This window comes from Diprion similis, chromosome 2 (genome assembly GCF_021155765.1).
Source record: "Diprion similis isolate iyDipSimi1 chromosome 2, iyDipSimi1.1, whole genome shotgun sequence".
Classification (NCBI taxonomy): Eukaryota; Metazoa; Arthropoda; class Insecta; order Hymenoptera; family Diprionidae; genus Diprion; species Diprion similis.
Window position 1 is genome coordinate 22,345,840 of NC_060106.1, and position 52,555 is coordinate 22,398,394.

At 43.1% G+C, this 52,555-nt stretch overlaps 1 protein-coding gene across 1 annotated transcript; it reads right to left on the reverse strand.

Annotated features, from left to right (window-relative positions):
* Positions 1 to 345: 345 nt before the first annotated feature.
* On the reverse strand, positions 346 to 45,422 carry LOC124415022 (protein Wnt-5b-like). Its single transcript, XM_046896261.1, has 8 exons — positions 45,053 to 45,422; positions 40,125 to 40,214; positions 17,318 to 17,583; positions 14,843 to 15,023; positions 11,518 to 11,629; positions 5,809 to 5,911; positions 1,059 to 1,226; positions 346 to 966 (listed from the first exon to the last, which is right to left on the reverse strand). Coding segments are annotated over exons 1-8 (1,110 nt in total). The 5' UTR covers positions 45,055 to 45,422; the 3' UTR covers positions 346 to 778.
* Positions 45,423 to 52,555: the final 7,133 nt, after the last annotated feature.

Consider the following 52,555-nt stretch of genomic DNA (forward strand, 5'->3'; position numbering starts at 1 on the left):
ATATAAATGACAAAAAAAATTCTGAATTTGTTTCAAGGCTTCCAGTAAAGTGAATATGTGAGATATTTAATTGAAGTCAGACGCCACTTCGCGATACTGTTAAGATCTATTTTATAAATAATAAATAATATCTTCGATGTCGATTTAAATAATCTACCTAAGTAACAGAACGTTTCTCAATGTCAAATCTCGCGGTAGGGATAATCAGGTTTTAACTATATTTTTTTCCATTCAATTGCTTCCATTAATTTACTTGTGTTTCCCTCAATTTTTGTTTCACTTATTCCGAATTTATCCGCGAATTTCTTGTGTTGGCTATAAAGTTTTCACTGAAGAAACCACAGAATTTGAATAATCGATCAACTCCACCCGTTCAGTGATATACTTTGATTGAGAAACGTTGTGGTATGTATAGTTAATAATAACTCTACAGAGAAATTGGAAATATCCATTTAATGCTAGATTAATTAAATACTGTGCTGAGATTTCTTAGTCACCGTACGCCATCTTTTTTCCTGTGCACCACGTACGATGTATAATGTACCTCGTACTACTTGGCAAGAATACAATAAATAGTGTAATATCATACTTTTACAAGAAGATACATCTCGCGTATATTTAAACGCAGTGAGTTCAATGAAACAAAAACAAGACAGTAAGTATGCTGCATAACTGATTTAAAACATTTTGCGTCATTGTATAAATTACGTTGCTTAATCTTCTCTGGCGGATGCATCGAGAAAATGACACCCTGCTCGTAATAACGGCACCGAGGCAGCTACTTGCACGTGTGCACGTCGACGCTCTTGACGCATGTCTTACACTCGACAAAACAACACCAGTGAAACTTGCACTCGCACCTTTCCTTCACTATCGTCTTTTGAGTGTTATAACCCCTTCCGCAGCACAGAAGATTACATCCGTCCATACCGGCTGACGTTCGGTTGCACACTCGCCCCTGGGTGCCTGAAAAATTATGGAAAACCACATTCACACCGTGATCGATCGTTCGGATATAAGATGTAAGGCGATTCCCCGCCTCTCCTAATTGAACTCACCTAGGGATCCCATGGTCAGATTTCTGAGACAATAGTTTGGCGAATCTTCGAGGTAAACCAGGTCGTTGGCAGTCGGGAGGGTGAAGCGTGGGTCTCGGATCGAGAGACGTCCTCTTCTGTTTACTCGAACTTCGGTTGCCCCGTCGTACTTGTCGAGCAGGTAATCACCTGGAATCACAGAATGTGTTAAAATGTGAAAAAAATCTAAAAGGTTCCTAAACTATGAATAATAAAATCCTCAAACTCAGATTGCTTTAAGTGTCTTTATTTTCTTAAAAAAAAATCCTAAAAATAGATATGATTTTAGACCATTCAAGCTGTAACCCCTCCTTAAATGAAAAAAAGGACGTTTCGGCGCAATCCACGTCGTGTTTATCTCGTTCTCTAGGTTGTCATCCAAATTTGAATCATGGCTCGACGCAGCTCGATGACCCGTGCATAAACGGCGTTATACGCAACTTCTCCGCTTCTCTCTAATTTCCTGAGCATCCTGCAGCGTCCTTTTACGTCTTTATACATATGTGTATACAGTATACAGGCAATAATTTTACACCGCATCTGACTATAATACACGCACGTATGCAGCCACGCGTGATATATTAGCAACCGCGTATGTATAGCATAGTGGGAACAATTACGCGAGACTCGTCGTCCTACGCCAAAGAAGGATCAAATTACCTACTCCGGCGATCAGCATAAATGGCGTCCGAAGTACGAGCTGCGACGGTGCGGCGCGACAAGGTGACGAATAATTGCAGATTACCAAAACTGCGCGTAACAATTACATTATCATAATTCTACCACGGACAAGAGAGGCACGTTATGCTGTTCCCGCACTTCGTCCCCCACCCCCACCCCCGCCCCTCGGCATGTACGCTCATCCGTATGCCCCTGAGTCCCTTGGTTCTCCCATATGCTTACCGCGACACCTAACAGGTACGACCGCGACGGGACAATGCTCGAGGTGTAATTTGACGGATAGGCTTCGCGTAGCAGACTCACGTATTCCTCGTATAAGGCAGCCCACGGTCGACTTCGTCCATGTCCATTCCTGCAGGAGTCATGGATCCGAACATACTTTAACATTATCTCAGAAACAAAGTGTAAACGCTAGGCATTTCTTCGTAGGAAAATTTACGTAACTACCCAATGACCCATTGTAAAATGCTAACTCGGTGCTCAGACGAGATGTCGAAAATGTCCAACCTCAAGGGATGATAAACTTGAAGATCAGACGGCGATACGGTGCAGAGTAGGAAGGAATCATTAACGGACGATTCAAAGGGGTTCGCGAACCTTAAAGAATCAATGCAATCTCCTGCTGAAGTAGAGCAGTGTCGATAGAATACCCGTAGAGTGCCATACGATTCTCGTGTGGGTGTGGATTTTACGGAGGATATACTTTAACTGGCGGTACGTTCGATGGTCGCGATCAATCGCAATGTCTGGAGAATTTTTGGAATTCGAAACCCCATTGGATGGAACGCGTGTAGCTGCTAATGGAGATTCGTGATCGTCCCGCTCTATCGGTGTCTTTTCCCATCTTTTTCATCCTCTTTCCTCTTCCGACTTTTCCATCTGCACGCAAGTAACACGGCCTGAAGGGAGGAGGATGATGATCGCTGCCATTAAAACGCGTTGGGAATTGTCAGTTATTTTTTTTTTCCGTTTCTTTGTTCTTACTACTTTTTCTCGGTTGATTTTGTCTTGGATAGCATAAGAGGGTTAGATACACGCATGAGCAACAAAGCAGTATCAGATTTTTACCAAACTAGAAACACTGTTTTTTTTTTCTGTCCAGTTGTTTTCGTTAAGATCGTCGTAAACTCCAATGAAAGGATCCCTCAATTTTGAGAAACGTCTCTTTTTCCTATACGAGCCAATTCGACTGATCAATTATGTTGATCCCTCAAAGTTGATGCACGGATACTTCGTGACTTGAAACCATAATTAGTATATTCCGTATTAAAAACCAACTGAAATTTATTAGTCCTTGCACAAGTTTCTTCCGTTTCTCAATTCATCTCCACAGAGCCTCTGTGGCAGAAGTTTGCAGACACGGACTTTGCCTGGTCGTTCGTCGATCAGATACCTTATACATATATATATATAAGCTGTATCAGTGATCTTGTGATCTTGAAACACTGTAGCAGCGATCAGCAGGAAGTGACGGAGGTATAACGCTACAGGGTGCAGGATGACCGCGAGTACAGAGTCAGACCTCACACGCCGTTGAATACAAAAGAATTACCTGCCCAAAGTAGGTATCGGTATTTTCAGTGAAAGGATAGCCGAGATAAAGACTAAACGCTGCTGCCTCGGTGAAGTCTGTGGCGACTTAGTATTCATGGGGTATTAGTTTTTGTTTTTCTCGAAATTTTTTAGATGCAAGGTACACGTATCGAGATTACAAGGAAATCAACGAAATTAGGGTTCCGTTTCGAGATAAGCCTCCAAAGAACGATACCCGAGGTCTTTTATCCTCGTGCTTCATCAGTATCTTCTACAATACGTGTCCATTTTCGAACGTCTTAGGTAACGAAGAACTGTAATCTAGTGATCGTATATACTCACGAATCCATGCAGTGAATTTTTCCGTCTGAATTTCTTCGATAGCAGAAAGTTATGGCAATACTACGATGCCCTGTTATAATTACGGGAATAACTATTAGAATACCTCGATTATTATCAAAACAACGAAGCAAACGTTGATACCAAAAAGTCATTCCATGTCCTAGATTCGAACATGGACCTTCGCGTGAGCCTGAGCAAGATTCCAACATCGAGGAATATCGAGAGAAATATGAGTCGCGGGTCCCCACGACCTTTGACATTGGAACACCTCGCGGCGCGCCCCCGCAACGCAGCGCAGCGCAGCGTCGAAGGTATAACGACGTGTCTTGTAGGAAGAGATGCGAGAGTCGCGGGCTGCATGTCTCGATAATTATTATAAATGTACTTTCGTCGAATGGCGGTTGTCGCAGACCGCCTACCACCACCCGTTCCCCGCCAGCCGGCCCTGCGCCCATATCCACGCATCCACGGACACCCATTGGGACACGCGCGTTTAGCTTCTGCTGTAGGTTCATAATTTTTAGGTCAGGTATATCACGTTTTACCTCCTGACAACTTATACCGTCGAACCGAACTGGCCACTATACATGTGTGCGTTCGTGAATAGAAAACAGGAAATGGACTCCCGATCGGCTGCGTGACAGGTTGTAGGTAATGATACTATAAGAGAAGAATCGGGAAGACGGCATTCGCCTTGAATCTCTTAAACTAATCGTAGGTAGGTAAGCAGGTATAGGATTTCGCCAGTGTCAGGCTCTGCACTGCAGTCCAGCTATACGGTGCATTTTTTATCTAGTCCTGTAGGTACCTGCTGTTCGGTAAGCCTGCAGTGCATAAGCAGTGATGCGCGACTGGAGCAGAAGTCAACGAACCCTTTCTCCTGTACATATTATTATTTCCCGCGGGTGAATTTCTTTACTTACGCGAGATAAATCCGTTGCACAATTGATTTAGCGTCTAATTAACCAAACGAATACATACCAGTCTGTGTACGCGTCGGTACATAAATATACGTACAATACACACACACATGTAACATAGAGACGAGTATTGAAGCGCGGGAATGGGGCACCCGAAATTCCCGAGTACGTGGAGTAGGTATCAGTTGGACGTCCCATAAAACCATAATGCGATAGGTTAAATATACGCCATATATACGGAGGTACGTCGATGTAACACACCTGCGTGCGATACCTGGGGGCTATCTCTGGGTCCGTCCGGGCCCCGTTCCTGGGTTCACGATATTGGTAATTAAAAGGCTTGTTTAGATTAGAACGGACACTTCTTGCCCCGCGACTTGAATTCTTAATCAACCGCGGGCTATGTTTATGAAATGGTGGAGATTTTTCAGTAGGTTCATCTGCTAGGCGGCCCTGATTACCAAATTCTACCTACAAGGGTGCTGATCCCTAAGCTCAGAGCCGGGGGTCGATATTCGGAAACAATCGAGGAAAGATGGAAAAAATCTCCGAATTTCACCTCCCCTCATTCCTCTTCCATGCATACATATACCGCACTGACGTTATTTTACGTACACGGGCCACCCTTTCTCCTCGGGCCTTATCGCCTCCTTCTTTTTATAATGTTACATTAATTCAACACCCGTCGGTCAGTTTCGTGTTGGTCTTCGAACGAAACTGTACTCGCCGCCGATATCTCCAAGAGGAAGAAAAAATATCTTCCGACCTAAACTAACGGTAAAAGCAGACGGTTTTCTGTACAGGAATCACAGCGAAGACCACAACAATTATTTTATAACCATCTGGTGTATGAGCAACGACTTTGAGGGTTTTGTGAAAAAAATATTTAACATTATATATGTTACGGCCAAGCGTTTAGAGACTTCCTACTTTGAAGGAGAGTTTTAAACGAAATTCGTAATTTCGTACCAGTAACTGGTAGATAACGCTAAATTCCCATAAAAAAAAACTTGATGAGTTAGATAGGCATAAGATACGACACATATTTCAAACTGCATGGTTACAATCTCAAAGCGACTTTGCCTCAACCTGAAAAGTTCTAAAAATTGTGAAAATATTCATCACACCCAATCACGAATTGTTGTGAACTTTGATCGCAAAGTATCAGAAACCGAACAACGGTAACGTGTGATTGAAGCACGCTGCTGCTGATTCTTGATTATGTAATATAGTAAAAATTGTCGTTGTATTCTCACCAACTTCCCTGAAGGAGGCGAGCTGCTGCCAACACGTGATGAGGCTGCAGCTTCCAGAGACACCGTGGCACTTGCAGGTTACCTTCGATTTCTTCACAACTGCCTGAAAATTTTAAAGACATTCATCAACTTGAAACTGATGGACATAATGCATAGAAGCAATTCATCCAATTACGATCTAGCGGTAAGACGTATTCATATTTTATGGGTAAAGTATAAATATTAAAGTGACTTTCCATACAATATCCCTACATTATACCGAACGGAAAGAGACAAGGAATTTAATTATAAGTGCAAGAGAAGAAGGAAGACACGTGTATGTAGGTTGCAGAGGAGAGAGGAACAAATTTTTTTCACTGGAACACTTTGTCGCTCCAGAATGACAAGAAGGATGCGATTGTAGACCAACAATTGAGTCCGGAAAAATTGATTCTCGGCCTATATTAGGAAGCCTCGACTGGTCCCATTGAGAAGAGTGTTTATAGTTGTGAATGAGCGGTGGCAAAGGACGATAAATCATTGCTCACGCAAGAGCACGTGGAGTATCCTTGTTTCTTAAGCTATGCGCCGGCGGTCCGTTGCACGGCGTCGTTTGCCTGAACTTTCGGATCATGAACCTATCTCTCTACAAGCCTGCATGTATCCGCTTAAGATTGTTAAAATCTCAAGAAAAAATCATCAATAAAATCTCATCGTAATAAGGAGAAAAAAAAAAAAAAAAACTCCCCACTGCCATACCTTTTTCTTTTCTTTCTCGTTAGTTGTAGCTCTCCGTTTTTCTTATACATGCTTTCCTTGATCGATTACCAACTTTCTTCGCAGATTCATGTTATCGTCAATAACGGACGATCTTCTCCCAAGAGTAAAATGAATAAATTGACGATACTTTATACGAAACATCCGGTCTCGATCAAATTAAGATCCCGCTGTATATCGTGAACCACGATAAATACACAACGCTTGCCTAACGAGAGCAGGACTCGGATGAAGTTGGATGTCGGCGGTCCGAGGAGCGGGTGCGGAAACGTTTCGTAGTCGGCGTGTGTCCCGCATGTCCGTAGGGTGTAGGTATAATACTTACGTCCGGGAGATAATTCCAGCCGGCCGGGCGACGCGACGTCGGTCTCTTAATTGGGACGAAAACGAAACGACGGATCGATCGATGGATCGAAGACTGATCGGTGGATCGATGAGTCGGTCGGTCTGCGAGCGATTAAATCTCCGGCGTGCCGCGGCGGCGGCAGCAGCGAGAGCAGACTCGACATTCGCCCCGTTGAACTCGCAACGTCCCCCCTCCCCCCCTCCTCCACGGTAATTCCATCCTTCCCCGGGGTCCATACGTGCAACGTAGGTAGAGGTGAACGAAGGAGGAGGAGGAGGAGGAGGTACACGCGGCCGGCGCATCGACACGCAAACGTTTGCTTCCCGTGCCGTGCGGTCGGCTCTTAAGATTAATTCGACACCTTTTAAATATTTAGCTAACGTGACAACCTGCGGCCCGATGTATGCATATGGTATAAATTACACGCATACGCCAGCTTAGCGACGCAACGCCCCAATCATTGCGGCAAAATTACACAACCGATAACTTTTCACTATGCGACGAAAGTCCAAACAGCGGGCGGCAGGACTGCGGCTTAATTGCCGTGCGATGCTTGATTGCGAGTCCTGCGGAGCTTGAGCTGAAAGTAAGCCAAACACTTTCGAACTATTACGCAGTCGGTAATTGTCACGGGTTAAGACTGTTTATCCCATCTCTAACGTCTCTGAGAATTTCTGATTCTATCTTCATTAATCATCGCCGGAACAAATTCTCTACATTAAGTACATTCTTCCGCTGTCTGCACTGAATCAGTTCGTAGAAAGAGTTCCTTGATTCTTTAGACTGTCTGCGTAATCGATAACGCAACATGGTGAATTTTATATGTAGGCATATCTTATATATGTTTGAGATGCATCTGTGCTTTCATCCGTCCTTTTTCCCTCTTCCCCTTGAAATGCTACGGCGGGTATGGGACCCATGATACGTGCGCCACGCGTCCGTTGGGCCATTGTCAACGCAACCGGAGATACGTAGGTATATCTGATTATGCAAATTAAACTAAATTTGCATGCAAATTGCGGGCAATATATTTACTATTCGTTACCATGCGCCCGCATCAAATTACCCAAATCACCCGAATCACGGGCAAATCCTCTCCGTCTATCTTGCATCAGATGCACGACGGGTGGGGCGACTAACCATCACACGCAACACCTCGTCTTTATTCTTTGTGAATTAATTATCCACCTATAGTAAAGATTGATTTAAAACTGCAATATCTTCTTCTCGGGCCGACCCAACAACAAGAGTGTCACACACAGTATATACCTCTCGATGTACAAACGACATACCTATCGTAAAATATATTCCAAGATCGCGAATTTTAACACGATTGGAGGAAGCAGCACGCAAGCAACGTCGTATAATTGCATTCGCGAGGGATATATATTCGGCATTATTATACAATCTGGCAGCGTGTATCGTTCGCGGTAATTACTTCTGCAGGTAGGGCCGTATAATGTATTATGTATAATGTTGTGTGTACGAAGAAAGTATTTGTACCTACACGCAGCGTGGCCGTAATCACGTGGACCTCCGTGACTCGGGACAAAGCCCGCAAGATTATTGTCGCATTGTCTGACTTGCAGTAATTCTTTCGAGCCCTTCGTTTTTCGTTTCTTCCATGCGTTTTACTCTCATTTGTACTTCTTCTCTCTCTCTCTCCCTCTCTCATTATATCCCCGCGGACTTGCAGCGAACTAACTCCAAGGAATTAATTATGATTCTCATTGTAGTCGATCGCCGTATGCACCTCTATACATATATTCGTCCCCCTCTTATAACGTACACGAGACGATAACTTATTCAATTATTTTTACTCTCACGGTGGTAAAAATAGAAGAAACTCAGTTTTCCTCTCTGCCAACAGTTGATTTATTTATAAAATGAAAATTCTATCACACAAAACAATCTTGCTTACTGTGAAGAATATCTCAATAAACATTCGTAATATCTGACTTGACCTGTTACCTAGCCAAACCTAACCTAACCCAACCTTTACCTACAAGAATCCAGAGAAAAAAATAACCAAAATCGGTTCGGTAGTTCTGGAGTTACAAGCGAACATACGTCGAACAGACTTTGAGTTTTATACGGTCGAGAAGAAGACACGGCATAATATGGAGGCGAGCTCTAGCCGACGTAGGAAGAACCGATAATAATTTAATAAAACTTATTACTGCATACATTGTATATTCATACGAAATATGCACGTGCATCCGGGCCAGGCTTTCTGGTTATGATAATTGTAATTTACGTTTACGAAATATCGATTGAAACGCGGTGGGACCGAGGCTCCGCCGTTTGACGACACCGGCAATTGCGTGCAGGTACGCTGTACCATCTTCACATGCATATATAGTGGCCGAATAATACGGACAACCGTCGCAACGCCACCCACGCCTCGCCCTTAGAATTCTACAGCTCGTCTCAGCCCAGACAAAAGCGATTGATGACGTCGGTTCGAGAGTTTCAAAGTGAAAAGAAAGGATCGGCTACGCCAGGCTTTGGGCCACGCCATCTTGCACCCGAGGAAAATCCCGAGGCTGAACACCTTAGTCGTGATCTTACACCCGAATTGAGCGAGATCATTTCAATACTAATCCGTGCACTGATTGTGATCGTCGACGAAATGGGGCGGGGTTGAAGTTTTGAATTGAAACCGAATTTGAAACGTTCCGAAAACGCCTGATTCAGACTTATTTTATGGCGAAACTTAAAGTAAAGAAATCAAACTTTGAAGAAACAACAAAGTTTAGAATGGTCGGAAAACCGACGGCTCAAAGTTCCGAAAAATAAAGTTCCGATGGAGTTGAATTCCGAAAATTAAAATATAATCAAACAGCGTAGTTCACTCAACGAGTGGGTGTGATAAATCAGAAAAACCGAAAATCAAAATGACCAGGATTTCGAACTTAAAAATATCGAAAACCCGAAACAAAAAACGATCAAAGTGGTGAGATCTCGCCCAGCTAGAAATTCACGGAACTGCAAATCTTCGATCACTCGGAATTTCGATCTTTTAGATTTCAAATTTTCTCATTTTCGCACTTTCGGAAATTTTACCCCGGACCATTCAGAACTTCGATGTATCTTCAAGGTTTGGTTTATTTACTTTATATCTCGCACCAAAAATTCCGAAATTTGGGTCTTCGAAACTTTTCAAATTCTCAATTTAAACCCCCCTCCGGCGAAATATCGACAGAATTTCGAACGGCTTGTTCGTCGATGACAAATACCGTAATATGGTCAATGCTGGTGACGAATGAAGAAAATATGCAGATTCAGTCGACTCCAATTCCCAAATTGTGTTTGAGTATTTCGTCAGTCACGAAAGCATTTTTGCCGTTGCAGAGCCTCGCCATTGAAATCAAACTCACGACGAGCCTGGCATTCTGTCGGAGAACGCTAATTCGGTCTTTTCCACCGATTTTCGTTTGTGGGACTGATTCCTTATCCCCGTCAAGATCACCGTAGCTGTTCTCATATCTACTGCCTAAAAAAACGGTACGATTATGCAAGGACTCGAGATAGCGCGAGGATCAAGCGTCCCGCGGCAGTAATTAGAGAGAGATACGAATTGAATCGAAGGAGATAAGGCGGCGGACTAGAAATACAAAGAGGGAAAGATAGAAGGAGAAACAAGAGCCGCGCCGCGCCGTGCGCTTTGTGTGAGGCGAATATGCATATATCCGTTTTCTCTTTCTGCACTTCATTCTTTTTTTTTCTATACTGTAGGTATTAATGTATAAGCCATTGCAACGCCACGTAATCTGATCTAGTTGGTAATATTGTGCCGGTGCATAGAATATAGAGGCACCCAACCAATTCCATTGGCGTACAGCCGCCGTGCCCGCCTATTGCGCACTCGCTGTAATAACCGCTTGATTGACGCTTCCAACGTGAAAGGAGGTACTTTTGTGTCTCGCGATTCACGATCTGACTTTTCGTTTCATACGATCTAATCCCTCCACTATTATTATACCTGTTTAAACTTTTTATTATTCGTCGCCGATCTTTAGAGAATTATTTTTCCCACCGACAATGAGTCCGGCTGTATAGCTAATGTAGGATATTGAGAAATACACTTTGATAAGTCAGGACGATGTTACGAAAAATATGGATCAATTTCAAGCCTGGAAAAACTCGGGACTATTTAGTGCTTCTCGGGACTAATAGTTTGCATTTATTGAACTCGTCAGTTAATTTAGACGAGCATCAAAGATTTTAGAGAACGTCGTAGATTAAATTTGATGGTCCTTTTATTAACGGGGCAATCAAGAAGATAGGTAGAGTCTTGCTTCGGTCACTTATTCGACGAATAGATGAGAGCATAAGTTGTAGAGACGTTTAGGTTCGCCCTGAATTCCCGCAACGATTAAAAATTTCAGTTTTCGATCACTTAAAATTAATTCAATCTACTTCTATGAGTGAAGAAACGGTCCGAATAATGGAATAAATAGATTCTCTCTCGGTATTTCAGTGTAAAAAGAAGTTGACCTAGTATGTTTAAGCTGTGCGACAGTTGGTTTATAGACATCTCATTGATCGGAATGATAGTGAAATTGAAGTTTACGATCGAAGCACAGCCTTGCAGCTGAACTCACCCTGCGGCCAGCCTCGTTGTTGTGAAGGTTCATAAGACTTCTGCCCTGTTCTCGGCTGCCCCTTTTGTAGCTTCGTTCGCGTTCCCGAACGTCGACAAAGCCTTGAGTGAACCTGAAATGTGAACGAAAAAACCATTAAATTCCACCCTGGCTATATAATTATCTCAATAATTTATTCCGAGGGATGTAAATCAGGCTAAAAGTTTTTCGCCTGGATAGTTTTTAATTGCCAGATATTTCCGAACCAGAATCAGCTGCAAAGAAACCCACCTTGTATCGCTGCCAAGCAACACTTGCAGGGGTAAGAAAGTGAAAAATGGTCGAACGGCACGCCGGGCGGCTGAAGGGGTGCGGAGGCCGAGGGGTGGAGCAGCGATTACGCGACACTGGTTTAATAAATCTCGACGGGATCTGTCAGTGATAGATAAGTGTAATATTCGCTGTATGTCTGTTGGCGCGAGTTGTCGTCCGGAACGAGGGAGAAGAGATGAATCGTTGCGATGACCCGCGTGCATGCCTCCTTTCGTCTCCGTAATATAGCGTCAGGTTTATTTGACAAGCGGTTTGAATTTTCCTTACGGATCTTCAGCCCTACGAGGACACAACTAACAACGCCAAATTTCCGACAGCGAGAGCAAATCGTAGCCAATCCGCAAACTAGCAATTTGGATTCTTTGCGAAAAATTGATCCGCAGTTACGAGCTCTGAAAGTTAAAGTAGAAACGACTGTTTTCGTTAGTTTAGCACCATTATAGGTACGTACGCATCAAGTATGCAACTTGTCCCGATCTCTTCGGTACTGAAAATCGAAAATTATCCCCGGAACTTGATGATGGATGGCCTGTTGTAACGTGTTCTCTGATTAAGTAGATCATTTTAACGGATGACAACGAGCTCCGTGACTATTATCACATGACGCAGTGGTCGGACGTTGCTTATCGCTACGATTAATACTCATCGTCTGAACTTTAAACTTTGAAAGGCAACGATTCTCTGCTGCACGGCAGGCGTGATGAACCTATAAAACCGAGTGGAAACTCAGACTGAGAAGCGATACGCTTATGGAGGATGAAGATGTCAACGACGGATAGAATTTCACGGGGTCAAACGAGACGTACTCGCTTCCAGCTGACATCAACGATTGGCTTATTTATTTACTTTTTATTGTGGCATGCAGGCATTAATTTGACCGCAAGCTATGGTGCCTCAGTGAGGTATAAATCTAATCAATTATCGTAGACTGCGCAACTGGTCTATTCCGTGTACGAGTGTTACCATGCATTACGAGCCACTAGTCATTGCAGCTGCAAACTGATTAGTAATCGGCACTATAGTTTCGTCGATCCATCTCGATCCTTTCAGCTTTCCTCGAATTTGGTACCAGTCTTATAAATTGGCCAGATCGTGATCAAGCCTGCGTAATTACCTGATCGCAGGACCAAAAAAAAAACATCCATTTCTTGAACTTGCGCAAGGAAAATAGATAACCAGGAATAAAAGAATTGCATAGAAAATTGCAAATGGATAAAAAAAAGAAAAATACATAGATACCTAAATCAGTGACTGCGGCACGTGTTTGTGGCATCACATTCGTCACGCCGGCGGTAATGGAGCCGTTATTTTAATTAGAAGAATTACAATTTATTACAGTTTTAATGATTTAATGGTGTTTGAGGTCGGGACGGTGAGCGTTCATGCATTTTTGAAAACTAATAGCACTGCAATCGTGTACAGGCGTGCGGTGCGCCTCCATTACATAATGTCTCAGTACGTACGTATAAGGTGCTTATACAGAATCGAGGCCTGAAACAAATCGCGTGAACAAAAGCGGTGCTGAACTGGGGGGCGATGGGGCTGCGGCATCGGGAATAATGCGCGTACCTAGCTATATTCCTATTCCTATTCCTATTCCTATTCCTATTCCTATTCCTATTCCTATTATAAGTGATGCGTGCGGTGGAGGCCGGGCCGCGTCCGGCACCAGGGGCGGATTTAACCCGTGACGAATTTTGGCCTTTTTGACTCTACGTCGCGTAGCCCCTGCTCAACCGTGCGAGTCTAACGAGACTGACTTCTATTGCGACTTTAATCCCCCTACATGCGACAAGTCAGGGTCTTGGGGAATGGGAATTCCTACACCCGGCTTGCAGCCCGATCCTCGCATAGTTCGTGGCACTGCAGACTGGCTTCACTAACCATTATTTGCTTTTTCAACTCCACGTTTGTATAGGCCATTCGTTACTTGGGAAGAATTTTAGTCAATATATGTTAGGTGACGTGAACCGAGAATGAAGTTTGTGAAAGATTGATTTAGGAATAGACTTTTTTGCCATGAAAGTGAAGTTGAAGAAAAAATGCCGAGAAGACGGTATCATGAGATTTAGAATGTGCGCAGGAAATATTGGTAATTATATTTTCAAAGAACAACGTTTCTCTTCTTCATCTTTTCGTTTATAGTGCACGGTAAGGAAATGTTGAGTCTGCACAGGTTTTAGAGTGTAGAGTTGAAATATAAATTTCATCGCTCGGGTACCTTCGGATATTAGAGCCGTGGGTGTTACCAAAATGGCACTTAAGGCTCTCCAAAGGGCAATCATAAAAGTGCCCAGGTGGGAATTGATAATAAATTTCAGTCGTGATGGTGGTGCGTCGCCGAGGGAGGGACGAAGACCCGAAAAGAAGGCAATTCGAGGAACGGTATATGAATACACAGCAATATGACCGTACACGTTTATACTTCTTATATAATACTCGCGATGAGACAGAATGAGAAAAAGAAAGAGCCAGCGCTGCACGGAACTCTTGAATGAATGGAACTTCAACGAATCGATAATTAGTGAAGACTTGAAACACAAGCGGAAGTATTGTAATTCATTAGGAAGATGTAAGTAATAATTTTCACATATGACTAGTTGTTTGAATACGATTTTGTATTTTCAATTTTTCTATTTTTGAATAATTAAATTTTCGGTCTTCCAAGTATTTTAATTTGGATGCTTTTATTGAGACTCTTTTTCACTCGAGCTAAACTGAATCCTGACAACCACCCGATTTCTCCTTTGCACCTCAAACTCTGAAAGACAATATTGCTAAAACGCTATTCTTTGTGAGTCCCACAGAAATTCTCCCATATTAAAAAGATTCAACAAAATGTCATTACGGAAGCCGATCGTAGACTGCTTATGTCAATGCTTCACAAAACGTGGTAGGGACTAGACAGGCACTACTTGTGCAATTTGCCGGTGCGCGTACATCGATCACACGTGTACTGTGATGCATATTATAATGGTGTCGGTGTGAGTGAAGTAGCTAGAAAGATACTCACTTGTAGCCGTACTCGAGATTGTCGCCACAGCCGCCCCAGATCCACTCTCGATTAAGATCCCTCGGGCGTCCGCTCCTCGAGCATCCGCAGGACGACAGCTGGCCATCCCTGCAGGCACGGCTGACGGAGTATACGACACCAGCGGCGGCCATAGCGTGGACGAAGGCCGTTTCTCTGCTGGCTGAAACAAGGAGGAAGGAAGAAGACGATCACTTTCGACATCGTACCTTCCCCTGCGTCCCATGACCATCTCATCCCATCTCTCTTCCATTTCCCTCTCGAGGATCTCAGTGCTCTTCCGTATCATAATGCAGATTTGAAACGAGAGCTTTCTTTTGCCTGCGACTTCGGAACGATCCAATTAATCGCAGCTTACCCCGGGACAAAGAGGACCTCTGAGGACTAGGCTCTCTGCTCGGCTATTAATAACGGTTCAATTGTCACCGGCAGTCGAGACGCCCTGCAGCCAACTACCCCATGTCCTGCAGCGCCACCCCTGCCGCATGAATATATGCAATAATATATTCTACGCACTCCTCTGCACCCTGTACTCGGCATTCGCTTGGCCTGAAAATGCAGCAGAGATTAGGGGCTTCAGACGCGTGATCTATGCGCCAGATTTTCCGTTTCTATTCCATTTCTCCCTTGTGGAAAATCCCTTCAAGAATAAGCCGTAGCTGGCGATACGCGTGAATGTACATGCGAGCATAGTGCGAACGATATCACAACGCGAGTATCTTCCTCGTCTTTCTGTTCGAAAATAACTGTGTACAGTCAATATGAAATTGCGAAATTTCAAAGCCAATGGACTCTGCGGCTGCGATGCACCTTACAAGTGAATCGGAAGGGAAAAATGTTGCCAAATCCGTTTCTGTAAGTGATCGCTCGTACAAACAAAGGTGGCAAGCTATAATGTTTTATCGACACGTATGATAAACTTTAAGGACATTGGACATATGTGTAACTCCAACTTTCAACACTCTGCAAAGTAACCGATTCCGCTCGAAAGGTGAATTAGGTTTTGATCTCCTCCAGCCGACATGAGAGAATGGCGGTCTTCTGCTCTATTCCTCCTCCACCTTCACCGCCACCTTCTCTTTCTCCGCTTCCTCTTCTTCGTCGTCTCCTGTGCCGCGTTGCAGGCGGAGCGTAGAGAGGAAGAGGACGAGGAAGAGGAAGAACAGGACTGGCTGGCGAGGACGTCGTACACGACTACACGAGACAAGACAATGCCGGGAATAGCGGTAAGTATCGCGACGCGCGCGCGTTCCTCAGTCTCTTTGATCTCGCCGCGTAGCAGAAAGCGGTTGAGCACCGAGGCTGGTTCTACAAAAGGGACCCTCGTGCAGTCCCCGGTCAGTCAGTCAGCAATCCAGCTCCAGCTCCAGCTCCAGCTCCAACTCCAACTCCAGCCTCCGCTCAGCAATCAGGATTAGAAAGTATCGAGGACGATCTACGCGCGCACGCTTCTGCGGCCCGTGGACCGCGAGGGCTTTGATCGGACGCAACAACGAAGCGGGATTCCATCCATCCCCGTCCAGCTGGAGCTGTCGAAGGAGATTATTTGGCGACTCTCTCAGAGCCAAAGGCGCAGCCTGGCCAAGCAACCGGTCAACCTTCTTCTGCAAATCCGTGACGGTACTTTGGTCTTTTTTTTGTCCCGGACTCACCCGCGAGCCCCGCGTGGTGATCCACATCGGTTGTATAAGTTGTTGAGAGTTGAGACCACCAGTTGCTTCGGAGAGAGTTAGGTACAGGATCGCGAAGATGATCCGCGTGGATAAAAACCAAAATCTTTTATCTTGGGATCGTTCGTTTCACAGTTTGTACGAAAGAGAACATTGCTTCTCGAGTGCTGACGCGTGACTTTTAACAAGTTTTCTTCAAGACGCCGAGTCGAAAAAGTATTGACTATCGGTTAAACCGTATCTTTGTGTATACTCACCGAGCCTTCAGAATGAGCAAGTCGTGAACCTAGCTCTGGTTATTAGAATGGCCCAATTTGCTATAGCTTCGTCAAGAAATCTCACTCACTGAAAGGGCCTTAAAAAATAAGTAGGAGAAAATTTCACGTGGCAGCAGTGCAATTAATCAGGTTCTACTACTGCCTGCGCTTCACGGCAGCCTGTTGCTTTCAAGATTTGAAAAATTATCCTATTACATAGCGGAGGTAGCTGTATAGCGAATTGATAGCACTTTTTAATTTCATTTCCTTGTCATGTTCTCCAAGAATAAGAGAAACTTCCTTGGAACGATGTATTACTGCTCGCAGCGAAGTTTGCGGACCTGTTGCAAGGTGAGCCTTTCTCCTTTGGTCAGATGGCTCAGCAATTACCTACCTACGGTGCTTGAGCTGTCCAATTTAACCGGGATAATTATTTTTAATCTGCACTCAAATATTTATCCCCTCCGCGAACGAAGAGCGATAAATCAAACTCCGAGGAAATAATAACGAGAGCTTTAATACGAACTCACCGATTCCGAGTACCGGACCGAAGACCGTCCCATCCTCGACTGTCGAGCAGTTCCATCTTCTGTCACGGAATTGGTGCTGACACTCGGAGATTCCGGCCCTCGCGCCTCGTGCCACGCCGGCCATGTGATCCTGGTAGAGCTGGCAAAGCCTCCCCTGGCCTGGGGAGAGACCGTTCAAGTTCGCACAAAGCGGCGAAGCTCCCACTTCGTACACCTCCGTCGTTCTCATGGCCTCTAACTGGCGAATCCCCTGCAAGCCTACGTTTCTGAAACATATATCAAAAAAATCCGATTCGATCAATCGATTTTCACCTCAAAAGCAAACGCCATTTATTCCCTATTTACCTCAAAGTTAACCCTTTTATGTTCATTTGGAAGCAGAAATTGTCAAAGCAAGACCAAAAGCATTACTAGGCGTTGGAATTTGGAGCACGAAGTATACGAGGCTCGTAATAGACTTTTTTGTCCACGTGCAGCTTTCTAACGGTTTATGCTCGAATTTCGTTCGGGTCAATTGCGGCTATTGACAAATTGGGTTAACGTAAAAAGTCGAGAGCGGAGACGAGTCCGGGTGCTTTTACTCTGAGCTGCAATTCATTTTAGTTTAAAATCCTATCAGTGATCTAGGCATATCTATGGTTCCGAATGGTCTTAGGCTGGTAATTATTTCGACACTAGCCGACCTTTTCACGAGGGAAGACACCAAGTGTAAGTGAAATAAGACCATAGCAGAGGCCTTTTTGGTATGACCAGAATCCAATTCCCCGTATATTTTTCTTGCTGTTTAACTCCGCCGTCCTCTTAAAAATTATGCAATTTCATTAGAAAGAAATTACGTTGGAATTCCGAATCGAATTCCAGATTTCGAGGTGGCGAACCTTTCCATACCGATCTACCGATCGGTTCATTTTAATTTTTAACGCACGCGGTCAGGCGAGCGCAGGACGATTAATGAAACCGGCGAAGCGAGCTAAGCGCGCGCGATGTTCGGTTACGAAAGTTAATAGAAAATGGTTCGCGTCGGCGCGACAAAGGCTTTGTTAACGCCTCTTTAGGGGAACGATTAGGCAACCAAGCCGAGCTAAGCTACACTTTAAAACTTCTTATTTTACTGCTCTCCTGACGCGGGGCCACCCATTAGCGCTCTCGCGCACGGCTTTCCGTATTTCCAACTTCCGCCATGCATCTACCGAATACTCGCCTATATCACAAATTCCAAAATCGAATTGCCGATCCCATTATTGTATCGGCATGTCATAGCAACGTTGAAACTCAGATTCAAGCAACGAAATGGAACGTGTAAGCGTTTGCGAATTCAGTAAATTATTCTTCTACTTGTCGTGTGTATGCTCCGAACATATTACAACTTATCCTATTGTGCAATAGTTGCCTTCATCCAGCTGATGAGAAATTAACCGAAAAACCAAAACATGGTAGACTCTGTGGTTGACGACACTTGGGTATGCTATCATGCTTAGAATAGTGGAAAAAAAATAAATAAATAAAATAAGGCGTCAAAAATCTATTCGTCTTTGCGTAGTTGTGGGGAAAATGAAACAACTAGAAAAATGTGTTACGAAATAATTGTGGAATTAAAAGATCGCAAAAGGTTGTCACACAACGTATAGTTATATCTATCACAAGGCGGACATAGTGGACACGGGTGGATGAGTCACTCTAAGCATGAATTTGGAGTAACTCGTATTGGCATTCCAACAGTCTGATCCCTGAGGGTAAGTAAATCAAGAAGCGGGTGTGTTTAAAGGCGGGAATTTCAACACTTCGCTGCCCAAATCGCGGTGAGCGGGCTCAGAAGGCGATGTCCGATTTTACGGGGGCCCAGGGTCCACTGCGTAATTACACACTTTAGATACCGATCTTTGTCGATCTCCGTCGGCGTCGAAGCCCCGATATTTTACCCCAAATTGGGTGCACCGGAATTAGGAGAGCACTCGTAAATCCTTGGTGGATACTGTATACCTGCACAGCATCCTGGCGATGAGTGTGAATCCTCAGCCCGCGTCTTAACCTACCTCTACGTGCCTTAAGAAGAAGCCAACGAAGCCAACGAAGAAGAAGAAGAAGAAGAAGATGACACGGAGGAGGAGGAGGAGGAGCAGGAGAAACACGGAGCTAGTTTTTAGCTATCAAGAAAGGTTTGTAGCGGTCAGCAGAGGATAGGCGAGAAGAGTAACGGCCCCGTTGCTGCAGTGGTTCCGACTGCAAGTCCGTCGGGCTCACCTTAAGCTGCGCCACTGGATACCACAACGTGCCGAGTAATTTTCACCAAGCGCTTAATTATCTCTCCGATTTGATCTCGGACGCGCGATAATATTGCGTGCCAACTGACGGGGCAGGTCTGCAGGAGATATCCGGAAGGGTACGGTGCCGCCCATTTAACGAGTGCATTCAACATATCTCCTCTCTCCGGCTCTCTGTCCACTTCTCTTTATCCGCCTCCTTCTCTCCCTCGAGCTCGCTGATCGTCAGGAACGACAAGCAGGTGCGGCACGCTCATCCGTAATCCTCTGTAATACGCGGCACGGCCGCGGAGTCAGATTGCCGAAAACCAAGAAGCAAGAGAGGGAGATAAAAGTTTTTAAGTCGGGGTTATCAGCGGGGTCAAACTTCATCGCGTCGCTCTATCGTCCGGAATCCAAAAACTACTTCATTCCTAGACGAAACAAGGAACTGGTGAAAATTTTTTGCCTGTATCCATTAAACTCAAGAAAAAATACGTATATATATATGTGTAGATTCGCATACGTACAGTATTGCAGAGGAGGAGTAGGTAATTCGAAGTAATGGCGCGGTAAGATAATGGTGCTATAATTACAGAGGATATACCCATCCGCTGCTGCACCCGTTGCACCAGGTGCAGCACCGCGGTGCATATCGACCGGTTTCGGCTTTGTGCTGGCGCATAAATAACGCGCGGCATTCCGCGAGCTTGTCTCTACTCAATTTCAGCAAACAGCTTCGTATAGGTGCAGCCACGCAAACGTGGATGTTCAGTATTCGTTTCTAAAGCGGATTAAAATTGAAAGGAATAAGAATAAAATTGACACTGAGAAAAAACAAATAACCCTTTCGGTCACGATGTAGATGCCAAGTTTTCTTCGATGTCTATAAATACTTACAGATCTGAAGAATTATAGTTCTCTAAATTTAGGAATAAAAATATTTCCACGAATATTACGCACCGAAACTCGAAAGCTTCATTTTATTTCTTTGGATCCTGTTCTTTATTCATTATTGTCAACTTAAAACGACGTGAAACTAAGAAAAGTGGAAGCCTAAATAAATAATTAAATGACAGAATTGCTAATTACAAATTAGATAAGTGTAGTCGACAGTGTAATTTTTGTCTATATACAGATTCTAGTTTTACAAACGTAACCAAAGTGGAAGTAAAATAAGTAATGTCGAGCTGTTGGACACTTTATTTAATCTCATTAGTTTCGGAAATACTTGGGATTTTTTTCTCTCCTCCTTTGATTTCCATTCGTTTTTTTTGGACGAGGGCGAGGGAGGGGGGCTTTGAAAAATTGTTCTCATTATAATCACGCAGGCTTAGGAGTTTTGAATGACGAAGGAATAATATATGCGACGTCGAGTCGTTTGATGTTTGTCAATATTTCAAGCTTGTGAAATGTCAGTTCTTTAAACTTTCCTACGCGACCCGAGCGCGTAGCGATGCCCTGGCTAGTTAATTGTTTTCTCTATCGCTGCTCTTTCTACCGAATACGTTTATTCTTCGATAACTAATGGCTCGAATTCCTTCGACTGGACAGATCGTTAATATCATAAATACCCAATCAAAATTTATCAACGAACTCACATACCTATATCTATATTACGCACACACATATGCGTATAATGCAGTAAACTCAACTTCGGTCCATCTGTCCGTTCACGGAGCCTACCCAGGATTCCAACCATGTACATCACTTTACTCTGGAGATTATACGCAGCTTCCGGATCACGACAATCTCACCCTTTAATCTCGTTACAAACTTGACTCGGATCAAGTAGTAGCGGTGCATGAGGCAACCGTTTAAACTCCCATCTTGACGACAGGTTGATTCGATCGGTTAAAAAATATTGAAATAAATACCTATCGCGAGGGACTTTCTTTGTCGACGGAAGCGCAGAAGCGGTTACACTTAATTCGGTTGCTATTGGCTGTGAAATATCTTCGATCGACTGTTAACCGTGCAGCACTTATTCGAGACAAAGTTTCCGTATACCTAACTTGTATTCCCTTTACCCATCTGCGTATGGACATAAAATATTTCAAACGTCTTCCGGCGCGCTGGTCTTGGGACTTATTCTCTCATCAAGCGTTGCGCGCAATTTCTTTGTGCTTGTATACCTCAGCGACGTCAAAGACGTGCCGCGGCATCGACGATAAGCGAGCAAGTATACCTTATACTCTTTGACGGGACGTAAATAAAAGAACCGAGTACAACACTCTGTATCTTATCTCTTTCGGCGCTGCATGGATATATATATATATATATATATATAAGTACATATACATATATATCGCATAATAACGGAACATTGCACCGAAAATCTGATTTCGACGTAGCTTGAGCAGTAAAAAATAACTCTGTTGTTGCACAAGAAGACTGCCGCAGCGACACTGATCATTTTCGGAAAATTAAAGCAAAAAATTATACTGGCTACACCGAGCGAAAAGATCGTGTGATCGGAATAAATTTTTCAACGGCAAATCATGAAATGAGAAATCATCTAATGCAACTTAATAATAATTGATTTTATCAGATATTTATTGCGCCACGAACCTTTCAATTCCATCGACCGGTGTCGTGTTGTTTCAACAATAGCGATCGCTGATTCATTTCAGTCGAAAGATTCTTTTCCTTGACTTGGAACGTGTAACACCGAATTTTTATACCTCTATAGAATGATTCTGACTGAAGTAAGATCCTAAGTCACAACTTCGACAGACAGACACTGAGTAGGTTAGTATATTCGATCGGTATCTATTTGAAGATCAAATTTCAATCCAAACTATATAATCCTCCTCAGACTAATAGCTGGGCTTGACGAGATTTAAGGTAGGAGTAAAGACTTCTATACGGAGGCGGATCAAATTGTGAAGTTTCGATCCGCGGTTCGCGGCTTTCGACCGGTTTGATAATCCTAATAATCAACAAGAATCAACCATAGCAAAAAATAACCGCGTATACAGTGGATTGTTCCAATATTACCATCAAAATAACAAAGAAGCCTTTACCTGGGTAATTCTCCGTCATAAATATAGGGTTCTAGTGTGACTACTGCTACGATGAAAACCACCGTTGATTATTAAAAGTCTTACCAAAAAATTATCAAAAAAAAACAAAATAACTGTATAATTTGATCGCGATAATTTTGTAACCAACTGGCATAACTGGTTACTGACTTCTGTTAAGTTCTAGTAGTAGCTATGTAATATTGAATCATACGGTAACACACAGAGTCGTATTATCACATTTCTCTTGAGGTGAATAACAATCGGCGTCGTCGACATAATAGTAAGTAGTATTAGCACGGTCAGAGCCGGCTGAATATGCTCAATTATAAACTTGCCGGGCAGAAACTTATCGGCCTCCGAAGGTGTGGTAATTACGGAGAGCGTGTGAAAAAAAGTGATGAAAAGAAATATATGATCGCGATCTCGTGCGGAGCAAAATCCTATACCGAATGATCAGTGATCACTACCATTACACTCAACAGTCGTGCTGTTCACGTGTCAAAGTGTCGAAACAAGCACACACACACACACACCACATGAGTCGTGCTCAAGTGTTTCTGCACGTCTTTACCCTGCACTTGATTGAGGATTAACCACGACCACGTAGAACTGTTGTTCTGCTCTCAATGGTGTTTACTGTTTAAGTGGTATGAAAAGATAACTGCATATCGGTGATGAATATCCGGTTGCACGTCTTTTCAGAATTTACGTTCATTCAGGAATATAGTCACTCGATATCTACGACTTTTTAATCTTGGTGTGTAAAATCCAGTTGCTACAAAACAGTTTTCGAAATCGTTGAAATTTAACGTCACATTAGTGTTTATAGACGTTCGAATATGATGTATATTGTCATCCGGACGATAGATTACTCCAGCCCCATGGGGCGAATTTTCCTTTTCTATAAATCGAAATTTCCGTACGTCGTGTTCACAGTTCCATCGTTGTCTGACGGTTGCAGAGCCTCGGAGAACCGAGAAAGGCTCAAAGTCAAGTATACGACAAATCTGCGACGACGCTAAGACGTGCCTTCGGTCATTCCTAACCGAACCCTCCAGCAGTCGTGGCTTTACTTATACTTTTTAATTCGTCGACGGTTTCGCCGTTCATGGAACGAGGAATGCGCATTGTGTGCGTATACCCTCGACCATTTACGGTGATTCTCCGGGACCGAACTTGGTCCCCACCCCCGAGAATGTGGGAATATTTATTGCCTTCACTACCTAAATCAAGAGAACCGCGGTGAGAATTTGAGAGCAGCCTCTTCCGAGCGAGTTTAATCGCTATCCATGCAGGCCGACCCGGAGGTGAAAGAAAAAGTTTAGATTTGTCGAGGTACCTACGGTGTCGACTGTCGCGTGGCAGGTTGTCCCTGGGAATAAAAAAAAATAAACCCTCTCGCGAAGGGGACACCTGCAGGACGGTTTACTCCAGATTCCCGTCCTTCGTCCCTCCCATCCGCCTCGGAGTCCTGGACAGACGCGGAGCCTTCGGCCTGGACGCCACGAGGAGGAAACCGGTTGCAGCCACGTAGGTTAGGATCCGGAGATTGCTCTTCCCAGGCCGAGGTGGCACGAGTGGTGATGCTCGATGGTGTTAACACTCTTACAACGCGACGCTCTCCACCATATGCACGAAGCCATCCTTATCCCGTGTTCGCCTGTGTCCGGACTACTAAGCGACACGTTGATCCCCGTTCAGGGCTGTTCGTGGAAGTTGGGAAGCAGAAGGTACTCACCGAGAATACGACCACGGAATCAAGGAAACAGGTGATCAATGGTTCACGCGAAACGTCCTTGCTGAAAGCTTTTTTCGCAAAACTCTGCGGGATGATTATCAGAAATTTTTTTATGCTTTCAACGATACTTTCGAGATATTGAGAACTGAAAACCGCGAATAGATAAAAAGAAGAAATTCTGCACGCACGGCTCTTGTCTTGCAAATTCCGTGGTTGTTGATGAGATTCGATAAGTGAAGCAGATAACAACATCGATATATATATTTTACTTTTTTTTACTCTCTTATCACTAAAAAGAGAGCTGCGATGTTCGATATTATTATTGCATGTATATTATTATCTTCTAAGACTTCCGTGAATTCTGCTATCAGAATTTCTGTATTGAATGACTCGAGGCTCTGGAACGAGTTTTCTTTTCTCATTCGTACAACAGCAGATAGGCAGATTGTAGTATGGTATTACCATACCCGTAGCCGACAATGCTCTATTATGAATACATGAGAAAAAAAACGATTTACCGACCCACGAACGTGTGGTAATTACGGGCAACAGGTTATGCAAAAAAAGACGAAGAAGAAGAAGAAGAAGAAAGCAATCGCATCACGTATGGAGCAAATTCGTGTCTTATAAATAACTAATATTACCCCTCTTGATTACAGAAAGCTGTGAATACGCGTATGCGTGTAACTGTGAAGACACACCGCACTAATAAGAATGGTGCTTAAGAATTTCATAATAACGCCTGTGTACTTAAAATTTCATTCAAAATTGATATTGGAATCATAACAGCGCTGTTTTCGGTGATACGAAGCTGCTGAAAAGGTCACAATTTTTGTTACAAAGCTTTTGTACAGTTTTTACAATTCCATGTAACATTGAATTTTACTATGAAAGTTCTTCTAAATGATTGTCGTAATTATCTTTATAATCAGCGACATAGATTCACGGTAAACAACTCTCGTTCACCGTACCCTTGCGAGGAATCAGTCAGGGTCTCGAAATATTGCTCAACACCACGTGTCAACTGATGACACTAACGATGAATTGATTGTCACCAGAATCATCAGCGAGCAGCGGTTCGGCGGAGGAATGTAGGTTTTATGATTATGTAAATATTTTTATACCGATAAGATTACTCGCGATAATGAGTTTATAACGTACCGCCACAAACTTGCAATCCCAGTGCAATTACTAGAGTCGTATTCGCACCGTATAATTACAACGCAAAGTGAAATTCTAGCTCTAATCATCCCGGATCCACCAAAAATGTTCAACAAGTGTTTAATCTTCGCAAGCCTCGTAATAATCGTCGCTGTGACCGGCCATGTGATCCTACCACGAGCTGTTCCGGGACGAGGAGGATACGTCAACGTCACCTACGTAGGGAACAATTTGTACTTAGGGAAACGACAAAACGGCGACTGGCTCTTGTCCCGCCAGTATGTCTACAGGTCAGCCGTCCCGAATGGGGTCGTTGTGCAGACCCTGAATATCAACTCAGTCTGCAACCTGACCCTCATAACAGCGTTTGACCAGGCTGTCAACAGGACTCTTGGAGCCCTCCCGAGGATCGTCAGCGGGGGACCAGGATACAGGAACGCCACCTTGTCATTCGTCAGTAAAGTCGGCCAGCCAATCTACTCTCTCGTCAGTGCATACGGTCGCAAATGAGGCCACGATCACTTATTATGAAACTTATGAAACATCACTTTTTAAACAAAAAGAGTCATCGACTTATCGACGTTTGCCTAGGTATAGTGTTGGAGGTACTATTGGAACCAAATCAGCATTTATGAGTGTTGGAATTATTTTACGAGGAAATATAAGTGGTCAATAAATGGAAAACGATTTAGAAAAAGTCTTCACAAGTGAAATGCATTATGTCATCAAACCTTTCCCTCAATTTTTCACAAATCCGATGTCTTGTAAGATTCGTCATAATCGGTACTGACTTTCTACAAATTGAATATCTATACGATTCTCAATCTGATCTTATTGCGAATAGATAACAAGGTTTATCAGTTTCGAAGTTTTGTAAAAGAAGGTGTGAAAATTTATTTCTGCATAGTGATCGCGTAGCAAAACAGGCTGCTACGACGAACGAGCACTTAACCTCAAGTACCTACCGCGTGACAATCGACATCGAGACGTTTCACTCTAGATTTTAACTCTAATTTCGTAGTCCTTGCAGGAGGCACATCGTCGAAGAAGCGGCTGGACGGCGCGAAGATGAAACCGGTTGGCGGCGTAGGAAAGGAACTTGGGAATTGCTCTGCGGCTAAGAAACTGTTGGTGATGCCTTATGGCGTTAACACTGTTACGTCCCTCTCTGTCCCCCGCAAGCTTTAACCTACCCCGCGTTATGGCTAAGATGACGATCAATCGACTTGATTATTTCTCATCACAGGGAAACGTGCGTTAAGGGTGAATATCGGAAGTCAACTGACAAAGGGAGAAATTCGACGCATGAAATCACTCTCAATAAAGATTTATTGCGAAAGCATAACATGCAAGATATAAATTACACGTCAGCCGAAGAGTAGGTATCAAATTATGTTAATAACTCGAAACGCTTATTATTATCGGACGTATGCGTTCACTGTGAAGTTTATGGGCTCGCCAATTTTACTGTTGAATAATAGGGTCGCGTTTGTCTGTCCGGGACCACCGCTGACGAGAGTTGGATAATCTGTAAGTGCAGTTTTATTCACCGTATTGTCAAGCACTGCCAGATACGTTAGGTTGAAATTTGTGATGATCGTTAAGGTCTCGTTAACCATGCGGGAGGCAACAGCGGACTTGAAGACGGTTGCATTACTGTAAAGCCAATCGTTGCTGCTCCTTGTTCCAAAGTACACATTGCTCCCGTTGACGGTAACATTCATGGTACGTTGGTCGGCTGATGTCGCTATCACGAGGGCGGCTATGGACATGGCCATGACACCCGCGGCTGTGATGAAGGCCATCAAAATCAAATACTTGTTCAACATTATTGAAAATGCAGTTGGTGGTCAATGCAGTTTTTCAACGTCACTCTAGTATCTGTGGGTTTGCTTATGGAACTGGACTGCGTTGCACCAATTCTTTATATCATTGAAAACCTTATCAATTTGCAGATTATTTCGTGATTCGGTGTCAAGTATATTTCACATTGTCCAATCGTATTCCGCGATAGAGATCTATTTCTATAATCGGTATCAATATCGAAAATACTGATAAAAGTTAGCTTGTCATTTCAATAAAAATTAGTAAATTCGTGACACGTGATAACTTTTAACAACGTGCCACTCACAGCCATAGCCATGGCTCCTTACAGTTACATGCTCAAGTAATATCTATTGTTTAGGTATTAATAACCAAATCGTACAATTATCAGAGCTGTACAGTCGATTCAAAGAAGTTGAAGCGCTCTTTTGCTCGTATAAACTATCTCGTGGGATGTATACTAACGCTTTGTTCGTTCGAAAAGAATTTAGCCAATAAATTTTAAGAATCGATCAGGTAACATATATCTGACTAAAGATACTTTCCCTCGGATGGAAAATGCCGTGATAAAATTGAGATATTAACAGCGCAAAATAGTGCAAGACTGTAACTGTTATTCCGGATCGCATAGTCAACCACGAATTCACAATTGCTTAAGGGATTTGACAAAGAAGCTTATAGAGAAAAGCGATCAAGGGGCCGCAAAAAGGATCTGCATAATATGTGAGTATCGTACGTATGGCACGTGCGAATGCACTTTCACTGCGCTCGCATAAGCAGAGCAGCACCCGAGATTTCAAGTCACGGACAAGTCCTGTATACCATCCAATCCGATCGGCATAAGCCTGCCCGAGTATGATTTGCAAGACCTTTCGTAAGACGCGGAATCCCGATCGAACAAACCAGAATGTACGGTTGGAGATAGCGATCTATTTTCACATTCACGACTCTTGAAAGTAGTTCAAACTCGCTCGAGATGAGGATTCTCGTGTCGTTAATTCTGAAAACGTTGAACAAAGAGTGTTGCGAAACGTATCAAAGTGTTTTTTAACTCTGGTGCTATACGTATGATAAAAGGTATCTCGAACCTTAAAGCAAATAAAATTTTACAGAACGACGTGTTTAACACATACTTCTTTTCTCCCTGCCCTTATATGTGTTGAACACTGAAAATTTTTTTTTTTTAGTAGTATGAAATTTACACTAGCTGAATGAATTGAACTTCCAGGAAAAAATATAATACCAATTCATTTTCCCATGCCAAAATTCAGGAAAAAATAAAATAAGAGATAAAAAGTGACTTCCGCGGAATCGCAGCATTTCTAGTTTAATAATAATCACACATGTGGCGCAGGAATGAAGGTTATTTTCTTCATTGTACCATCCGTATGTTGTGTTCATTCGTGACAATACGGGCCCGTAGGTTGTGGGGCTTAAGGGTAAAGTGTCGGTAAAACAAATGACCGCCGGGACTCGATCGATGGGCTTAATTGGCGTTGAAATAACGGTTCAACGTGTTTAACGCAGCGTAAGACGTGCAAGCGTCCGAACGTGATTCATGCGACACGGATGGAGGGTGGTTACGGTCCGATCGGGGGTAACTAAACCACTACGACGGTCTCAGCAGATACAGTGACGTCCGAGAGATTTACGAATTTTAACCGAGACATGTTGTTCGTCATTGTCATCAATGCTGACGTTGTTGCATAAATATAGAGGGTTTGTCGTGAATTTCGAAAAAAGAGGCAGGGATAGTGTGGGCTTTATTCCTTCTTTGGTAGATGGATTCAAATTTATTCTTCAGTGAAGTTCATTTTGAAAATGAAGTGAAAGTAACTAAAGCGATATAAAGAAGAATTGTTTCACGATCTGCGTCTTCCTATTTCGTAATTTTTTCCACGCTTCGTACCAAAAATATTAAAGGGATGAAAACGAGCGTGGGAAGACTGTCTTTGACTCGTGAGAATTCTGAGAAACGAACAATATGCTATGGCTAATTTGTATCTTTAATGACGATAATTAATACCGTGTTCAAATTAAATGTCATGCCACAGCCGCAGTTTAATCCTTTGCAGGCACATGTTAATATACAATCAGGTTTCTAAAATTGGTTAAAATCCATTTTGACGGTGCGGACTATAACAGTTAAAACCGGTTAAGGACCGGACAGTTAAAGTCGGGGTGGTCAAAATTCGTCAACGCTACTTCCAGCCCATAAACCTGTAACCCTGTGGTGCGTAGGAAGAAAAATTGCGACATTGAAATACCCGAAAAAGAAAGAGAAAGAGAGATATTGTTGGGAGGGACGAATGGGAAAAAATTATTGCGAAACCCTCACACTCTTTCGCTGCACTTCGAAGATCGACGTTTACTCGCTGCACCGCCCCTCGACTGATTTTAATTATTGATTCTATTTGCAAAATCTCACAGCTACACACTGATTTAGTTGCTTACGAGCATGAACAGTTCCAAGCTGTAATGATAAATTCTTTGAAAATGTTCGATAGTATTTTTTTAAATCAAATAAAAACTCAGATTCTATGGTGAGGTTAAACATAAATAAAGATTAAAAACTATATCGTCATTACTTGCAAATTCACCGATCCTCGGTGTATAAGTACACCTACCTGAACCTTCAACGTCCAAGATACATATAGTTACAAGTTAAACGGTTTTGTTTATGAAAGAGAGTTGCCGCCATGGTATGGGAAAGTATAATTGTGTCCATGTAGGGGTACCGACTGAGGTGGCTGAGCAAAATGGTCTTTAAACGAGGCATAAATCAGTTAACGTGGTTGGATGTGCAACTGCAACGAATTTATGAACCTGCGAATACTTGAACCTTAGTTATGCTCCATCATTTCTCCACCCGGCAACAACCGTCGCTTTTACCATGAAATTCGAACTAGGTTTGGTAGCCACCAAAGAACATATTCAAAGAGACAAGCATTGATAATATATCTTTCATTTGTCGCGCGTGATCAACAGGGTACTTCACAGTAGTTGCCAGTACGTACGAAAATTTTCAATAAACCCTGCAAGGTCCCGACCAGGGGTGCAACGGCCGGCAGCCTGCCATGCATCACGTGGGAGAAGGGGAGGGAGCGAAGCGGCAGCAGGTAAGTTAGTTCATCGAATGAAACCGGTGGCTTATCTCGGTAGACAAGAGATAACTCGGAAATTAGTCCTCGTGACGGGCTCACGCAGAATCAGGACCACCGGAGGGCAATACGATATCGCGGGTGCGTGCGGTAGGTACCAACACATGTAATGCCCACATCATAGATTATGCCTTTTACAATATATGCCCCGGAGAAGGAGGTGGAGCGAAGCGATTCCCGATACGAGTCCAGCATCGTCACCGCGCGGTACCGGAGACAAAGTTTAATCGAGCTCTTCGGGGCCTCCCGCACTTATTCAATCTCGGGCAAGGATCGTGGATCGTTCTCTTCGAGCGCAACGGTTTGAATTTTACGTTGGAAGTCAGCGACAAAGCAGAGGCGACGCTAAATTGGAGCCCCGTAGCGTTTATCGTTCGTTCAGCTACCTGGACTGATCCTTCCTGTCGCTGAGCGCCAGGACTAAAATCAAAAGGGACGAAGGGCAGAGATCCTATCTCGACCTCGGAAGCTTCTTGAGGATATTCACGGGCAGAAGGGTACACAGGTATCCGTTCAACCAACCAGCAATACAGATCTCGTGTATTTGGTAATAAAATTCAGCCGGTACTCGGGGTCCAATTGATGACTGGGCAGCGAAACGTACGCCGCTTTCGCAATACGTAAAAACTTACGCACCCTCTTGGAAATGCTTTGATTTACTCCCTGCGATCTACAGGTAATCTATTTAATTTAATGGTCGCCACAGGCTGCTGGTTTTCACCGACAATTCAGCCGGATGGGTTATATTTATTGCATCGATCCCCGTGTTCGAAAACCACCGAGTTCCGCCTCCCGATACGATTAACCACAAAGCGGTTGAATAAGAATGGCCTCAGCATTGCACAGCTATTGAACCGGTTCGGGAATGAAGGGAAAAAGAAGCTAAAACAAAGTTTCTTTTTAGGAAATTCAGGTATAGGTATACGCATGTCGTAGCTTGACTTCCCGCAAGCACTCACTGAATCTTGGTAGATGAGACTTAATGAATGGTGACGACAGTGGATTCATGCTGTTACCCAAGGTTTAAATATCTTCGTGAAAGTACCAAACAGCAAGAGGTTCGAATGAATAAACAAAAATTTATCCGTCACAATCATGTGTATCTTGTTGTAGAACGAGATGGCGAGGTGATAAAGAGTGTGATTTTGGAGGGAAAGTGAGTACCGGAAGGGAAAGAAGGAAGCGTGAGAGATAGAGGGGACCCGTACTTAAGGTGAAACTGAATTTATGAAAATAACGGATTCCTAGTTCGTTCCATTCACTCGGCTCCATTTCGTCCGTTGTCTGCTCATTTGTTGGCCATTGTGCGCGTGGGTTTCCAGCCTATAACCCAGGTCCGTCCTCCAGGCCAAGAGCGGTGACTAGCGGAGCTAGTGGACCACGACTCGTGCGGGCTCAAGACCCTCTGGGCCGTGAAGCAAACTCTGTGTCTCCTCCTCTCGGTATTCCCCCACATTGCCCCAACCCTTGGCGATTTGTTCCGGTGATTATTTAAATTTACCGAACGAAAAGAGCGAAAGGAGGAGTGGAGGACAGGAGAGAAGGAGCCAGGGAAAAGGGGAGAACGCGAGAGACACGGTGCGACCAGTATACCCAACGACCAGTTCTCGCGATCCAGTCATCCGAGATGATGGAGGGATATACGTACGTGCGCTTTACGTTATGGACATTTAATATGGGTTAGAAATGGAACGGAATGGAGCGGTGTGACGGATATATGACTAATTTCCGTGGTGGTACAGACGAATCACTGCAGCGATCGTTTCGCTTCGTCTTGCTTAGGGTGGGTGGTCATGGTATTGAGAGAAATTTGCCGGATCTCCGGTAGTTGGAAGCCCAAAGCTGGGTATTAATCATCATCAGGGCTTCGTGATGTACACGAGTATTACGCAGAAACTTTGACTAGTACAGTTGTAGCACCGTCAACCCATATGGTTCTTCGTGGATCTGTTACCGAACAAAAGTGGCAGCCATACTACCTGATCAACTGTCTCATTTCAACGACATCGAACGCCGAAGGTAGAGCGACTCGGTGTCATTAATGACTACGGCTTATACCGTGATGAAAGCTTTCAATGAAGGTAGGCGCGACGGAGTCCCGAGAATCGATGAAACTCATTTACTGACGCACACACGTCCGCCGTGAATCCCAGGTATGGAATAAAGAAACTCCAACAGAGACACTGCAGGTTGTGCAGTGCGCACGGGGCTCTAAGTCAGAGACGCTAATATCTCAGGCGCGATAAGTCACCGCTCTGTAATCTCCTAAAACAATAAAGTACCCATGGTGGGTAATATTTTGGTCGGACAGCCCACGCCGCGGCGCGACGCACTGCACTGTACCAACCAACCCAAAAGTAATGCCCTGTCTCCTAATAGAGTGCAATAACATTCATATGCGCATTCGCGTGGGCCGCTCATCCTGCACCGGCTCTCCCTTCCTCCCGCCCTCCAATGAACCCGGAATATCATTCGTACCCTTCTGCATACAATCTCAAAAGAACAGCGGAAGCTCGAAAAGGGATGAAGGTGGGTTGCACTGTCTCGACGGCAAACGATCTTATTTCCATTTTTTATATCTGCAATATATCTCACTGGGATGAATGACAGATAATCATTTCTTGTCTTTCAATTTTTAATTTCTTTCAATTCAATTATGCATCTTACAATTAACTGAAATTATTTATTGACGAGCAGCACACTGGTCGTCAATTTCTTACTTTTCCTACTACTGATGGTTTTGTTTTTTTTTCGACAAAATGGAATCTTATTGATAGACCTAGTTGCGGAGCGGCTGGTAGATAAATAATATCATCATGCTGACGAGGAGTATCACGAACACGTCGTACTACGCGCGGTCGATGTTCTGTTCCTGGTTTATAGTTTGTACACACGATGGGATACATCTGTTTATTTCACTGTTTAACATAATCCGATCATACTGTGCGTTGAGCGGTGGTACACGCCTACCTCGCTTTATATATACCTACTTCACGCTGCTTGTTACACTGGGCAGATCGGTAGAACCTACCGATCGCGGTTCCTCGGTGTTATTAAAGAAAAGAACACTTTAGAATGAAACGCTATGAGTGTAGTACAGTGTACAATACAATTTATACTTCTCTTTCGTGTAATTTCTGCAATATTTCCACAAAGTCATAATAATAGATTTCAGGTATATTTACCAAAGTTTCGTCTGAAAAACACTCGAATAACGAAATGACGATGAACAAGATAAGAAGAAGAGGATGAGCAAATCGTGGTCTACTCGGGATCCATTATCTTTACCTGGAGATCGAATCCCACCTGATTCGAAGCGACAGAAAAATGCATCCCAGTTGACCAGTGGACTGTGAAGATTCTATAACTGTGACTCGCAGGGAGATCTGGTTCGCCTTCATATTTTGCACTGCGGCGGTTCCGAGTCGTACATGATCGAGTAAATCAAAGTAAACTATCGTCGCGTGAATAAAATTCGAAGGCCGGCATCCAGCCATGCAAATGTACAAGTACGATGACGAAATTGACAATCGACATTTCCCCATTGCCGGGAATCCTTGATTTCAAAGTTTTATGTGATTTTAGGTTCACATGGAAGTGTAGAAAAGCTTTTCCTAGTACCTCGACTTGGAAAGTTCAGTTCGAACTAGTTTGAGAGAAGAGCGGACAAAATGGAAGCGGGGCGGTAATTCAAGGATTGGTCACGCAAGGGAGGATCCAGAGGGTTCGGAGGGTGCGCGAAGCTGAACGAAACGGCCGCCTACTCGCGCCTGGATTTTATTCTCACGATTTCCAACCTACGAGGCTACGACCTCACCGGGTATACGACAATATACCATGCCTGTATAAATGTAATTCCGAGTTTATATCTGTGTCCACCATGTGAATGGTAACATATACATAGATATACACGTGTAATACATAAGCTTCGCATCTTTTCGACTCCCCGCGCAGATCAACGCGCTTAAATCTTTCCTCGCGCTGTATCCTCGCTGCCGCCGCCACGCTGTAGCGCTTCGGCAAAGTTAAGGCTGCGGGACTGACAGATCGTCTACAATATATCGTTTCGTTCCACCAAACGATAGGGGAGTATGCGTATTTGTAAGTGACTAAGTGTAGTCGTCTGTATATTCGTGTGGTGGTGCGTCTATGCATAGTAAGAAGGAACGGAGTTTCAATATTCAAAGCCACTCCCCATCACCATTGAAAGTGTTCGAAGATCCATGAATATTGCAAAAATTGTTCAATTCCTGAATGAAAATTATTACAAAAATACCAAAGTGCTAATATCGTTTACCTTTCACACCACTTCTATAAGTGTTTGTGAATTTTAGAATAGTCTGATACGAAATACTTCTTCTTTTACCTACGTTACACGTGTGTGGAAAAAAACACTTGATTTAGATCTCATTAAAGTGAAACCGTTACTGCCCGACCTTGTGACGCATACCTGACGCGGATACTAAATTACGGACATAAACGTATGACGCGTACATACGCAACACTGTACGTACCATCTACGCGGTTTTATAGCATCGTACAATCGGTGATATGGTTGCAGAACGATGGCTGACGACGCCGCGAGACGCCGAACCCCTGTGGAGCCACCGAGTAAGCCAGTCATGTAAAATTACCTGGTGAATGTGTAAGGATAGATTATAGACCTATACTCGGGCGAATTAGTCAAGATGAAGGTATTTACATTGTTCAGGCACCAGTTGACGATCAAGCCCGTATCACTGCGCCAATATCGCGTTCTACTATTATTTATCGATTACGTATTTACATTGTCTGTGGATTCTAATTCACTATACTGTATTGTAGTAAGCAATGTCGTATTATATGTGCCTACCTACATATTGGTTGGGAGCAACGAAACTTTAGCTTGGTCACGAACCCGTCATCAATATTACATATTATATTAAAGTTGTAATAGACTCACTACCGATCATTTTTCACACGTATATAATGTGTTTACATCGTAAGTTTTTGTCTTTCAAGAATATCTGTTCTTTGTTAGCTGACTGTAAAACTAATGAACATCAATATGCTTTCTTCAACCGAAAATAAATGAGAAAAATAATTCTTTAGATTCTTTAATGACTCAGTTACGCAAAACGAGCCATTAATAAGTATATAATAGGTATATAATCCGGAATGTTTTTAGTACAGGGAAGTTAAGGATAATCTCGAATATAATCAAGCTTGGAGAATTGTGATAAATCAAAGATCGTCACGAAAAAAAATGTATGTATCTCGTACCGCGTTTACTCTACTTTGGAGACTAGAAACGAGAGCGAATCACCCGTTATCCCTTATCCGTGAAAACGGAATAAAAGAAAAAAACACGAAGATAAGAGAGAAGAAAGTAGATAAACTCGTGTGCATCAAGATAGGATATTATCTCCTGATCTAAATTATTGCGATATTCTTTGTTCCATCCGCGTGAGGACAAACGTTGCACGTATCAAATTTCTCAGAAACGTGCTCGCGAATACATTAATCCCGCTTTTTCAATTACACCACCGATCTGTCTCTGATTTCTGTGACCCCTGTAAGGATCCATACAGCGTAGCCGCGTATGCACCGAGTGTGAGTGATCCAGAGAGAGAGAGAGAGATATAGGAGAGGAGGGGGTAAAGAGGGGGAGTCCGAAGCCTGGATAAGCGGTTTATCCCATAATCCCATTGTTGATCGTCAGATCAGATATTTCCAACCCCTAAATCGCCTCCCCATCCCTTATGGCCCGAAGCTACTGAACCATATTCGACCTTTGGAGTCATGTCCTCTCGTCATTAGAATACGGGACTAAATTGGAAAACTTTTCGAGTCCAGAGAATTTACGAAATCTTTTCCACCGACTGACACCACCTCACCGCCTAGCGATCGTCTAGACCGGTAGTCTGGATGAGAAAATAGAAGGCATACGTGTAGAACGGATTTCATGGATATAGGTATAAAAAGTAGTCCATGCATTAGCCATGTCAACGATAGATCGCGATGTACGTCCCCCGACTAGACGATATAATACCTGTGTATCGACGGCAAGGAGTGTTAGAGCTGCTGATACCGCACTGGAAGAGTGTATAAGTAGTTAGTTTTTCTCGACGAGAGAAAAATTAATGGGCATACACGCGCACACGCACGTCCTGTACCTGCCACGTGTACTAACGGAGTGAAATATAGCCTGGAAGAGCACTCGCGGAGCACTTCAACTCGGAACCAGGTTGATAGTTTGTTTGTTCACGGTTTAAAAAGCCCGGTGACTCGAGATCCTTCACCACCGACACTTTTCGCCGAGCTACTTCATTCTCCGATCACGAGGACTCGGCAACCTGCACTACGGTGTTCTACTACCAATTTCAAATGAAGCGCTAATAAGAGCGAAGCGCAGTTTTTTATGTAAATCGACTCATTCGAATTATTGAAACGTCATTGCTCGTATGAATACAGATTACTAAAAAACATGTGAATATTCAAGGGCTTTATTTGCAGACGTTTATCCCCATTGCAGGTGGTTCAACCTTCGTACGTCACAATTCACCAACAGCCATAGTCTACTGCGTTTCGAGGTTTTTCAACGCAAGTTTAAACTTCTTTGAATTCAAACACTTGAATTCCGTACCAATCTGGTCACAGGTCTGCAGTCTCGTGGGCTCGGGGTTCTCCCTGGAAGCGTTACCATTCCCACGGTGTCGTGAAACGCGACTGATGCGAGCGTAACACTACCCGAGCGTGTAACAGCTCCAGATAAGATCAGCTGTATCTCGAAGAAACTAGCGGTAGAATTTTTATCCTTCCTAGCTGCGGAGCACCGAGCAAAGCCATTGCAGCTTCTTGGCCGGCTTTGGGGCGAGCCAAACAAACGCCATGTAACACCCATAATAATAGATTCATATAATATCATCTATAATACGTCACAGTTCTGTGGAGAATAATATACAGAGAAGAAAGAAATAGTTGTCACATATTTTCACAATCAAGCATTCTTTCTCATGACTGATTCATTGTTTTCTTTTTGCCATTATTATATTTTCTTCGATCATTGAGTTTCTATGCAAATAAATAAATTTCAATTCTATGTACATCGAATAAGAACCAAAACCTTTATTTATTAATTAGAAAGTTTGATTTTGTACTTTTTACGTTGTCAAATAAGTCTTGAAGTTTTTGGTTGATAGCCAATGTGGATGCCTATTTAGACGAAAGAGGAAAACGTTTTCACCAAGACGTGATAGGTTTATTATTTTATTATTACGAAAACAGGAGTAACAAAAAATTTATTTTTCAACCTTTTTTCTGTCAATTTCTTAAATTTGTTGCTTATTATTAATTATTATTTTTGAATGAAAGTGATTTAATTGCAAAACTGAAGTTTGTCCGAATGTTATTTACAATAAATTTTTTAGCAAATAGGTAAATTTTCTTAAAATCCGAAACGTCGTTCTGTTTTCTACAAAACCAAACCTCATCTAATCAAACTATTTTTGCATCTATTAGTTACGTTATCAAAGAAATCCTAATCTGAAATCCAGAACCCCGACTCAAAATTCGTGTTTATCGGTGTAATCTCCGTCTTCGTTGTTGGGAATCGTCGGCAATACCTGCAACGAGTGCCGAATTCAACGATATGTCTTCATCTCTGCTGCATGCAGGCTACTTACAGCGGCGTTTTATCAATCCATTATTAATGAACTCGCGGGGGTTTCTCACCGCGTGCGCTTTGCACGCGAGCTGAAAGCGTGCTGACGAGTGTCCTCGTTCGCATACATACACCTACCAAGCAGGTGAGTATGCATAGCTATACAGGTATACAGATACACATGTAGTTACAGATCCAGTATATCTACGTAGGTATATGCGTGAAAATCTGCTCGGCCAACACTTTGTATGTATAGTACGTATACGTACGTACAAGTCCTGGCAGTAAACCGGTATTAATATCGCGATGTTACGGTGCAAATATTTCCAGGTTGTCAAGTCACGACGGTCGAGGGCAAGGAGCTTTCCGAAGGAACGGTGCTCAATTTTCAAGCAAATCTTCGGTGGGTGCTTAACGTCGCACCGGCTGCCAATTGGCAAGTCTTCGGAATACGTAATCAAGATTTTTTTCATTTCATTAAAGAAGAGGCACAATGTTGAAACGGAGACCACTCAGCTTTGGAAGCGAGTTTCCTCTCCTCGGATCTTCGTTCACCGCTCGGATACAGTATTTTCGCAATTCGAAAAAATCACGAGGAATTTCCTTATCTCCATCGTTTGCAGGTTGTATGCATACTCGTCGTAAACACCATTGTGAAAGAAAAATGATTTCTTTTTCACCCTTAATTACCGTATATGTGGTAAGGATATCTGTTAAGAAACACTTTGGATAGCAATAAAGTCAGTTTTATCGGGGGAAACCTACACGGCATCGTACGAGGAGGCCCTGGAGCCGGAGTGTTTTTACCTACGTAGAAATTCTTAACGCCTCGCCCGCTTCGTCGAGTCGCTGTTGTGTCCTTGCAGAGTGCGTGGGCTAACGCTAAAAAGAATTTACCTGCACCTATACCGGTACCTTATGCCGCTGGTGCGGCTGCTGCTGCTGCTGCTGTTAGTTTCACGGTTGAATTAAACTCTTCTGGAATTACGTGATGCAGGAATTATACGTATACCGCGCACGCCCTCTTCCATACAAATAATTCATTTTCAAACATGTATATGTATATATGCAACTGCAGGCGGAGAGCCTGTTAATAGATTTTCACAGCGTTGGGGAAATAAAGACGGTGGAGCAATACAACGCTGATGGCGATGATCCGCACTTACGCAACCGCGGAAGTTACCACTTGCACTCGTAACCGACAACCATGTCAAAATATTCTCCTTCGTTTATAAGGATGCAATTTTATTCATTTTTATATACACAAGCAACCAGTAGATAATCACGGTATAGAAAGTCCGTAAGATCCGAGAAGGCTGAGGCCATTTGGTCATTATGGTTGGTAAAATTTCACTTTCCAAATTGAGGGACGAAATGACCGATGTATAGAGGGAGGTTCAGTCACGTTGACACTTACAGTCAGTAATGCTGTATAGAGATGAACAAATGACAAGTTCCCGGTAAAACGACTTGGTTATAGAAAACTTACAAATTAACTATTGAGAATCGTGAAAAAGAAAAAAAAATGAACATATACTTATGAGAAAAAGTTGCTCATCAGATTTCGTGGAGATTGAGAAAAAATATCGTGAGAAGTGTCAATGTTTGTGAAGTAAGGGCGACAGCGAGTGTTTCGTAACCAAAAATTTGAGAAGTGTTCGCGTCACGTCTTATCCGGCGAATACTTGAACTTATCACACGCAAGACGTATCCGTACCAATCGTTTTTTTTTTTTTTCCAAAGCTGGAAATACAAAGTTGTTTCCGATTACATATAAAATACCCTTGGAACCGATTTAAGTACAGGACAGTGGAATGATAAATGGCCTTCCTCTCGCAATGCCCGGTGCACCGGAGGTTAAATTATGGCCGGTCACGTGCATTTGCGCCTCTTTCGAAAACGTAAACGTATAATGTTAACTCGATAAGTGCCTATATACTAAAATTGTGGTTCTTTGGCACATAAAAGTGAAAATACGTCCAGGGTACATCTAGTGGAGGAAAATATGTACTCACATCCATGTTCCCCGTGTCGTCGAAGCTGCGGCAGCGAGCGAAACCCCTAGAAGGACGAGCACCCAGTTCTTGCACGGCATCGTAGAACGCCTGTAAAACGAAAGGAGTGTAAATACGTGAGACACGACAGGACTGAGGGACTGACGGCAGCTGGTGAGGATCGAGTACTAACTCAGTCAGACGTCCAAGTTCCGAGCCGAAGGTCATTGCCAAGACAATTCACGAGGGAAATCAGTGCCGACGTCAAGCCGTCAAGTGGCACTGCACTGTACAGCTAATAACGAGAATATTAGTCCCTCGTTTCGAATGATCGATAGAGAAGGACGACGGATAGGAAGAAGAGAGCGACAGAGTAGCGTTGGCGCCAAGCTAACGGTTCGAATGGGCGTTAAGTTTATAATTGTTTGTCAATATTTGATCGGGCCCCGCGCTCCTCGAGAGTCTGCCTTGCGTACCTATGAACTGCCCTAACGAGTTCCTCTGGCCCTTCGGGAACCCAACCGGCGGGCTTCGAGACAAAGCTGGAGGAAGAGAGGAGAGGAGGAGGGAAGCCGAGGCGGAAGGAGGTGAGAGTGACCGAAGAATAGAACAAATTTCCCTTCCCACCGTGCTCGATGTCGTCTCGAAGGTACCCTGCGACCACGATTAACACGGCTACACTTATCGACAGCAAAATGGTCTCTTCAGACGCCGAGTGTCAGGCACCTGGTCAGTTCGAAATTCCCTGAGAAGCTCGTAGCATCCGGGCCGTCGTATCGATTTTTACTTTCAAGATTAGATAGAGTCGAGTGTTTTATCGATCGCATTATATGTGGGAATCGTAGACATTCTTCTTCTTCTTCTCCTTCTCCTTTTCTTCTTCTTCCATTTCACTTATTGGCCTTCCAACACATCGATACACTGTGAAATGTCAAGTAATGTAATGAAATTACGCGAAGCCACTTGACGTGAAATTGTGTTCTCGAAGCTGTACCAAGTTCGTTGAGGTCACGTGTGAAGTAATGTGAAGTTATTCTTGATCGATTCAAGTGACACTTGAAGTCGTGACGGGTTGAATGAAGGAATGTAAAGTCATGAGAATTCACTTGAAACGTCACTTATTTGCGGTTTCGTAAGACTTCACGTAACTTCAACCAACTTTGCGTAACTTTGTATAATTTTGGACTATATTTCGAACGAGTTTTTTTATCATTCTATACATACGACCTCGCTTAACGTCGTCAAATTACTTAACTAAAGACTTGTTATCACTTATCAATTATCCAAATACGTGAAAGAGAATTTTTGCAGATATGCAAGTGAAGTGAAAAATAATGTGAAAAGAGATATTAACAATAAAAGAACCAGAAGAATACAAAAAGAACTTACAAGGTCTGGAACTCGCGGTAGTGCATGGATAAACTATACCAGTGCGACGGGGAATAAAATTGAAAAGTACTCGTTGCTCTTATCCGGTTGTATGTGTATTGAATCGGTTTCAAATTCGCTCTAAAGTGGCCGGCATGCACTTAGCGAGAACCGCCGACACGCCCTGCAGCGGAGGACGTAGGACGTTGGATTAGCCTCTGCCTCTCGCGGTAATCCGAGTTTATGCCATCGTAAACTATCGTATTTACGCGATAGAAATATGCGACTGGACAGTCGAACGTCGGGTCCCTGCACAGATCCTCGTGATTGTCTGCCTCGATTGTTCGCGGATTGTTATTTGTATCTGCGCGTTTCACCTCCACCACGAATTTGCTCGGCTTAAGACCCCTATCTATTCCCAAAAGAAATTCTCTCAATACTGTTCTTCTGAGACTAAAAAATATTCCTAAGGATACGATTCTGTTGGTCTCCGAAGGGCTTTAATTTATTACAGACGTTCGCACGTTTTCGCTGTAATGGTTTGCTTTGATCGAAGACATCCATTTATCAGACTTATTGCATTTGCTTAGAAGCCTGATAATGAAACGGATCAGAAATTTGGAAAAAATGTATGCGTTATATTCCCATGGAACTGAAATCAGAAAGAATGGGGGTTTGAAAAGCGGCTTTGATTCGAGTCGTTGCAATAAATCTTAACTTCGCTCGAAATGAAGATTCGCAATCCACGTTATAAAAAGAAATCTGAAATAAAGCCATTGATTTTAATCTGATACGTGAATACACTAAAGAATGGTCGTCAGGTTTCTGAAAATTATGGTGGTAATTTCAACTCCAAACGAGATCTTCCGCGTGTTATTCTGTATCTTGTTTTTTCTTTATTTGTTTTTTTTTTCTTTTTGCCAGCAATAATCACTACACCTTGGTGCGGCTCGAGGTTCAGCCAAGTGTCTCTTAAGCCTGGAGGCGAAGCGAAGTAGAAAATAAATTGAAAAAAAATATCTGGTTCTCGCGCAGTGATCATTAGGTAACGTTAACGGCTGCGTTATTTTGCTAACAACGACGTGTATGGTATATTAGGAGGAACCGGATCTTTCCGTGGAGACAGGAGGAATCGTCTTTCGCACCTCCCCTATACACGTAGGTATACGTACATACTTATACTCGGCTCTGTCCTCTTGGCCCCTTAATTGCACGAGAGAAAAGGGTATGGCATACGTGCGGAGACGGCAGAAACTCCAAGAGGAAGACTTGAGGGTGAACAGAAAGGGCGCTAACTCCGTACACATCCGATGACCAATTAAAGCGTTGGCTATACGTACGCGCGTTCATCTTTGGGTGCCTATAATATCACGTAGGAAATCACATTACAGATATTTCACCTATCAGTGCCTGGCCGTTTGGATTATAATACCAAATTTCGTTCCCTTCATCTACAGATACACGAGTCGGCTTTGAAAATAATTTCCAAATTTTCCCTGATACCGCTTCGTACCTACCTAGCCGTGTAACGTAGCTTCGGATGGAATCACGTCGAAGCGAAAGCTCTCATTAAATTCCATGTCCGCAGGTATTTATGAGACAACTTAAGTGAGCTGTACATAAATAGTAAATTACCCGAGTGTTTTCTCTTTCGATTGAAGGTGAAAGATACGTACAATGATATCTATACGCGTATAATATACGCATTATTAATTACGTGATTGAAAGTCGGTAAGGAGAAAACTGGATTAACGCTGATAGTCGAATATGTAACACAGTTTTAATCGCTGATCTACGGGTCGCCGGTCGACGTCGGCCCACGCGGGCACTTTCCTTAGTTGAATATAATAATTTATAGGTTCCGATAGATGTTTGGGTACCAAAATTATCTTTATCCGATCAATGCGCAGCTATACCAACTATGAGCAATACAATATTTCGGAGAGTGATACATACTCCCTGTTTCAATTGTATTTCCTTACGAGAAAGATGGAATGCACAAACAGGTGTCGTACTTCGACAGGACCCAATGCATCCTCTTCTGCATCCAGGCAGACCTACAATACGAATGTGCACTACATAAACGCACGTCTTCCGCAGAAAACAAGCGAGAGAACCGAGCCCCGTTATTATCAGACTTCGGCCTCCAAAGGCGAGGAGGCGTAACAAAAAGCGGTTTAAATTTTCGCCAAGTCAGATCATTCTCGAAGGTTCGTTTAATGAAGCTCGACCACCGTATTACATCCTTGGCGAAGGGGAAACCGCCAGGACAACGAGGTGGGAACGCGCGAGTGCAGAGTAGGTACTACTTATGCAGGATACTCGTACGATCGTACATCGGGAATGAACAGAGGGGAAATTGGCAGGGCGGTGGTAGAGGGGTGAGAAAAGGATGGATGGCGGCAGGGGGAGGGAAGGGAAGGGCGGGAAAGGGCTAAAGAGATGTGGTGAAATAATAAGAAGGAAAGATCGGTGCGCGTTGCGCGAAGTAGAAACACGGAGGCTCATGCCTGTCTGCGTGAACGTTCGGGTTCGGCTCAGTCGTAACTCATATGTTTTATGACGTTCTCGTGAGGGCATCTTATTAACATCCGGATGCACTAATTTAACCCACGACGGTCGATTTTTAATTGGGGAAAAACGTTGATAATGGCCGCGTTATAATATACCTGTCCCCCTATATTATACCTCCGCCTTTTTACTATTCAATTTTATACTTCATTTTCGTTCGTTTAATTTCATTTTTATGTGTATATAACACTTTTATTGGCCAACGAACTATGCCCACAGATGCGTTCAATAATTTGAACGCCGACAAGCCTAACTAATGTTAGACTCCTCAATTTTTTTTTACCACCAATCTACCTCTTTTTTCGCATCTTCTGCAATAAAGCTTAAACTAGCGATGCCTAGCGACGGGTATTGCGCAAGCAGATTCAAAATTATAGTGAATATTTACAGGAAAATGGAACAACGTTAAGTATAACTTGTGATGCGATTCTTGGTTTTTCAGTGAATAATCATAACGCACGGATGTATGTTTATGATTTGGTATAATCAGTGATTCCGATTCATTTTTACAACTTACAATCTTGAAAGTGATGATTAGAGAAGAAAATAGGATTCTTTATTCAACCTCGTCATTTCACATTGTTCTTACTATATTCAAAACTAGTCCGCGTGTTATTGGAAGAAATCAGTCATTGAAAGCTTGGGAAAAAAAAAAGAAGAAACTCCAGAACAGAGTGTAAAATTACTGTTTATCGGAAATTTGTCAAGGGCATTCAGAGCGTTACTACTCGGCTAAAAAAAAATGTCCCAAATGGGACAATTTTTCGGTTCATTTTACTATTTTTTAATGTATTATTACTAAGTGAAAAAGAAAGTTCAAAGTACCTACAAATTGAATGTTGATATAACGATTCAAACGTTAAAATTACAATAATTTCGGTCAGATTTACTAACAGAAATGTAAGAAATAACACAAAGATGAGGTGGAACTGCTGGAACATTACGTTTAGTCAAATTTTTCTAACAGTGTACCTATACAATGGTGTGCTTGCAAGAACAAAAATACTTACATTTCAAATCGTCTATCCGTTCACCGTTATCATCACTGTTTCACGCCACGTGTACTTATCGAAGTATTATGTACGATAAATTTTCTCTTTCTCAGAAAAATCTGCAATCCCCACGTTTTCCGTCAGAGTTGACAACAACGGTAATAGTGCAGGCGTTCGACCGATGCGCCCATATGTCTACCTTGCCTAAGTAATGTTGCGTCAGAGACACGCGATGCCGCACCACAATATCGGTTTTCACTGCACTCTTAACGAATTCAAATATCTTCTCTGAAATCCGGTAACATATTTAGCATCCTTTATTCGTTTCACGTTCGGGTCCACCTTGCAGCGCGCGGCACAAGGCTGATCGTGAGAACACTTTTGCAGAAGAAACTCCGGCGTGAATCGTAATATTATTGACTTTTATTATACAATTAATTAGCAAGGCTTCAACATGACAAATGTAACGCGCACAAGCTCCAGATAGAAAATCAAACCAGAAAACACACTCTCAACACTACGAAAAGTTCCTGTCCCCGTATTAACAAAGCTCACTGGCGTTGCGCTGTTCGCTCCTCCACGGTTGATAGTTCACAAGATTATAACGGAGCCGTACCTACGACTCGGTGGCCAACTGTCGCTGTATTATACAAGTTTGAACCCGTCAGCACGGTTCGAATTGGGATGAACGTTTCTGACAGTCAGAGCTCGCTGCAAAACAAGTGGGAGATACGACGAAATGAGAGGTCTTCGAACGACGCTGTCAGTCCGGATCGCATCTTTTCCTTCCACCGTTTTCGTAGATCTCTCTTCACACCGCACTGATTCAAATTTACTTGTTTGATAGAGCAGAATTTTGAATTTTACACAAAAATCGAGGCAGGGGGTGCAGGTGGGCTGCAACGAAATTGTAGTTTCATTTCCTAGTTCGGCAGGATTCTGCAATAAATTCTGCAAGACGGACGTTTCGACGGACTTCCTGCTACCAACAGCTTCGGGAGATGTGGTATTAATTTTGCGGGATCGCAAAGAACCAATAACAAGTCACTCGAGGGGTGCGTGGGAACCCGTCCGACGCGGCACGCGGTGACGTTCACGTTGACGTTTCAAATTTGAATCCCTCCTATAGCGCAGTACTCGCGCGCGGCTAGACGAGACCGGCGCATTCGGCGTGCCGAGCGAGAGTGCCGCAGAATCCAACGTGGTAGGACACGGACCCGTTCGAACGATCCTCCGCAGGGTCCCGTCGCTCTCTCTCCCCGTCCTCGTCGACGTCGTCCCAGACTCGCCGCCGATTGGCGGCCCCCGCGGCTCGCGTTTGTTAATCACCCGCCTCTAATGCTCGTCGAGGATCTTTTACCCTCGACTAATTTCGTCGAAATCTGTCATCGATCAGCCCGGAAATGTTTTAATTAATCATCTACGTTCACGCCTGTTGATACGGATCACGGAGTTTGCGATTTTCGTTTCCACGATAAAAAAATAATCCTACTTTCGAAAGTAGTCGTTATTATAGTCTTTAGGTGAATTGTCAGAATTCGTATTTCCGAATTCTGACGTACTTAACTCTTCCGGATGTCAGTTATTTGTAATGGTGCACATGTCCTGAGCGGTTCATGGTAGTGCGGTACACCTCGGTGGAGTATCCTGCGACATGCTGGATACGCTCAGGACTTTGGGTACGCATCTATGGTAGGTACGTACGATCTATGATCAGGGGTTTATCGCGTTCAAGGTATACAAAATGGATGTAGCAAACTGGTATACGCGTACACAGCGTCTGTGAAAGATCATCTTTTCGAACAGACGGACAACAGAGAGACCGCAGGCGAGGGCGGCGAGATCAGTAGCGATCGTTTTGGTCCAGAGTACCCCACTTAGATCTTGAGATAGCCCCGTCATCTAACACCGAACTGGTTTTTTGCGCGTAACGGCTTTTAGGCTGCGTTTCGCTCCGTTATTTCGAATATCCGAACCCCTTTAACGGCTACTCACTGCAGGCGCATATAGAAAGAAACGTATATAGTCTCGGATAGCATGACTCGAAACATTTAAGGGAAAACGGTTGACGTGCGTTTTCCTGACATTCAATTCTCGCATCTTAATTTCTCATTCGTTTGACATATAAGCGACGCTATGCAGACCGACGGATTGGAGTATAAGGTAGAACGAGGGCCGAGGGTCGGATCCGGGAGCGCGTCTCCACCCACGCGTCTGGTAACGATGACGTATTACAGGAAGCATCGACCAATAGGAAATCCAATTTACTAATCTCCCCTTCTCTGCTGGCCAATCACAGCCCCGCGAGGGTCTCTCGGAGATGGTCTCATTGTCAGCTGCATGGTAAAAGGCCGGTCTGCGTAGGTTCGTATCATCCCTCGTGCGCTTCCGTACTTTTGCACCGCGATCTATGCCGACTCCTATTCCCCCTGTATAGATTATAGATATACGTGAAGGCCGATAAGCATCTTATTTACGTAACTCCAACGGGCTACCACGGACCGCGGCCTTCGTCCGGACTCACCACTTTCACGGACTTGACCTATTGCTCGTTCGACGATAGATCAATCGAAATCTGTTGATCAGCAATCGCTCGTCAATTTGTCACAACGACGGATAAATTAGTCTCCCCTTTTCGTAGTCGGACGAATCAGTATTTGTCATTATACCGGTTTCAGTGATAACAAAGTCACTGAGTATTTGCATCATCACAGAAGGTAGTGGTTGGAGTTCTCGTATTCAGGATCATTACTTTGCACCATTTACGAAATGTGCAAATATATCGTTACTCGGTGCTTGACTCAAGCACTTAACCCAATTTTATACGATTTTTTTTCACTAGTTCGCTGTGAGATTGAAGCATTAACCCAGCGCTAGACAATTTTTTTCAAGATATTTACGGTCGGTAAGCGACAATCAAAGCCATTCGCGTTGTTGTTGATAAGAATTTTCGGGACATTTACAATCCATGTATTGAAATGATTTTTCAACTCGTCATGCTTACAAAGAGTCTCATCTGTCGGACAATTTAGTACTTCTGCCGAGGTTAACAAAGTCTGTTTAAAAAACTCTATCAGTCCGTCGAGTGTTCGATGCGTGTCGCGTCCCGGGAGCCCTAATAAACGTAGTAGAAATTCTTCTCAACTCTATTTTCGGGCCTCTTACAGCAGCAGCAGCAGCAGCAGCAACAGCAAGCGGTCGCTTCTCATTCCTGCGATAGCGATGCGGTGGCGGCGACTTTTGGCTCATCGCGCCTTTCTTAACGAATAGAAAATATTTTCACCCTAAATTCTTGCGTGTAACCGCAGACCGACCGACCCTTTTTCTCCCTGATAGACCCTTTGAGTTAGCCTAAAACACGGTTCGTCCTCCTTCGACGGGGCTGCAGACTATACCAATCTGGTTGTAAATCCGCCATATACGATACATGTATAGGTATACCTTCAATATAATACACTTCCATATCCAAGGAAAAATGGCGGCTCGACTAAATACTTCTTTTCAATTAAACCGCAGCGGGTACAATCGATTTCCTTTTTTATCTCAGGTAAAATTGTGTGTTCTTTCTTGGTTCCATGTTCTGCGTGATTTACTTTTATCGATACGTGTATAATTTCGCGCGGCAAATATTAATTTTGTCAAAATACTATTTCACTCCAACAATAAATTGTTCAACCGACGAATTGTCATTTCTAACGACCTTCATTTGCATTTTACGGTAAAAATAATTGTTCTCATTACCAGAAACAGCAAGGACGACATGCATGCATAAGTAAAAGCATTGGTTATATAATATCTATACGTCGCAAAGAACCTGCAATTGAAGAACGATTTCCATCATCGCATGCACAACGGTACACGTATATAATACCTAATGAAGGTACTGTAGGTAGGCGCAGGGTGTGACGGTGGCGTGATGAGGGGGTAGCCGCAGGGTGGCCCGGGGTGGTCCAGACGGCTGCCATTTCCTGTGTAATTTGAATTATATTAGGCCTATAGCCTGCGCCCCCCGGGGGTCATCGGGGGGTGGGGGTTCCTCTGTACGGACTTCTCAGCCTTAATTCTGAGAGCATTTCGAAAGCAAGCGGAGCTCCCACAATAGCTCCTATCATCACGCATTGTGAGGCCCGTGTTTAGGGCCAGGTGCCCCCTTCGTGCGTTCATCAGTTTGCTCTGGCCCGAGTACGTACAGTCAGCGCACGAACTGATTTCAGTCAAACTTTTTAAAGCATGAACCATCCTTGATGGTGCATTTTGCACCGTTATTATTTTCTCTATTGGCAGACGATATTGTTTCGCTTTATTTAATTATATGAGAACATCCAAATAAGATTCCGTAATCGGTTTTTTTCGACTTGCGATTTTTGAAGCCACGAATACTGACGGGATTTGACGAGGAATAATTTTAAAAACGCTCGTATAGATGAATGAAAATTACAGGATTGAGTACAAAATTTGGGGATACTTTACTTAAACATCTTTCTACAATTGATTGTGAGTCCAATTAAATTCCGCAATAGTAGCATGGCAGTTACGATTAGTTTTTTTTCCTGACCTAACTCATCTGCACTCAATACCTTGGCATTCATCCAACTCCCATAGTTGATTTTCAACAGGGTATGCATTGATTTAATTTCTGAGCAATTGATTTTGTACGACAAACTTGACAAAATGCCATGACGTCCATGACGTTTGAAATGCCATTCAAATCTCTTGCAAGTGTTGTTCGGAAAAAATGATTCAATGATGATCCTGACTTCAGTGATTCTTGGAGTCTAAGCAAACTTGCCATTTTTCGGATTATGCCTTGAAAAATAGTTTGAAATACTGGATTCAAAATGATTACATCTTGAAGAAGAAGAAAAATGTTCCGGCAAAATTATTGTCGATAACAGGAAAATGTATGCTACCCTGCCAGCGGATGCTTGAGTCAGTTGATAAGAAGAACAAGTTATATTCACGGTCGATCGTCATAATGACGTGACCGACGGATGCTGGTAAGGCAGGGATAACGGAACGGTAATCATCGACTCTTGCCGATAGGTGGCGGTAAGACCTACAACATAATCATGAACACACGTGGAAATTTATTCGGCTATCCCATATATTTATGATTTCATGCAATTTTTCCCGGTAATACCGTCAATTTCGAATTCCTTACCTACCACCGTCTTATCTCTCCGTCTATCAACTTATTACTCTCTAAGTGGTATCCAATCAAGTTAGACATACTTTGAAATTCGAATTATAACAATATTACTAATTGTATGCCATCCACAATAATTGATCAAGACCTGCTTTCACGATCTTACGATAAACTTATGGTATTCGTAATCAGACCACCATGTTCAACTTCGATGCTAAAATTCAAAGATTTATATGAATTTTAAAACCAATTTCAAAGTCCCAGTATTTACTTGAATCCTAATGACTCGTGTACCAAAACTTCCTGACTTCCCGAAGGAAATCTGACTCGATCTCATTAGGTATAAATCAGCGTGAAAAAACGATTCAAAATCTGTAATGCAGAAATGTAGAAAACACCATTTTCTCTGTAACTCCAAATCTTCATCCCAGGCAGTATCACTTGATTGTAATATTAAAAAAAAAAATATGAAAGAATACCAAATACTAACTTAAAATTTAAAAAATCGTCTTCTCCACTCGACATCAAATTGAGTAAAATCTCTCACTTTTTGCCTACACAATCATTCCTTCATTTAACAATAAGTGATCCATAATTATCACGGACTTATGAATTACCCATGCAAGTGTAGACTTTACGAAAAAACAAAAGAGAGCAATAAGTGCAATTCAGGTATAGATTATGAAAGAGTTGGGTTTTTATTCCGAAATATTTTAATCACGGTTATATTGTAGGATTAAGTTCCAACATTAAGACTTATAATACATAGCGTATTGCAAGAGGTTCATTTTTTGATCGCAAACTTCGTTATGTTCGACGATGCACGAAGGGCCGTTCGATACACAAGCCGTATACATCCATATTTTTATACTTCAGGCTGGGTAGACGTATAATATAAGTTGTAAAAATACCGGTGGGGGCGGCACGCACGATAAGCCGTCCAGTATCTATCTATGTACGCGGCCCAGTGTATGATAACGGAACATGTATATAGCCGCTGCACGAACTTTACGCGTCCATGTATAATTGTATATGCTGCACGGAACAGCTGCAGATCGCGAAGTACCAGTATTTATCTCCTTTGTGCGTTTTACGGTTTTTATTATGAAATACAGCGCTCACCGACTGCACCCATTTTCACTGCCTTCGCACCCTTCGTTAGAATCCAGTCATTGAATTTTCTCACGCAAATCGACTGCGCTGCATTCTTGTAGATACGTAGAGACCATTCTTCATCAGAAATCCGCCGCAACTCTGCAAGTTCTGTATAACAGCCACGAAGTCTAGCTTGGTCGTTCTTGTCTAGTTTTCTGCAGTCTGTCTATACCTATTTTCGTTTATAATACAGAGTGTTAGAGAACGACAAGCGGTATCTATGCTACAGAAGATAAGTCGTATCAGAGTGTAAATCTTTACTCAAGAGATTAAATGGGGACGTGGACCTGAATCAGTGCAGCGCTTCTGAGTTATGAGAACGAGCCTAGAGAGCATTACCGAATATTTTTTCTTCCACCCACCCAACGGTTACTGCACTCGGAGAATTTTAACTGAACGACGTCTGCAGACTGCCATTTGCTCGTTCGACGATCGAACGAGTTCTTTTACAACATCTCGATGGTTTTACCTAAGCCTGTAGGGTAACAAAATCGGTGATCGCGGTCCATTCGACGAATAAAGTTTGACACTGCGCATGACTGAAACGGTCATGTGACTGATCACATGTTTTTTACATAAAAAGAAATATGGTTTATTTTATCAACGATCATATCTAGTCACGGTGACTAAACAATCATTTGACAAGCCGTCGTCGACAACTTAGTCTATTCGTTCAGATTTTCGCTGTCATGACATAATATAGACACGATTCGCCGATAACGTAGTCCTCAGGTCTTAACCTGATTCTCTACTATTTGTACGTAGTAATTCTAACTGACTAGTTTTATCGGAGTGCACAATCCTCGCAATCAAACAATACATTTTTCGTCGCAAAAATTCAGTAATAACATTATGTGCACGGCAATTTGTACCTACGAGCACCTGCTCGAAACAGTCGAATAAGTTCAATAAGCTCGCAGAATAAAGAGTACATACATTCGCAATCGTCATACACTTTTGTGCCATTCTAAGTACTTGTATTTGTAATGAGGTACCTCTGTACACATGTAGGTGCATTTTGTATATAGCTATATCCATATACTATACATATATACAGTGTTGCTGAATACATAAGGAGGCAATGCGTGTTTACGATTATTATTATACATTAACAATATTGGGCAACTACACAGCAACACCGCAGCACGAAACCTGACGATCACCAGCCACCTGGTAGTGGCTGTGGCAGGCCTGGCAGGTGGATACCTGCTTGCGTATTA

Coding starts and splice junctions, on each gene's coding strand:
- LOC124415022 (XM_046896261.1), bottom strand. Junction 15,024..17,317: donor CGGTCCGGTACTCGGAATCG/GTGAGTTCGTAT, acceptor TCCTTGTTTCAG/CCAGCAGAGAAACGGCCTTC. Junction 5,912..11,517: donor ACAACGAGGCTGGCCGCAGG/GTGAGTTCAGCT, acceptor TAAAATTTTCAG/GCAGTTGTGAAGAAATCGAA.